General features: G+C 36.2%; 1 protein-coding gene and 1 long non-coding RNA gene across 2 annotated transcripts; one reads left to right on the forward strand and one right to left on the reverse strand.

Moving 5' to 3' along the window:
• Positions 1 to 575: 575 nt before the first annotated feature.
• Positions 576 to 3,172, reverse strand: LOC116131067. Its single transcript, XR_004128197.1, has 2 exons — positions 2,796 to 3,172; positions 576 to 840 (listed from the first exon to the last, which is right to left on the reverse strand). It is a non-coding gene; the product is annotated as an uncharacterized LOC116131067 (long non-coding RNA).
• A 28,497-nt stretch (positions 3,173 to 31,669) lies between these two features.
• LOC116131037 lies at positions 31,670 to 33,015 on the forward strand. Its single transcript, XM_031416689.1, has 2 exons — positions 31,670 to 32,295; positions 32,406 to 33,015. The coding sequence occupies exons 1-2, from the start codon at positions 31,670 to 31,672 to the stop codon at positions 33,013 to 33,015; spliced, it is 1,236 nt and encodes a 411-aa protein (XP_031272549.1).
• Positions 33,016 to 72,089: the final 39,074 nt, after the last annotated feature.

Here is a 72,089-nt window from a genome sequence, read left to right on the forward strand (position 1 = left end):
TATACTTAAAGACATTCTTTTATAGATCTAGGGTTGTCGGAAAGTAACGGGGAAAATCCTGTACAAAATAGGAGAATAAAATTCTGATTAATTTAAGTAGAGTCCTTGTAGAATTAGAATTCCTATGCTGGCCCTCTGGTACTAAAACTAGAATATCTTCATCTTCAAAACTCGGAATAACAAACCATAAAATTCTACATAAACTAGACTTCTAAAGCTTTAAAAATATGTGGAACAGCTCCTAGTTCGCATTGAGGAATTTATGGTAGCTTTGTAAAGTTCCTGTTATCCGTCTGTTTCTCCTTAACAGTTGCTGCTGGAAAATTGTGCACTGAAAGACATCCATTTTTTAGCATGAACACTTCTAAATCTGATGAAGCCATAATCATATTAATTGTATATATTTGAATCATATTTCCAATGGTCCAAGAATCATCCAAATCTGAGGTCTTTAGCTCAAGTTATTGTAGTAGTATTTAGGCATGTTCCAGAACCCATGTCTGCTTGTCTTTTATACACTAACATAAGTTTAGGATCGATTTTTAACCATATTCTAAGTTGAATTGGTCACTAAATAATATAAAATTATAGATTTATCTCGTATATTTCAAATGCCACCAGAATCAAGTCAATCGGAGTTGTGTAGGTAAAGTTACACCCATTTTAGTGCAGCGTGTTCATTCACACCATGGCACAAAAATCCTCCGCTGCAACAATCTTCAAATATTCATAAATTCTTCGTTTGAGCTTCGATTCTTGAAACGTTCACTCCTGTATGATTCTGTCTCTTTACTCTTCAACGTGCATGCTTGAAATCCTCATTTTTCAGCACCTAAATACCTGAAAATTCATAAAACATACCTGTGATTCTAGAAAACAAAAGAAGTACCGAAATTAAGTAATATGAGTGTACTTTCAAGCACTCATCACAACCCCCAACTAGCTTCTTGCTAGTCCCTAGCAACCAAAGAGATCTAAATATAATCTAGTTCTAAGTAACCTAACCTACCTAACCTAAACCACTTCTGTAGGTTGACACGATTGCATTTAGCATATGCAATAAGCCTTTAAACCCCTAGGCAGCCCTAGTTGGACAAGTTATAGTCTCGTGAAGGTTTCCAGTGATGATACCCACAAATATCCAAACTAAACCTATCCTAGACTTGAAAATTAAAACAAACAAAAAAACAAAACAAAACATTAGTTTCCGAATATACATTCGTCTCAAAAATTGCATACAACACATAACATAAAGAATAGTTAAACATCACCCAAGCCTGAAGATAATCAAAAATCAATTTCATTTTCATTATCAACTCTCACAAATCAATTGTTCCACAAACCCGTTAATCTCAAGACCCGAATAATCGCATGCACAAACTTCAAAAACAAAGAATTGATCTCAAAGTTGAATAATAAAATTTAATGAATAGAATCAAATTTCATAGGCTCACTTTTCAAACTACTCTTCACTAATGTAGAATGATCACACTATCTCGGATCAGTAGGTCTTTATTAAGCTTGTAACGTTATGCTAGGTTATGCGGCTATGAAAGAACAAAAAGAATAAGCAAAAATAAGAGACTCAATCATATTTCTTTCAAACACTTATATGTAATCATTAGGGCATTCTCCTTGACACCCAACTTTTCCACCCTTCATCGCAAATACTTTTATTGCATCATTCACACTTTGCAATGTTTCTCTATAGGTTTCCCTTTTTCTTTCTTTCCTTCTTCTCTCTTTTTCTTTCTTTATCATTTTTTTCTATTGCCATAATATTTTTACAATAGCAGTGTTCTTTTTTTTTTTTTTTTCATTTGGAAGAAAGTAAAGAAAGCTGAAAAGGCTACCCCACACCTTGATTGAAAAGCACTCCATATCCCCCAACCTATTCTTTTGAAAAATTTTGGAATAGGTTGAAAATTTCCGCAAACTTTCACCCTCACTTCTCTAATTGCTCTCACCAATCTTGTACTTAAATTAAATCTCTTAAAATTAAAGGGTAGGAATGTGTTTTCGGCTCAAAATAATGGTGGGTTAATGTGGGTTATATGAAAGAAATTCAAGGCTAAATGTGTTTCATAATGGCTTAAAGGGGTAACTAGTGATAATTTAAATAAAGGGTTGGCTTGAAAGGCTCAAACGATCTAAAGATAGCCTAAATCCTTTCCTAAGTAATGCACATTCTAGGATTTTGTCTCGAGTAGTTGTCAAGTGAGTTCTAGCATTTGTTGAGATCTATAAAATATCTATGGAAATTCACACATAAAAACCATCACTTAAGCCATAAGACTAACCAACCAAATCATACCACATAGCAAGAGAGTCTCAAACTAGATGAAACTAATTATTCAAAATTACCCTTAAAACTAAGCAACATTTAATGTCTTCTAAACATTACATGTTATCACAATTATCATCATATCATTGACATACAAATTGATTGGAAAAACTAAACAATTTAATCCTAAAGACATGAAAAAACTTAAAAAAAAAAAAAAAAAAAAGAACCTTACCCATATTCATAACTAAAAAGTAAAAAATAAAATAACTAGGGACAATTCCCTCACCCCCAACCTAATATCTACATTGTCCCCAATGTTTCACATAAGATTGAAATTATCGACTGTAAAAACCAATCTATCACCCAATGCTTCACACAATCAAAGTTTTGCAAAATCCACACAATAATCTCTCAAAATCACAAAGTTGCACCAAAACCCATAACACAATTTGACAAATTCAACCACAAACAATCTCAATTCGTCATAATGAAGTGTAAAGATGCTTACTTGTGTTGGTTTGAATCTCTCTCACACAAGAATCTCACGAATTTGCCTTTAATGTCAAACTCCCCAATTCGCAACCCCTAACTCCACCGAGTGATGAATTCACGAGTTTTGTGTTGTAAATCCTAGCGAAAAAAAAAAAAAAAAAAAAAAAAAAAGATTAAAAGACGAATTAATTGTGTTAGAAAAGTGCTTAGAACGATGATTGATTGGGGTATCGAGGTGTTCAGAGAAAAAGGAAGGAAGTTCGAGTGAAAGAGAGTTGAAAGATGAAGGAGACATGATGCGACCGTTGGGTTTTAAAACCCAGATATTTTATTTCGTGAGTGTGCTGTGGCATAATGCCACGGCATTGTTTGTGTAGGAATTTTGTAAAAATTCCAGAATGCCAAATGCTACAGCACAATGCCACGACACATTTTCTGCAACCTTAAGTTTAAAATTCCAGAAGAAGGAATGCCTAGGCACAAACACGAAATTTTTCGCTCCAGCCCCCCCTTTTTGGCAAAACAACACAAACACACCTTTAAGTTAGAAATAGCATGATAAATAATGCAAAAAGAGAAAAAAAAAATTGAAATAAAACACAAATAAGAAATTAAAATAATGAGAACTTTGGTTGCCTCCCAAGAAACACTTTATTTAATGTATAGGCTAGATGGAGTGCACGATCTATGGATCCCTCATATTCATGTAGTCCACCACTTCAACTAGAGGAAGGCTTTCTAAGTATGGCTTCAAGCGATGCCCATTCACTTTGAATCTTCCTTTATTCTTTAAATTCTCTATCTCCACTGCCCCATGAGGAAACACTTAATGCACTTTGAATGGTCCTAGCCACCGAGACTTCAATTTTCCTGGAAAAAGGCGCAAACGTGAGTCATAAAGCAGTATATTCATACCTAGTTGGAATTCTTTGTGTTGTATTGCCTTGTCGTGGTAGAGCTTTGTTCTTTCTTGGTAGATTTTTGCATTCTCATACACTTCATTCCTAAACTCCTCCAAATCATTTAATTATATCTTCCTCGTTTCTCTAACTTTATCCATGTCAAAATTTAACTACTTAATTACCCAATATGCTCTATGCTCCAATTCCATTGGTAAGTGACATGCCTTTCCAAAAACTAGCCTGTAAGGACTCATTCCAATTGGAGTTTTAAATGCAGTTCTGTAAGTCCACAAAGCATCGTTCAATTTCAATGCCCAATCCTTCCTAGACATGGTCACCGTCCTCTCCAAAATTGCCTTTATCTACTTATTACTCACTTCCACTTGCCCAAAAGTTCGAAGAATATAAGGAGTTGCCACTTTATACGTAACGTTGTACTTCTTCAACAAAGTTGCAAAAGACTTATTACAACAATGACTACCCCCATCACTAATAATAGCTCTAGGGGTACCATACCTTGTGAAAATCATATCCTTCAAAAAACTAAGCACAACCTTACTATCGTTAGTTTTTGTGGTAATTGCCTTAATCCATTTAAAAACATATTCTACAAAAACAAGTATGTAAGTATAACCAAACGAATTCGGAAAGGGACCCATGAAATCTATACCCCATACATCGAACAATTCCACCACCAAATTAGTGGTGAGTGGCATCTCATTCCTCTTGCTTATATTGCCTGATCTTTGGCATTTATCACACCTAGCACAAAAGGCAAAAGCATCTTTAAACAATGTTGGCCAATAAAAACTGGATTGCAATACCTTAAGTGTTGTTTTCTTTCCACCAAAGTGCCCTCCGGCCACAATGTAGCTCATGACTGTGCTTTAAAACAATCTACTGCTCAAATTCTGGAACACAACACCTTATTATCTGATCCGGACAATGCTTGAACAAATAAGGCTCATCCCAAAAATAAAGCTTCGCCATGGATAAGAATCTCTTCTTTTCTTGAAAAGTCAAATCAGTTCTAATAATACCACTAGCAAGATAATTAACAATATCAGCATACTAGGGCTCTTTTCCATGGATGGAAAAGAGTTGTTGATTAGGAAAGGCTTTGTTGAGGGGATAATCCCTTTCTTGATTACGTTCTTCATGGTCTATTGTCTCTGCAAGACGAGACAAGTGATCATCCACCATATTTTTGCCTCTCTTTTTATCCTTGATTATCAAATCAAATTCTTGCAATAATAATATCCATCTAATCAACCTAGACTTAGCATCCTTTTTAGTCAACAGATATTTCAAAGCAGCATGATGACAATAAATAATTACTCTAGAGCATATAAAAAAAGAACGAAATTTCTCTAAAGCAAACACTACAGCCAAAAATTCTTTCTCAATGGTGGAGTAATTTATTTGTGCATCATTCAAAGTCCGACTAGCATAATGAATAACATGATGTAGCTTACCTACACGCTATCCCAAAATTGCACCTAAAGCATAGTCAGAAGCATCACACATCAACTCAAATGGAAGCGAACAATTAGGTGACATAAGAATAGAAGTTGATGTTAATTTTTCTTTCAAAGTATTAAAAGCATTAAGGCACTCATCATTTCAATCAAATGTTGCTTCCTTAGGCACTCATCATTTAAATCAAATGTCGCTTCCTTAGCTAGGGGGTTACACAAAGGATTACTAATTTTTGAAAAATCCTTTATAAATCGCCTATAGAAACTCGAATGACCAAGAAAACTATGCACACCTTTCACAAAAGTGGGTGGCGGCAATTTAGCAATCAAATCAATTTTAGCCTTATCTACTTCAATACCTTTACTAGAAACTACATGTCCTAAAATAGTTCCTTGCTTTACCATGAAATGGCTCTTCTCCCAACTCAAAGTTAAGTTGTTTCTATGCATCTTTTCAAGACTAAGGTTAAATTACTAAGGCAGTTATCAAATGAAGATCCAACACAGAAAAATCATCCATAAATGCCTCAATAAATTTTTCAATCATATCAAAAAAATGGACATCATACACCTTTGAAATGTGGCTGGGGCATTGCATAATCCAAATGGCATCCTCCTATACGAAAAATTTTCAAACGGACATGTGAATGTCGTCTTTTCTTGATTCCTTGGAGCAATGGGAATCTGATTGTAACCTAAAAAGCCATCAAGAAAACAATATTAAGAATGACCAGCCAATCACTCAAGCATTTGATCAATGAAAGGAAGAGGAAAATGACCCTTTTTCGTGGCAGTCTTCAACTTCCTATAATCGATACAAACCCTCCAACCTGTAGTCATCCTAGTTGGCACTAACTCATTATCAGAATTTCTTACCACTATAATGCCAGACCTTTTAGATACCACATGGATTGGACTCACCCACTTACTATCGAAAATAGGATAAATAATCCCAGCGTCAAGTAATTTCAACACCTCATCCCTAACCACCTCTTTCAAATGTGGATTCAATCTCCTTTAAGTCTCCCTAGATGGTTTTGTCTCCTCCTCTAACAAAATCCTATGCATACACATTGTATGGCTAATTCCTGTGATATCAACTATTGTCCAACCCATGGCTGCTCAATGCTCACTCAACACCCTAAGTAATTTCTCCTTTTCTCTAAGGTAAGACCCGAAGCTATAATCACTGGAAGAGTTTTATTTTCTCCTAAATATGCATACTCAAGGTAGGTGGTCATGGTTTCAACTCAAGCTTAGGTGGCGATTCTGTGGAAGAAACTAGCTTAGCATTTGTTAGTCGCTCATGGGGTTTACGCAGTGGAAAAAAAAAAAAAATCCCCAACAACAACATTGAACCCAAGAACCTTATACCCGATTTACGTTATTTACATATGAAACGATATTGAATATAAAATTTCTAGATTTCATACCAACGTTTGGAGGCTCCTTCAATCGATACGAATCACTCCCACTCTAAGATAAGAGTGAACTCTCAGTATCCCCACAAAGACAGGATAGTGATCGACTTGCGGTCTCAAGTGCTAGCAAGACAACAAGAAAAATTCCCTCTCCACCAAGTGAAAAACATGAGAGAGAGTGAGGTGAGTGGGTTGGATTTGTTTAATGTGTTCTCCCTTTTTATTCTAAATTTAAGTTGCCTTTTTATATGCAACAAAAATTAAAACCCTAATCTAGTTAGGAATAAATTTATTCTATGACTAGAATAGTAAATCCTCATTACCAAACAAGGTAATAATCCACATGGCATCTTATTCAAATTCAAATATGATTTTCATATTCACATATTATCTTTATTAATATCATCAAATATTAATATTAAATATATATTTAAATTCAAATTTGAATTTCATATTTCATATATATTATCTTCACTAATATTAATATCATCAAATATTAATATTAAATAATATATATATATATATAATATTTAAATATATGAATATATTTAAATACATAATCTCGCTAATTTTAATTTCAATATGAAATTAAATATAGGCAACGACCTCAACAAATTTAATTGCACTGTGAGATTACCAAAATGCCCTTTCATCGCAAAAGATGAAAATATCCTTTCCATCATAAATGATGAAAATGCCCTTTCATCACAAATGACGAAAATACCCTTTCTCACCAATTCATCCTTAATCTGTCTTCTATGTGTGTGACCCGAAGGCTCCTCATCATATCGACAGTGAGTAGTCTCACAATTGATACCAATCAATCGTCTCACTAAACACAAACCAAGATTGGCCTCTAGCAAGGCATCATGGCCACCCGATAGATTTGGATTCAATAAAACAGCTTCCCATCAATGATATGGTTACCGTGCAAACCGATCCTTTCATCATCTGTTATCTCATTGAGGCTGAGGTACAAAAATAGTGTCAACCTCAGTTCTCTTCAATATCTTTGTATTCAGTTATTGGACCAATGACCAGAATAATAAATTGGATTGAGCAACAACTCAATCCCACTGTGGCCATAGCTTTAGTGTCATTGCCATTCACTGAATTGCGCCATGAGATAACTTCTCCCGTACCCAGGAGTGATGAATCCTTTGTTGATCCACTAGAGTCTTGATACACTTCTCTATGCAGCCAATCACTACCGTATTGATAGCTTTGAATAGTACTACGTTAGACTAGTGTCAAACTACACCAATCAATGCACAAGGCGTTCCAATGATCTCAAGTCTAAGGATCACATGCACCACCATTCGTTAGAGGATTTATTCCATAGACACTAGGGTTACCATCTACATGGAATCCTTTGGTGGGTCTGTCTAGTGAACTTGCCTACAGCAAGCACCCATGTGTCACACCAGGTTGTCAGTAAATAACCTTGACAAGTGAGATTAGTCACCGCCTTTCGATAGCGTCGTTCAACACTATGATAGCCTTACCGTATTATTTGTGTCCTTGGTTAGAATAATAATGGGGCTACAGACATTTCTAGAATGGCCACCATTTTAGACCATAGGGTTCTCACTATCAAGATTTGAAACACTTGATACCCTTATCACGGTTCTACCATTCGAAGGACATATATCAATACACGCAATTGTGATTTACATGATATAGAAGAAAATTGTCTTTTATTGATTAATAAACATTATTACAAAGAGTCAATTCTACAATAATTGATTGGCTCTAGGGCACCTACTAGGGCTGTTAACGAGTCAAGCCGAGTTTTTGGCTTAACGAGCTCGACTCATGAAAAAGAAGAACAATTCGAGCCGAGTTCAAGCTTTAATTTCCTAACTTGGCTCGACTCATAAAGAAAGAAAGAGATTTCGAGCCTGGCTCGCAAGCCAACTTAATGAGCCGAGTTAGAGTCGGCTCGCGAGCCAGTAAAAAGCATGCAATTTTTTTTTTAAATTCGGTGCAGATTTTCTCTCTCTCATTTATTACTCTTTCTCTTCTCTCTCTCATTTATTACTCTTTCTCTTTCACTTCTTTTCCCCTTTAATTTATTATTGTTCTGCTTTCTCTTCTTTTCTCTCTCTTCAGACTCTAATGGCTCACATTTTTTTTTTTTCCCTTTCTTTCTCCCTGTTTCCCTTGCTCTCTCCAATCTCCGCCAACTCTGAAGTTATTCTCCTCCTCTTCTCTTTTGTTACTTATTACTCTTTGCTTTCTCTTCTTTTCTCTCTATCTAATGACACATGTTTCTCCTATTTTCTCTTTCTTTCCTTCTTTCTCCTTGTTTCCCCTACACTCTCCACCAACTCTAATTTCTTTCCTTCTTTCTCCTTGTTTCCCTGCACTCGCCAGCAAATATGATGCCGACAACTTGCCTAAAATGGTTTGGTTTTGTTTGGTTTTAGGGGAAAGGATTTTAGTCGCATTTTTAGGGATTGTAAAATTGGGGTGTTTTTTGTTATTTTTGCAAACTTTTTGTTTTAAAAATTTTAGTTTAATCCCCTATACCTAATAAAACCCCTAAAACGCCCCTAATAATTCAAGCCTGGCTCAACTTGCGAGCCTAATGAGCTGAGCCGAGGTAGGCTCAAACTCGGCTCATGCTCTCTCATGAATTCAACCAAGCTGGCTCGATTCCAGACAAGACAAGCCGGTAACTAGCCATACTCGAGCTGAGCCGAGTCGGCTCACGAGCGGCTCGCCTCGTTTAATAGCCCTAGCACCTATTCTAACAATCTCCCACTTGCACTATAGCCAATCATTCATGTAACATCGAATGACCCTAAGTGCCCATCAAGCTTCTACTACAATAGAAACTTTAGCTATGGGTTAGTAGGTATTCTGTAAATCTGAACATCCCTTTTCTGATTGATATCTTTGATCAGATTGAATCAACTAAGTAAGTGTTCGGATTACTGGTGAGACCATGGTTCCTTAGCCATAACAATGGCTCCATTGTTGTCACAGTGGAACTTTACTGGATCAGCAATGCTTGGAACCATATCAAGTTCAGTAATGAACTTCTTGATCCAAACCGCCTACACGACTACATAGATAATGCGATATACTTAGCATTAATTATAAAATCCACTGTAGTACTTTGCTTCAAGCCTTCTACCTCACTGCATCTCTATTGAGACAAAATATAAACCCGGATTGCAAGCGAAAATCATCATTATCCATTTGGAAACTAGCATCATTGTATCCTCTTACAGTGAGCTCATTTTCCCCTCCACAAACCAAGACCATGTCCTTAGTCCTCTTTAGGTACTTAAAGATGTTCTTGACAACTATCCAGTGACGCTCACCTGGATCTGATTGATATCTACTACAAGTGCTCAATGCACATGAGACATCAATCCGAGTACACAATTAATATGGCATACATGATGGATCCAATTGCTGACGCATATAGGATCCTTTTCATTCTATCTCTCTCATCGTGTGTTTTAGGATACATATCCTTAGAGAGATAGACACCATGTGACATTGGAAGAAATCCCTTCTTGGATTCTTCCATACTGAATCTCTTCAATACTTTATCAATGTATGTACTCTGACTTAGGCCAAGCAACCTACGTGATTTATCATGGTAGATCTTTATTCCGAGGATGTAGGCTGTTTCTCCTAAGTCCTTTATGGAGAAGCAGTTGGATAACCAAGTCTTTACCAACTGCAAGTTCGGTATATCATTCCCGATCAGAAGTATGTCGTCGACATACAACACTAGGAATGCCACTGCGCTCCCACTTACCCTTTTGTAAACACAGGGCTCATCTTCATTCTTAATAAAACCGAATTTCTTTACAACTTCATCAAAACGAATGTTCCAGCTCCTTGAAGCATGCTTGGGTCCATAAATGGACTTCTGCAACTTGCATACTTTATCAGCTTGTCCATCAAGAATAAAGCCATTGGGTTGTGTCATATACACATCCTCTTCAAGGTTTTTGTTCAGGAAAGCTGTTTTGACATCCATTTGCCAAATTTCATAGTCATGATATGCAGTAATCGCAAGCATAATCTTGATGGACTTAATCATGGCAACTGGCAAAAAGGTGTCTTTATAGTCAATACCATGAATTTGTTTGAAACCTTTGGCAACCAGTCGTGCCTTATAAGTATGCACCTTGCCATCCTTGACAATCCTCTTCTTGAAGACCCATTTACACCCTATGGGTTTTATCCCTTCAGGTGGATCCACCAAAGACCATACTTGGTTTTGGTACATGAAGTTCATCTCAGATTTCATGGCTTCAAGCCATTTAATGAAATCTAGATCCGATATAACATCTTCGTAGGTTCTGGGCTCATTGTCTTGGTAGACCCGTACGTCACAATGTTGAGTCATGAGAAAAACCATATCTCTTGGGCTCACAATGTACTCTCCCAGACCTACGCAGCTGCTGTGCTACTTAAGGTGGTTCACTTTGATCCAGGATTATGGAGTAACCTCCTCACGATGTTCAACCACCTCTTGTGGCACATCTTCCCGTCCTTGGTCTAATGTATCTTATGGTTCTAAAACTTCATCAAGTTCTATTTTTCTCCCACTAGTACTTCTTAAGAAAAATTCCTTTTCTAGGAAGACACCAGTACAAGCGACAAAAATTTTGCACTCTTCTAAGTGGTAGAAATAGTATCATTTGGTCTCCTTCAAATACCCCACAAATATACACTTACAGGATTTTGGGCCCAGCTTGTTCGAAGTCAATTTCTTGACATAAGCTTCACAACCTCAAATCCTTAGATAAGACAAGTTGGGCTTTCGTCCACTCTATAGTTCAAATAGAGTCTTATCAATAGACTTTGATGGCACACAGTTCAATACATGAGTCACAGTCTCTAAGGCATAACTCCAGAATGATGTAGGTAGATCCCTAAAACTCATCATGCACCTAACCATATCAAGCAAGGTGCTATTCCTCCTTTTAGAAACTCCATTGTGCTGGGTGTATACGGAGGGGTGAGTTGTGATATTGTTCCACATTCCTTCAGGTATGTTTAACTCAACTTGCCATACTTGACATAGTTGTTATTTTGAGAATATCCTTATTATTTATTTAAGAACATATTATCAATTCCATAAAGAATATTATTTATACTAAAAGACAAGAATCCATTAGTAAAGCAATATTCTCACTAATCCAAAGTGGACATAGAAATATTATTTCTAGAAACTGAGGAAAAATCATAATAATCCACAAGTTCCAAGTAACAAGCCTGTAGGCAAAATCAGATGATAAGATCCTACAGCTAATGAAACAACACGTTCTCCATTTCCAACTGATAGGTCCACCTCTCCCTCGGCGAGCAATCTACTCTGTCGTAGTTCCTGTACATCAGAACAAATATGAGTACCACATCCTGTGTCAATGACGCAAGATGTTGACAGGAGAAGTTAATCTCAATCCAGAATTTACTTGATGAAGAAGTAACATTCTTCTTCGTTTTTGCTAGGAAGGTCTTGCAATGTTTCCTCTAGTGGTTGGGATTCCCACATTGAGGACAAATGCCCTTCCTATCTACAACAGTTTCTTCCAATGACTTCTAAGCCTTTTCCTTCTCACTTTGAGTTGGCTTCAACCAATGTTAATGTTTCTTACATTTTCATGCCTAACTCAGTAGCCTTCAAGTTATTCAGAAGCTTAGAAAGGGTATTCTTCTTATCATCCTCAATGAAGTCATAGACAAATTGAGAGAAAGAATCTGGCAAAGTCTGTAATATTAGGTCTATTGCTAAACCCTCATTAAGTCTACATCCCAAAATCTCAAGCTTATTCATATACTCAGTCAACTTGAGTATATGATCGCCAATTTTGGTACCCTTTTCCATCTTGCATCTGAATAATGACTGAGACACCATATGCTTCTCATTTCTTTGAAGAAAATGAAGAATTGAAGCTAAGTCCATTTTCTGGCATTGCTGTCGCATAATGGTGTCATTGATGCAAGCACAATGTATGTTGTCATTTCTGCTTTTGCATCATGTGTATGCTTCATATAAACATACCCAGCCTGATGGATAGAACTATTAGTAGGCTCTAGTGACAAAGCCTGCTCAATGGTGTATAATCTATTGCTTGACTGGAGTATTTTTTTATACTTCTATACTAGTCAATGAAATTCTCACCATTCCATTTGTCTCCCAGTTCGATGATTTGTCGCAGTGATGATGGGATCATATTGCTCAATTTTTAAGTGAATCTACAAGTGCAGAATAAGTAAACGTTATTACAATGTTTATTATTATTATGTAATAAGGCCTTTTATTAAAAATGCTCCCACTATTTTCCTTAAGCCAATAGCCCTCACTATTAACTCGGGAAAGCCCGTTGGCTTTCCTAGTGGACTGAGATCCCATCTAGCCCATTTCAAACCTTCGCTTTGGCGAACAAGCCAAAATGGGTTGATTAGGTAGGCCAACAAACTTAATCCACATCAGTTGATAGCTCCCATTACCACCCTCAAATGTGAAACAAGCCAACAAGCCAATCACACAATACGATGACCAAAGCCATTGTCCTCAAGTGTGATTCTCAGTATCCGTAGAGTGGACACTACATGTCGCCACGTACACATAACAAGTGTACTTCTCTACTATGCCTACGACATGTTTATCAACCTTCGCTTTGGCGAACAAGCAAAACACGTCATTTTAAGTCAACCCATCACCATTAATGAAAAATCCAATGAACTTTAACCTCCCACGGGTAGAAGTGTACCCTTCGTTTTGGTGAACAAGGTTCTAATGAACAGTGGTTTGATTAAAGACATGGTGATGGAAGGCATTTCAATTTTGACTGAATATACTTTAGTTGAGGGTTTTTATTTTATTTTATGTCTCACCAATTTTATCTTTCTTAGCATGTTATACTCATAACATACACCCTTGGCATACATACTAAGTGTAAAATAAATGTGTTGGTGCATAGCCTTAACTAAAACCTATTTCCTCAAGTCAAAAGGAATCGGTAGGTCAACCTAAGTTTAAAAGGAAATGGATTCTTCAAGTAATTTCGCCTCCTCCCCTTCCATCGCTTCTTCTTCTCGAACATTACACAACTTTAAAAATAAAATTACATTTTACACTATTGAAAAGAAACCTCGAGTTACATTCGAGGGGAGTGAGATGAGAGAAAGAAGTTACATTGGAGGTTTAGAGAAAGGCAGGGCACGCAGGCCCTATTATAAATTACATATCCCAAAACAATTAAACTAGGTTCGTAGGCTTATGCACCAAGCACCATGCATATTCACAAACAAGAATCATGCATATACAATCAAAATTTAATTTTGATTAGGTTGGTAAATTACAAGTTACCCCTTGAATTTTGGCAATGTTCTTTAAGTCCAACAAGTTTTAAAATTTTAATTTTAGTCCCTTGTTATTGGGGATCACTCAATTGGGCCTCCAGATTGTTTCTAACATGCAGCAACATTTTTTAGAAAATTATGGATTAAAAATATCACACAACAATGCGATCCCGGCCCAAAATTCAGCCCATTGCATCTTTATGTGGGCTGGCCAAAAAATCCAGATTTGGTGCACGTTTTAACATGCACCAGATCAGGCCCTTAGCTGAAAAACCAAGTACCAACTGAGGTCAAGTGCTGGGAGCACTTGGCCACCATGGGGCAGCCCCAAAACAGCAGCCAATCAAGAGGACAGTAGTGGCGTATTCACATGCACCACTGCTGCGTGCGGCAGCAACCTTGGTGTAGTCACACAAGACTGCTGCTGTGCCGTTTGCGGCGGCACAGGCCAAGGCCACATGCTGGGCCATGTGGCCAGCACTCCTCCATGCACGGAAGCCCGCAACAGCACTGCTGTTGCGTGCTATCGCATGCAATCTGTGAAGCAGCAGCGCACGTTTGCTCGCTGCCGCTGCTGCTTCTTGTTGCTGCTGTGCGCGGCAGCACACAGCAGCAACATGCCACCCTACAAGGCAGCATCCTCCTCTGATTGGAATCAAGTTTTATTTGATTTTGATCCCCCAAAAACAGATGCAAAAAATTAACAGATTAGCAACACATCAGCCGCAGCAGATTTTTAACCAAAAAAAAAAAAAATCAGTTTTTACACATCATGCAATAACATAATCGATACATATTGAAATCAATTCAACCAAATGTCAAATAACAACATAAAAGGTATAAGGAAGGCTCTGATACCACTGTTAGTTGCTGATGGGGTTTACGCAGCAGAAAACGAAAATAAAATCCCCAACAACAACATTGAACCCAAGAACCTTATACCTGATTTACGTTATTTACATATGAATAAAATTTCCAGATTTCATACCAGCGTTTGGAGGCTCCTTCAATCGATACGAATCGCTCCAACTCTGAGATAAGAGTGAACTCTCGGTATCCACATGAAGACAAGATGGCGATCGACTTGCGGTCTCAAGTGCTAGCAAGACACACAAGCGAAAAGGATGCAGAATATTTCTTCAAGAAAAATTCTCTTCTCCACCAAGTGAAAAAAGTGAGAGAGAGTGAGATGAGTGGCTTGGATTTGTTTAATGTGTTCTCTCTTTTTATTGTAATTTTAAGTTGCCTTTTTATATGCAACAAAAATTAAAACCCTAATCTAGCTAGGAATAAATTTATTCCATGACTAGAATAGTAAATCCTCATTATCAAACAAGGTAATAATCCACATGGCATCTTATTCAAATTCAAATATGATTTTCATATTCATATATTATCTTTACTAATATCATCAAATATTAATATTGAATATATATTTAAATTCAAATATGAATTTCATATTTCATATATATTATCTTCACTAATATTACTATCATCAATATTAATATTAAATAATATATATATATATAATATTTAAATATATGAATATATTTAAATACATAATCTCACTAATTTTAATTTCAATATGAAATTAAATATAGTCAATGACCTCAGCAAATTTAATTGCACTGTGAGATTACCAAAATACCCTTTCATCTCAAAAGATGAAAATATATTTTTCATCATAAATGATGAAAATACCCTTCGTCACAAATGACGAAAATACCCTTTCTCACCAATTCATCCTTAATTTGTCTTCTATGTATGTGACCCGAAGGCTCCTCATCATATCGGCAGTGTGTAATCTCGCGATTGACACCAATCAATTGTCTCACTAAACACAGGCCAAGATTGACCTCTAGCAAGGCATCATGGCCACCCGATATATTCAGATTCAACAAAACAGCTTGCCTATCAACGATATGGTTACCGTGTGTGAGAGCCCCCTCATCTTGGACCATGGGCTATCCCAGTCTTGGCCTACTGCGGCCTCATGGGCTTTCCACATGCGCCCCATCATCTTGGGCCTCACTCACTTGGATATCCCCACCCCTACAAGTGGGTTTCTTTCGCCTTCCCCATCTCTTGAACATAAGACCTGCAGGCTAAGTACTTGTGACAAGAGAGATGAGTACCATCAGCCTGATCGTACTCACCTCTCTTGTCACATGTACTTAGCCTGCAGGTCTTATGCTCGAGAGGTGGGGAAGGCGAAAGAAACCCACTTGCAGGGGTAGGGATATCCAAGTGAGTGAGGCCCAAGATGATGGGGCGCATGTGGAAAGCCCATGAGGCTGCAATAGGCCAAGATTGGGATAGCCCATGGTCCAAGACGAGGGGGCTCTCACACCGTGCAAACTGATCCTTTCATCATCTGTTATCTCATCAAGGCTGAGATACAAAAATAGTGTCAACCTCAGTTATCTTTGATATCTTTGTATTCAGTTATTGGACCAATGATCGGAATAATAAATTGGATTGAGCAATAATTCAATCCCACTATGGCCACAGCGTTAGTGTCATTGCCATTCACTGAATTGCGTCGTGAGATAACTTCTCCTATACCTGGGCGTGATGAATTGTTTGTTGATCCACCATAGTCTTGATACACTTCTTAATGCAGCCAATCACTACCGTATTGATAGCACTTAATAGAACTATGTTAGGCTGGTGTCAAACTGCACCAATCGGTGCACAAGGTGCTCTAGTGATATCAAGTCAAAGGATCACTTGCACCACCATTCGTTAGATGATTTATTCCATAGACACTAGGGTTACCATCTATATGGAATCTTTGGTGGGTCTGTCTAGTAAACTTGCCTATAGTAAGCACCCATGTGTCATACCAGGTTGTCAGCAAACAACCTTGACAAGTGAGATCAGTCACTATCTTTCGACAGGGTTGTTCAACACTATGATAACCTTACTGTATTATATGTGTCTTTGGTCAGAATAATACTAGGGCTACGGACATTTCTAGAATGGCCACCATATGTGATCATAGGGTTCTCACTATCAAGATTTGAAACACTTGATACCCTCGTCACGGTTTCTACCATTCTAAGGACATATGTCAATACACGCAATTATGATTTACATGATATAGAAGAAAATTTCCTTTTATTGATTAATAAACATTGTTGTAAAGAGTCAATTCTACAATAATTGGTTGGCTGTAGGGCACCTACTCTAACAACATCTACTTGTTCTATAGTCGTCCTTAATTATTCATTAGACATCTTAGAAATTGCGCTATCCAACAAATCTAAGTACTACTTAGCCTCTTCATCAATAAGCTCATCATATTCTACTGTCAAAGCCAACTCCAATTTATCTTCCATCTCTCCCTGCAGGAAACTTGAAAAAAATAATAGAATCTAGAGAATCTACAAGAAAACAATCATTAGTTTCTGAAGGTAAAGATAAAGACATGAAAATTAAAAATTCAACAGTTTGATTGAGATCTGCCATCTTTAGTTTTCCATTCTGCACATCGATGATTGTTTTTGTTGTGGCCATGAAAGGATGTCCAAGCAAAACCGGCAACTCACTACTAGAGTTTGACGTCATCACCATATCTAACAGTACAAATCTGTAAGCACGATGAGTTTATCAACTTGAACAAAAATATCCTCAACAATACCTCTTGGATACTTTACTGAATGGTCGACTAATTGCAATGTCATTGTTGTAGGCTTTAGCTCTCCCAATCCCATCTGCTTATAGATTGAGAATGGCATCAAGTTGATACACACCCAGGTCCAACATTGTTCTTTCCTTTTGTTTATTACCAACAGTGACATTGATAATAAAACTCATAGGATCCTTCAATTTGGGTGACAATTTGCATTGAAGCACTACACTAACTGTCTCAGAAACCATCACCTTCTAATTAGGCTCATACTTATGCTTTCAAGTGTTCAGCTCCTTGGAAAATTTAGCATAAGCAAGCATATTCCTAATCATATCAAGCAAGAGTAAGTTAATATTAACTTTAGACAAAGTATCATAAACATCATAAAATGACTTATCCTATTTGCTTTTATTCAATCGACTTGGGAAAGGCATAGGTGGAACATAAGGCTTGGGTGGAACATATGTAGAGTCAATATTTTCACTCTGAATGGGTGCACTCAGTAGCTTCTCCTCAACTTTATCTTTCCTTGCATGGTCAATTGAAGGCTCATTAGTTTTAGAATTAATCTCCTTATTAAATACCTTACCACTCCTTAGAATCGTGGCTACCTCCACTTGCTCAGGTTGGCTTGGTAATTTTCCAGGTACATGTCCCTGCAATGCCTCTACTATTTGTCCTATTTGAACCACTAACTTCCCAATGGATGCCTCTTGCTTGTAATATTCTGTCTAGCTAGTAGTTCTTTGAAAAAATATAAGTAAAACTCACTAACATGTTATAGAAAATATATATGTAAATAAGAATGTAATAGTCGGCCCAAAATAAATTTGACTTTATATACAAATCTCTATATCAAGTAATAAAGTCACAAAAATAAGTAAAAGTAATTTCGGACAGTGGTGCCATTCTCCTCAGCTACTTGACATTCCTCCCGACCGCATCTCATCTATTACCTGCAAAAATAGTGAAATCAACGGAGTGAGCACTAATTGCTTAGTAAGTAAACCCATGATACTTCTATTCTTTCTCCCTTACTCAAATCCTGGATTTTCTTTCCTTACACCAAACTTCTCAATTCTTCTCTGCTCTTTCTAAGATTCTAGTTTCTCACTTACTGATATGTAATCACAAATAGGGAAACTAACTTAAGGTAGTAGAAATGGCATGATGCATATGCACAAATGCATAAACTTTTTCTATGCACTGCAATTTTTTTTTTCTGTTTTTCTGTTTTCTTATTCTGTTTTCTATTCCTCATTTTTTTTTTTAGAGTAGGTGCCCTAGAGCCAATCAATTATTATGGAATTGACTCTTTGTAATAATGTTCATTAATCAATAAAAGGCATTTTATTCTATATCGTGTAAATTATTATTATTGCAATATGTATTGATATATGTCCTTAGAATAGTAGAACCGTGACGAGGATATCAAGTGTTTCAAATCTTGATAGTGAGAACCCTATGAGCACATATGGTGGCCATTCTAGAAACGTCCGTAGCCCTAGTATTATTCTGAAGTAAGGGCACAGATAATACGGTAAGGCTATCATAGTGTTGAACGACCCTGTCGAAACGTAGTGACTGATCTCACTTGTCAAGGTTGTTTAGTGACAGTCTAGTGCAACACATAGGTGCTTGCTGTAGGCGAATACATCGTAGCAAGTTCACTAGACTGACCCACCAGAGGATTCCATATGGATGGTAACCCCAGTGTCTATGGAATAAATCCTCTAACGAACGGTGGTACATGTGATCCTTAGACTTGAGATCGCCGGAGTGCCTTGTGCACCGATTGGTGCAGTTTGACACTAGCCTAACGCAGGTCTATTCAGAGTTGTCAATATGGTGGTGATTGGCTGCATCAAGGAGTGTATCAAGACTATGGTGGATTGATAGAGGATTCATCACTCCCAGGTACGAGAGAAAGTTGTCCCATGATGCAATTTAGTATATAGCAATGACACTAAAACTGTGGCCATAGTGGGATTGAGTTGTTACTCTATCCAGTTTATAATACAGGTCATTGGTCCAGAAACTGAATACATAATATCGAGAGTAACCGAAGGTTGACACTATTTCTATGCCTTCGTCTCGTCGAGATAACGTATGATGAAAAGATCAAATTGTACGGTAACCATATAGTTGATAGGTAGCTACTTTGCTGAATCCGTCCGAATTTATCGGGTGGCCATGATGCCTTGCTAGGGGCCAATCTTGGTCTATGTATTAGTGAGACAATTAATTGGTGTTAATCGTGATACTGTACACTGTCGGTATGATGAGGAGCCTATGGGTCACACACATAGAAGATAATTTAAGATCCAAGAAGAAGGAAGGGCGTTTTCATCTTTTTAAGGTGAAAGGGTATTTTGGTAATTTCACAATGCAATTAAATTTGCTGAGGTCGTAGCCTTTATTTAATTTATTAGAAAAATTAAATAAGTGAAATTACGTTTAAATATGTGTTCACATATATTTAATTAAATCATCATTGTTGTTAAATGTTAATATATAGATTAAATATATATTAATTGAGTTTAATTGAGATAATGATGAAATAAATAAAATATCTAATTTGAGAGTGTTTGGTAACAAGGGGTGTTTGGGTTGGAGCCTAAGGCTATTCCATATGGGAATAGGGCATTAAAGTTTTACTATAAAAGAAAATGATTTTTTTGTAAAAGATAAGAGATTTCATTAGTTCATTTTCTTTGAAAAAGAACAAACACAGCAGCCCCTTAAACACTCTCCCACGGCAGATTCATTTTGCCTAAAAATCAATTTCATTGATTTTTCTTTTTCTTAATCTTAAAGCGAAAGAGGATCTAGCAAATCCCTATTTGGTTCTTTGTGATTGTCTTTGTGTGGACTTCATAAGTTCGATCCTACACTTGGGTCGGTAGCAAATACGTACAAAGACTATTTTGGAGGAGCCTCCAAACGTGCGTGTGTTTTTCTATACTCTTGATTAATTTTTCTGTTAGATTTTTATTATGATATAAATTGTAAAATTATACCCTTGATCTTGGCTCATGTAAACGATCCTTGCATTATATTTTGTTTCTTTTCGCTGCGTATATGGATCATTTACTAACACATTTTGTTTTCTGTTACCTTTCTATTTTCTTTCTTTTTCTGTGTTTTCTTCTTTTTTTGTTTTTTCTTCTTCTATTTCAATTCTCTCTTTTCTGTTTCTCTTCTTTCTTTTCTGTTTCTCTTATTTTCTATTCTTTCTTGCTTTTCTAGTCTTTCTTTCTTTTCTTTTCTATTCTTTCTTTGTCGATCGGACTCGGTTAAGGCATGGATTCGGAACCCTGGCCGTGTGAGTGTATTCTCAAATTCTTTCTTGGGTACAATCCTCATCCACATGCACTTCTTACAGACTGTACAAATTCTTCTTTCTTATTCTTAGGCTGCTCACTAAAGGCAGCATGCATGTGGGGATATTCTTCTTCTCTGTCACTCACGAGTTCCCCATCGCAACAACCTTCTCTTCTCTTCTCTTATCTTTTTACATTTCTTTAAATAAAATTTCAGATTTGGGGTATTCTTTAATTATGTTCTTTAGATAATGATTCTACAATTAATTCCTTTTCTTTCTTTCTCTTTATTCTTTAATGTTCTCATACATGTATATGTGCATGTAAATATGCTCATTCTTTGCTATTCCTTCTAAATGCAAATGCTCAAATGTAAGAATGCATTATGGCATATAAAGATATTATTATGACATATAAAGATATCATTATGGAACTAGTATTCTCTACCAACAACATTTCCATAACAAAGTAATAATCTAACATACTCATATATATGCACTTTCTTTGAAATTTCATCAAACAACTTACATGCACATACAAACCCTAAATTGGTTACACTTCCACATATTTCTCAAGCCACCAAATTGAAGCAAAAACTCCCTAAGACCAACAACCCTAGCCAAATTTCACCTTCCACCCTTCCACATCCATTCTTTCATATTTCATCAACTCAACACATACAAATACATCACTTCTCATGGCCATAAGATTCACAAATCAAACAACCTCAATTTCAATCCATAATTCTCATCATCCAAACACACATACAACATATAAGAAATTTCTCTACACAAGTATTTATTCAATCAAAGCTAAAGTTGGATTTACTTACCTTGAATTTGAGCAATTCCAACACTATAATCTCTCTTTGGTAGAATTCCCCTTCCTCTTAAACCCTAAGCATATAAAACCATAAGAATTCGAAACTTTAAAATTTAATCTCACATCTTGGTGCAAGAGTCTTACCTTTGAATGCTTAGGATTGAAAATATATCGAAATCTAGCAAAAATCCTATGAATTTCCTTGGAAATTTAGTGTAGAAATTTGAGAGAATTTGGGGTGAAGGTGGCGTAACAATGGGTGGAGTGGCTAGGGTTTCAACTCTTGAACTCTTATTACTACATAATAATATATATAGTTTCCCATTTTACCCTTGCACTTTCTAAAAATGTCATCTATTTCCCTTAGTCAATTACAAGAATGCCCTCGTTTTTATTAACTTCTCTATGTTATTCTTCTTCTTTTCATTCCCCACCCTTTCATCTAATTATGAGTGGAATGACCATTTTACCCCTAAAAACATTTTAAAGAATTTCCTTCACACTTGTTCAAGATAACTTTAAAAAAATTCAACAAAGGGTATCAGGGCATAAATAAAGCTATGTACCTTGATGTGGGCGTTACATTGCTATTGGAATAAGTTCTGATTGTTCTTTTGAGACACTTGAATAAAGTTATTCAATGTCTCCTCCAAGTAAGGCTTCCTTTGTCGATTGTTATTGTCACAGCTCGTATGTTGCTGATTGTTTCTCTAAGAAAAATTGGGATGATTCCCCCAACCAGGATTGTAAGTGTTTGAAAAAGGATTATTAGGCCTTTGGTTGTAGGAATTCATCACATTAGCCTATTCTACAAACTCTAGAAAATTTTCCCTAGAAGGGCAAATGTTAGTTGCATGACCAAGATTACCACAACTAGCACATACATCGTTGGAACTACTTTGCCCTTGTCCCATCATCATGTTGCACATAGTCTTCATCTACTTGGTCAACTCTGAAACTTGCATTGCCAACTCAGTGTTAGTATTTACTTCATACATCCCTTTTGATCTTCCTCTAGCACTTTTGTACTGCGAATTGGCTCTAAGCATTTCATACAACCATATGTCTCTTGTGCAGTCTTTTCTCCCGTGCCACCACCTGTAGCATTATCAACTATGGCTTGGCAAGCCTATGTTAGTCCATTATAGAAAAAGTGATTTAACAATTCTAAAGGGTATCTATGGTAGGGACATTGAACTAAAAGCATGCAGTTTAAAACGTTCCCAAGCCTCATGGAACGGCTCACCTTCTATTTGCGTAAAGGTAGCAATCTCACCTCTCAATTTAGCAGTCTTCGCGTAAGAATATAATTTACTTATAAATTTATTGTAGACTACATCCTGATGCATGTTTCCTATAACATGCAAATGTAGCAAGTATACTAGTTGCACAAAGTAATAAAGTGATAAATAGAGTATCGTTCCCACGAGGATAGTGTTACTAAGTACCGATTTCCTAGTTTAAGTCTTAATTAAAGCAACAATAAACTGGATTGATGGAAAATTAACAACTAAATACAAATTAACAAAATAAAAAGGAATGAATATGAAATTAAAGCAAAACCCAGCAACTTAACTAATTAAACAATGCTAAAAAAAATGCTAGGGTGTTGATTTCACCTAGAACGCTAACCCAAATCATAAAATCTATTACCCAAGTTCTAATTCCTTGATTGAAAATCGAATTCCCTAAGTTGTAAAACATACCTTCTCAAGATACATTTCCATAATAAACCCTATTAAGCTTCCGCACCCAACAAATTGAAGATTAATAGTTCAAAGTCTTTTAAGCTTTATGGAATTCTATCTAGATTTCATAGATCGCTAAACCTATCTCTAGCATTTGCTAATATACGGTATTTATCCCAAGAGGCACAATCACAAATCACTTCTCAGTCACATTATGAACAACACACATTTGAATGGTGATCAAGCATCCAAAAGTCATTAAGCAAAGAGATAAACACTCAATCATGAAATTAAAACTCAAAGTAAATCAATTCATATAAATTTGAATCATTGTATCAAGGTTACATCAAACCCTAGCTAAACAACTCAGTTCATACTCAAAAACGAAATAAAACAACAAAAACAAACTGAATCAAGATTCATCATTGAAAAGCAAGCAAAAGATGGAGAAATCTTCTCTAATTTGAAGCCCAAATCTTCAATAATCTTCTCCTTCCATGAGCTGCCTCCCAAATCACGAACCAAGCCCCTTTTCTCTTCCTTTTCGCTCTAATTTATACCTCTCTCACTTAAGGACGAAGCCCTAGCAAGCCAAAACGCGTCGTTTTATTTTTGCATCTGACGCAGATTTCGCCGCGGCGAAGCTTTTTCCTCGCCGCGGCGAAGACTTACAGTCCCAATTTGAGCATGATATAGTTAGAATCTGGAAAAGTGTCAAACATATGAATTGTAGCCCTTTCAATTATCTTTCTGGTCGTTCAAGAATCAGCACAATCCGAGGTCTACAGCTCAAGTTATGGCAGAAATACTGAAGCACGTCCAAAGACGTTTTTCTTCAGTTCCCAGCGTCCTTTTCACGACTTCAAGCCAAGTTTTCACCTTTGTCCAGTCAGAATTAGGAAAAACCCAAAACATGAAAGTTGTAGCTCTTCTTCTTAGCTTTCCAAAGCTTCTAAATTCAGGTCATTCCGAGTTTCCAAGCTCAAGTTACACAATTTACGCTCAAAACTGTCATTTATGCTAAAAATCATCGTTTAGGCCTGCAAAGACAAATTAATAGAATTAGGTAGCAATTATGGCCCAAATTGTATGAAAAATATCCTAAATCCTATCAAAATTCAATGCAAAATCATAGTGTAAAATATGATTATCACATCCCAAGTTGTAAGTGAAGCTAATGGTTGCATCCTTCAGCGCATATGGAAAGCCTCTCATCTGCAGTTGATCTTCAGACAAACTCTACAAAGGAAAAGTTTGAACAGTTGAGTAAAAATCACGAATGAAAATTAAGCGACCCTCTATGGATATTCCATGAAATGAAGGAAGCATCTGAAAATGAATCTTCTTCAACTCATAGTTCCTTGCTACAGCATTCAGGACCATGCAGGATGGAGACGTTCCTATAGTAGGACATGCGTACTCCTTCATAGGATGTGGTAATTCACCCATTTTCTCTAATTTAGATTCAGAACTTGATTCTGAGGACTCTACAGAAATGCCAGTTTCCCTATTCTTCTTACCAATTAAGTCCACTATATCAATATAAGGAAATAATTCTCAAGAACTAATACACCAAAAGAAATAAAAACAAATAGGTAACCCAAATAAAAATAAAACAATAAAATTAAGAAACAAAAATAATTAAAGCACACGTTATCAAGAAAACTTGGTAACTTAAATCAAATCCCCAGCAACGGTGCCAAAAACTTGATGAAAATTTTTTAATTCCTCGCAAGTGCACAAATATCGACATCACAGTATAGTGTGCAAAAGCAAGAGTCGAACCCACAGAGATTTGTAAGCACTCAATTAATCCTAATATACTATGCCTTAATTAAACAAATAAAATAAACAAAATTCTAAAAAAAGAAATTAAACTAATTACTAAGGAAGAAAAATAAATTCTTAACCACCTGAATTAAATAACACAATTAAAAATTAACTGAAAACCAGTGCAAGAAAAACCTAGGTATCCGATTTCACCATAACAATCTGATTCTTTGCTAATAACTAATTTATTGCCATCTCAATCCAATTCCTAGGGTTCAGTCTTCCATCATTATGATATTACCGTTTGATGTTCGGGTTTAACAAGATATTCTTAACCATTAAATTCACTAGGAGGTTTAGTAAAGCCTAACAATAAAGAACCCATTAGGAACAAGAAGTACTAAAAGTATGAACCATATTGTATCTAGCCTGATGTTTGCCTGAGCACAATCCAATCATTCAAAAGAGCTATGCAAGGTTTGCATATGATGTTTACCTTACCTTGTCTCAAACAATCAATTGCTTTGTATTTCAAAGTTAGCATATGATGTTTACCATACTTACTTCATACAAAACATTAAGATCAATGATAAGTTCTTAAAAATGCACTTATACTTAGTGGTTTATAGGAATTGTTTGTGGAAAAGTAGGGTTAATTTGCATACATTAACTTAATTGTTTCATAAATGTACTTTTCAGGATCACGAGTGTTTTTGTTGTGTGTTACAGGGAATAATTGTCACGACCCAATCTAACCATGGGCCTAGCTGGGGATCACAAAGCACCCACTCTCGTGACCATTCTACTCAGTACTGTCCCCCCCTTAAGGGATTTCTTTCGCCTCTCCCACCACTCGAACCTAAGACCAAGGGGCTATAGTCAATTGGGAAGCATGGTAAGTACCATCAGGCTACCCTTGGTCTTAGGTTCGAGTGGTAGGGAAGGCGAAAGAATCCCTTAAGGGGGGGGGGGGGGGNAAACGAAAATAATCAAGTTCAACATAATGAAACTGAAATAAAAGATGAGAAATCTCCCCAAAAGATGAATCCCTTAGTTAGAATCAAATCTTCACCCTTCTTACAATCCAAATCGCTCAAAGTTTAATCCAAGAAAAATGTAAAAGTTGTTTAACCTAAAAACGAAGACTCCTGGACAAAATGGCTAAGTGTTTCTTTTATACCTCGCCCCATTACCCAGCCAAAAACATGCACAAAGTAAAACTGTGCGTTTAACAAAACTAAAATTAATGACCGTCGCCGTGGCGAAGAAAGAGGCAGATCTCTACTTGCTTCTTTGCTGTCTTCTTCGATTCTTGATGCTCTCCCTTTGGAACAAGCCTCATCGTGCTTTATCCTGCTTTAGAACTCTCCTAACTTCTGAGATCCGCTAACTTTTGAGTCAAAAACTTCCAATTTTGTCTTTATTTGCTTAAATTGTCCATTTTAACCTGAAATACAAAATGTAAAGAATTAAACATCAATTCAAGTCAAAATGCACCAAAAAGTACCTGAAATCCGAATAAAAAGACTAATGAAAATTGTATAATCCACGGAAAATCCGGGGGGGGGGGGGGGGGGGGACAGTAATGAGTAGAATGGTCACGACAGTGGGTGCTTTGTGATCCCCAGCCAGGCCCACGATTAGATTAGGTCGTGACATTTAAAAGGCACCTTTTTATGTAACAGTCAACATGGTGGGCCCACTACTAACCGGCCACGGAGTTCACACAACTCCCTACATGCCCCTTAAGGGATTTCTTCGCCTCCCCCATGGCTCGAACCCATGCCCAAGGTGGCCTGATGGTACTCATGGTGCTTCCCATTTGCCTATAGCCCCTTGGGCATGGGTTCAAGCCATGGGGGAGGCGAAGAAATCCCTTAAGGGGGGAGATATTCCTAGTGAGTCACGAAGAGTGGGTTGGTGCTGTGTGAACTCCACTCGGTCGTGCCTCCAGTAAGATGGGGCCGTGACAATAAAAATGCGCCTTTTTATGTAACAGTCAGCATGGTGGGCCCACTATTAACCAATGGTAGCGTGCCGAATGCACCAAATTAATTAACCTTACTAACCTAACTATTGAATTGTATAAAGGGCAAGCAAGGGTCGATCCCACAGGAAATGACTCGATTAATTTCTATATTCTAAAACAATAAAAACAACAGAAACGCAAATTAAACTCTAAACAGTAAACCTGACAATAGTAATGAAAGGCGGTTTGTAATCAAGGCAAACTAAAGCAAAACAGAGAAATAAAATATCAGGTTAAACAATCAATTCTTGGTTCAATATCCACCTAAACATGCATTGGACATAAAGTAACCGTAACGTTGTTCTATCTCGTCATTATGGAACTACTGACCCTAGGAAACAACAAGCTCTGTTACCCGAATTCTTCCTTAGTTTGTCACTACTGAAACAAGCTCTTTGAGTAGACACTAACCCTTGAACAACCTAGAACAAGCTCTTTAAATTTAATTCAATGGAAGCCTTAAGAATTAGGAGAATAGATCAATCTAAGCAACAATCACGCAAGCTCGGATTATTTAACTTAGGTTATGTTATTCAAGACAATAGACTGAAAACTTGTCCATAATCAGCTATCATCATGCGTTACTTGTTGAATAGAAAAAGGACGATTACGTATCACAATTCCTAATTCTAACAGGTAAATTCTGATTAAACAATTTAGCAGGCCAAAACTAAATCACTCAAACAAGAATCACAGACAATTAAATCAGAATAACATAAACAATTCTAATAAAAATGAGATTGAGAACAACATTACTGAAGTTAAGTTACACCAATGACGTGAAATTAGGCTTCAAAATCATCTTGAACTGAAGAAGGAAATTAGCCGCACATCTTGATCTAGAAAGCAAAAACTCTGAAAATTAAAACTCTACTGTCCTCCCCCCTTTTTCACCTCAAAACTTCTAATTAAATAACATGTGTTTTTCTTTATTCTTCCTCAAGAATCACGGAATTTCTTTCCTAGACGTTTCCTAGAAGATAGACTTCCAGATTTGACAAAATCTTATCAGATATGGATTCCAGAATTCGTCTCCAGATTGCACCAGGATTCTCGTAATGTAAAAGATCTTTTCTGGGCTCTATCACTTCATAAAAATTGTAGTCCAGAATGTGCAGATGAATCTGGACTTTTGAATCATCTGCTTTCGATACCTGACACTCCAGTTAGGCCCGTTCGAAGATCCAATACTCAGCTAAGGAATCCTTCTGTGACTAGGATTCCAGGTCTGGTTTTGCAACAACTACTGAGAACCCAAACGAACTCGGATTCTCGCCCATAATACCTTTCTGAAAATCTTGATTTGTCTACTTTAATTTCTCTGAAGAACACTTTTGCAATCAAGGAATCTAGCTCCCTGAAAAACCTGAAAAACGCAGCACTGGTCAGAAAACATCAATTCTGGATTTCTAATCTTTTATCACTTATTTCCTAAAGTCTATCCAACTATGCCAAACTTACAAAATAAACTCTAATCAACTCAAATAGGCATAAAACATAACAAAAAACTAATATGAGGATAAAAATATCTAAATTACACTCTTATCACCGACCACAAGTTCACAACAGCTCCCTACATGGCAGGTACTATCCCCCCCCCCCCCCCCCCCCTTAAGGGATTTATTCGCCTCCCCCACCACTCGAACCCAAGACCAAGGGGCTATAGTCAATTGGGGAGCATGGTGAGTACCATCAGGCTAGCTCCCTAATTGACTATAGCCCCTTGGTCTTGGGTTTGAGTGGTTTTGGAGGTGAATAAATCCCTTAAGCGGCGGCGGCGGCGGCGGGGGGGAGGGGGGGGGGGAGGCGACAGTACCTGCCACGTAGGGAGCTGTGTGAACTCCGTGGACGGTTAGTAGTGGGCCCACCATGCTAACTGTTACAATAATTGTTTAAAAATAATATTCGGATGGGATATGATATTGGCAAGAGAAATTTTTTATGACTGAAAACAAACGATTCAAAAATCGGAGTTGAGACGAGGAAGTTAATGTGGATTTACCGTCACATGCAAAATCTGGAAAATGCTCTAGTTTTGAGTATGCTTCGGTATTTTGATGATAATTGAGCTTTAGATATCAAATTTTTCTGATTCTTGAACCATTGGAAAGCTAACTCACAGGGCTACAACTTTTATGTTTATGACTTATTCAGATTTTGACGTTTTTGTACTAAAAATGAAGATATTTCAACACTACGGTAGAAAATTTCTGGCGCCATGGCATCTGCTCTCAGGTTTGAAGGGAGGATTTATGCAAAAAGGGTGCTGAGGCATGCAAATTTCATGTCGAGCCAGGCATGATGAATCAGTTTGGTGCCAAGGCATAAAAAATTGGCACCGTGACATAGAACGGGAATTTTAGATAAACGAGGAGTCTTGTAAAACTTAATCCGAATTTTGTTCTCCTATTTTGTATAGGACTTTCCCATTAATTTTCCCACAACCCTAGCACTATAAAAGGATGTCTTTAGGTATCTTTTAGGGAGGAGAGAGGATGCAGAACAAAAAAATAATCAATAATATAGAGATTAAGAGAGATTGAAAGAGGCTGGAGAGAAGAATTAGAGAAGATCATCATCGACTCCATTAATCTGCTCAAGCTTTACTAAGTTTTGCTTTTCACTTTGTATCATTTTTAATCATGAATGCAGTGATGTTTTTGTTTTTATTCATGGGTAACTAATTCTTTTGTGATTGAGGGTGATTTCAAAACCCTAGATATGTCTTGTGATTAATAAAATCTGCATCTTTTTATCTTTTGATCCCTCTTGATTATGTGATTTATTCTCTAAGAATAGGGTTTAGATAGATTTTCTAAATTGTTTAAGTGGCCAATTAAATAGTTAGGGTTAATCTATTATTGCCAATTTAGGTTTTTTAGTACGGAATCGCTTTATTAACCTAAATAACTAGTGGTAAAGTGTATGCTTGCATGCATTGGGGGTAATCACTCAAGATAACTAAACCAACCATATGAGTTTAACCTTGATTCCATAGGTCTCTCGGTTCTTAATGCTTTTATTACTTTGAATCTAGAGATCGTATCCTAGGTTATTTAATAAATAGGGAATTGGGTTACGACCGCGTCTAGCCCAACGACTTAGTAAGGAGAGATGGAACTTATCAACGTTTGGTATTTTCTGAGCTGATTTGATCAAGGGGGTAGAAAGTTAAAGAGTGCTTTTATTTTATGCAATTCATGTGTAGTGGTGGCAAAAAAGTTAAATCTTCAATCTTGTTTCTCTCATATATTTCTCTTTTGTGAGTATTTTGATTTAAGTTGTTGAATTTAGTTTCCTTGTTTTTGTTTTGATTTATTTTAATTCGTGACAAACCTCTGTTAGAAGTAGATAATTAGTTAAGTTCACAAATCCTCTATGGGAAAGACCCTTACTTGTTCTTTGCTACTACACAACTTTGCATTAGAATTTATTGAGGTAAAATTAGGTGTTGCATTTGCATGCATCAATTTTTGGCGTCTGTCGCCGGGGATTTGTAATAACTTAATTATTTATTTACTTTTTGTTTTTCAGTTTAATTTGTTCTTTGTTTTTGAGTTGTAGGTGTTTTGGTGAATGAGCTCGTGATACAATTTGAGATCAAATCCGCATTCTGATCTAATTCCACCTATTACACATTCGCGATGACCTTTGCATAGGTCAACTCTCGATCAAGCAATCCATACCAATCTTCTGCCTACAAGTGATTCTTCAGACTTTTCAGAGTCTTCAGATTTTTCTGATCAAGAGGAGATGGCTAATCTAACTCTCAAAGAGATGGTTGCACCAGCCCTTGACCAACAACCCTTGTGCATTCGGTACAATGATATGGCTGGATCATTTGAACTAAAGTCTAGGATGATTCATCTTCTACCAACTTTTAGAGGTTTAGCGGGAGAATATCTAAATAAGCACCTTAGGGAGTTCCATGTGATATGTTCCAGTATGAAACCAAATGGAACAACGGAGGAACAAGTAAAGCTAAGGGCATTCCCATTTTCTTTAGCGGATAGTGCTAAGGAATGGTTTTATTACTTACTGTCTGCAACCATAACTACCTGGAATGAGATGAAGGGACTTTTCTTGGAGAAGTATTTTCCAGCATCTCGAGCCACACTCATAAGGAAAGAAACTTGTGGGATTCGGCAATACAATGGGGAAAACTTATATGACTATTGGGAAAGGTTCAAGAAATTGTGTGCTAGTTGTTTACACCATCAAATAAGTGAGCAATTACTTCTCCAATATTTTTATGAGGGATTGATGCCAATGGAGAGGAGTATGATAGATGCAGCAAGTGGAGGAGCATTAGTTGATAAAACTCCTGCTGAAGTAAGGAATTTAATTGCAACCATGGCGGCAAACTGTCAGCAATTTGGCACTCAATCTGATCCACCACCAAGGAAGGTAAATGAAGTGGGGGTATTCAACACTCTTGAGTAACAAATGATTAATTTGATTGTACTTGTGCAACGAATTGCAATGGGACAAGTGAAGACATATGGAATTTGCTCCAATGTGGGACATCCTACCGATATGTGTCCTACCCTTCAAGAGCCAAATTCAGAACAAGCAAATGCCATGGGAGGATACCAAGGACAAAAAAGACAGAGGTATGATCCATTTTCCAATACTTATAACTCGGGATGGATGGATCATCCTAATCTTAGCTATGGAGGAAATCAACAAGCTGCTATCCCTAACAATCCACCCGGTTTCCCTTACCTGCGAGCTCCACAACCATACCAAGCAAGACCCCAAAATGTCTCCCAAGGTAAGTCTTTTGAGGACTTGGTAAACTCATTAGCAACTAGCTCTCTTCAATTTCAGCAAGAGAATCTCAAGTTCCAACAAGAAGTGAAAATGGCAATCCAAGATACAAAAATGTCAATCAAGAATTTGGAAAGCCAAGTTAGTCAGTTGGCTACTACCGTTGGAAGATTAGAGGCGCAAGGGTCCAGAAAGCTTCCTTCTCAATCTTTGGTTAACCCTAGGGAGAATGTTAGTGCCATTACTTTGAGAAGTGGAAGACAACTTGAGGGGACTCACAAGAAGCCAAATGATGAAAAAGAAGTTGGAGATGAGTTGATTCAAGGTGGAAAAAAGCAGTCCAAAAGTGCAAAAAAAAATCACCAACTGATTCTACCAATGTAAAACATCCACCTAAGTACAATCTAAAGTTCCTATTAATAAACGAACCTCCTTTGCCTTTTCCTAGAAGGTTTGCCACATCAACGAAGGAGGAACATGAGCAAGAAATTCTAGAAACTTTTAGAAAAGTACACGTCAACATTCCTTTGTTGGATGCAATAAAGCAAGTATCGTGTTATGCGAAATTTCTTAAAGAGTTATGCACCAGTAAGCGAAAACTTAAGGGAAACGAGGTGGTGAGCGTAGGAGAAAATGTCTCAATAGTTTTGCAAAGGAAGCTTCCACCAAAGTGCAAAGATCCGGGTAGTTTCACCATACCATTCATTATGAGCAGCATAAGTTTTGAAAAAGCAATGTTAGACCTAGGTGCTTCTATTAATGTCATGCCTTACTCAATTTATCTAGATCTAAATCTTGGTGCTCTTAAAGAGACCAACATAGTTATTCAACTTGCTGATCGATCTAAGGCCTATCCAAAGGGAGTTTTGGAAGATGTTTTGGTGCAGGTAAACGAGCTTATTTTTCCAGTGGATTTCTACGTGCTTGAAATGAAAGATGTAACAACCATGAAAACCATGCCATTGCTTTTGGGTAGACCATTCATGAAGACAGCCTGTACGAAAATTGATGTATATAATGGGACATTGACAATGGAGTTCGATGGGGAAATTATTTGATTTAACATCTTTGAAGCAATGAGGTATCCTAGTGATTATAATGCTTGTTTTTCCATTGATATTCTTGACATTTTAGTGTAGCAAATGTTTGAGCTTAAGGGTGAAGATAAATTTGAAGTGGCGATAAGTAATGGGTTGTCAACTGAAGGACTTCAAGGTTTTGACGAAGATGTTGAATTACGAGAAGAGCTAAACGAAATCATAGTAATGTTGGATGAGCTTCCAAAGAAAATTCCAAGGTATGAAATCTCCTATATTTCTCTTCCCATATCTAATGAGAAACTTTTACCTTCCATTGTGCAGGCCCCTACCTTGAAACTCAAGCCTTTACCAAGTCATCTTAAGTATTTATACTTGGGAGAGGGAGACACATTGCCCGTGATTATAGCGGCCAACCTTTCAAAGGTGCAAGAAGAGAAACTTGTTCGTGTGTTGAAAGAGTACAAAATGACAATTGGTTGGACGATTGTTGACATTAAAGGAATAAGTCCTTCCATGTGCATGCACTAAATATTATTAGAGGAAGGATCTAAGCCTACAAGAGAAGCACAAAGATGGTTAAACCCACCAATGATAGAAGTAGTGAAGAAGGACGTAATCAAACTATTGGATGTTGCTGTGATCTACCCGATTTCGGATAGTAAATGGGTCAGTCCAGTCCAAGTAGTTCCTAAGAAATTCGGAATCACTGTGGTAAAGAATGAAGATAACGACTTAGTTCCCACTCACATTCAAACGGGATGACAAGTGTGCATAGACTACCGCAAGCTCAATGCCACAACGCAAAAAGATCATTTTCCTCTTCCATTTATCGATCAAATGCTTGAACGTTTAGCGGGCCATTCTCACTATTGTTCTCTTGATGGATTTTCAGGTTATAATCAAATTGTGATGGCACCAGAAGATCTTCACATGCCCCTTTGGCACTTTGCTCATCGACGCATGCTATTTGGCTTTTGTAATGCCCCCAGCACCTTTCAAAAAGGCATGGTCAGTATTTTCTCCGATTACATAAAGAACATTATAGAGGTATTTATGGATGATTTTAGTGTCTATGGGAACTCATTTGATAATTGTTTGAGTAATTTGACATTAATTCTTAAAAGATGCATAGAAACCAATCTCGTGTTAAATTGAGAAAAATGTCATTTTATGGTAAATCAAGGGATAGTTTTAGGGCATATTATCTCATCAGAGAGATTGAAGTTGATAAAGCTAAAATAGATCTTGTACGTTCCTTACCACCTCACACTTGTGTGAGAGAGGTACGTTCTTTTCTTGGACATGCATGATTTTATAGGAGATTTCTCCAAGATCGCAAGGCCCCTATGCCATTTGTTACAAAAAGAGGTAGCGTTTGAGTTCAATGAAGAGTGTATGAAGGCGTTTGAGAAATGAAAAGAACTCCTACACATAGCCCCAATTATTCAGCCACCTGATTGGAGTCTTCCATTCGAGTTGATGTGCAATGCAAGCAATTATGCCATTGGAGCCGTGTTAGGACAATGAGTTGGAAAGTTGCCACATGCCATTTATTATGCTTCAAGAACATTGAATTGAGCTGAACTTAACTACTCCATAACCAAGAAAGAACTTTTAGCGGTTATTTTTGCACTAGAAAAGTTTCGTTCATATTTAGTTAGCACTAAAGTTGCCATTTTTTCTGATCATGTAGCTCTTAGGTATTTACATACGAAGAAAGAAGCTAAACCAAGGCTTACAAGGTTGATTCTGTTGCCACGAGAGTTCAACCTAACAATCACAGAAAAAATAGGGAGTCAGAATGTTGTAGTAGACCATTTAAGTAGGCTGACAAACCAAGAAGATGCTCTTCCATTGAAAGATGATTTTCTAGATGAATAATTACTTGCAATGACATCCTCAGGACCGTGGTGTGCAGATATAGTAAATTACATAGTGACCAAGAGAACCCCACCCAACATGTCGCGTGCTAGCAAAGACAAATTGAAGAAGATCGCCAAGCAATACATGTGGGATGATCCATATCTTTGGAAATATTACCCTGACCAAATCATAAGAAGGTGGGTTTCCAAAAGCAAATTTAATTCAATTTCAACTTTTTATCATTCCTATGCATGCGAAGGGCACTTTAGAGCGAAGAGGACAGCTCTCAAGGTTCTTGAGAGTGGATTCTATTGGCCTACACTCTTTAAGGACGCGTATTGTTTTTGCAAAACATGTGATAGATGTCAACACTCAGGTAATTTAGGCCCAAGAAATCAAATGCCCCAAAATCTGATTTTATTTGTTGAAATTTTTTACGTATGGGGTATTGATTTCATGGGACCCTTTCCGTCTTCTTATGGTTACTTTTATATCTTACTTGCTATTGACTATGTGTCTAAATGGGTATAGGCAAAAGCCACCCGGACTAACTATTCTAAAGTTGTTGTAGATTTTACAAAATCTAACATTTTTGTAAGGTTTGGAACACCTAGAGCCATAATTACTGATGGAGGCACTCATTTTTGCAACCATACGTTTTGGGCTACCTTGAAGAAATACAACGTCACCCTCAAAATTTCTATGCCATACCACCCACAAACGAGTGGATAAGCCGAAGTCTCTAATCAGGAAATCAAGTCCATCTTAGAGAAGACCGTGAATCCAAATAGGAAAGATTGGAGCTTATGACTTGATGACGCATTGTGGGCACATAGGACAGCATATAAGACACCAATTGGAATGTCCCTATTCCGAATGGTTTATGGTAAACCATATCACCTTCCCGTTAAATTAGAGCATAGAGCCTATTGGGCAATTAAGCAATGCAACATGAAATTAGACATATCGGGAGAACAACGAAAATTGCAATTGAAAGAACTTGAGGAGATGCGGAATGAAGCTTATGAAAGTTCACGAATTTACAAGGACAAAACAAAGGCCTTCCATGATAGAATGATCTAGCAAAAGCATTTTGAAGCTGGACAAAAAGTTCTTCTATTCCATTCACATCTTAAACTTTTTCCCGGTAAGTTACGAGCCTGTTGGGTTGGTCCTTTTGTCATTACTAATGTTTTTTCCCAATGCTGTAGTGGAAATTAAGAGCATGAAGATTGGGAAGGACTTTAAGGTCCATGGTCATCGTCTAAAGCCATACTATGAACATTCAAGGAACAATTGGATGAAGTACCTCTCCACAAACCAACGAACATGGACGATTAAGCAAAGAAAAATGTCGAACTAACAACATTAAACAAAGCACTACATGGGAGGCAACCCATCGAGTTGTGTTAGTTTTCATCTTCTTTGTTTTATTTTTAATGCCGATTAATAATGCAATGAGGACATTGCCCAATTTAGGTTGGGGGTGGATGAGGCATTGTAATATTAATTTTGGTACTTATGTGTTGCATTGGTGTGTTTGCATTTTTTTTAATTCTTTTATTTACTTTATGTGTATTATTTTTCTTTTATTTTTCATTCTAATTCTTCATCTTTCTTTGGTATTATTTTATTGTTATGAATTTGAGTTAAGTGTTTTTTCTTTTTGCTTTTGAATGTTTTTAGGATTAATTGTTTCAGTTTTTCAGATTAATGTCAATGATATGATTATAATTGTGATGACATGTAATGTTTAGAAGACATTAAATGTTGCTTAGGTGTAAGGGTGATCTCAAATAATTAGTTTCATTTAGTTTGACTCTCATGTTATGCGGTATGATTTGGTTGGTTAGTCTTAAGGCTTGGTGATGTTTTTATGTGTGAATTTTCAAAGACATTTTTGGGATCTCAACAAATTCTAGAACTCACTTGATAACTACTTGAGGCGAAATCCTAGAATGCACATTAATTAGGATATGATTTAGGCTATCTTTGGATCGTTTGAGCCTTTCAAGCCAACCCTTTATTTAAATTATCGCTAGTTCCCCCTTTGAGCCATTATTAAACACATTTAGCCTTGATTTTCTTTCATGTAACCTACATTAACCGCCATTATTTTGAGCCAAAAACACATTCCTACCCTTTAATTTTTAAGAGACTTAATCTAAGTACAAGATTGGTGAGAGCAATTAAAGAAGTGAGGGTGAAGGTTCGTGGAAATTGTCAATTTATTCCAAATGTGGTCAAAAGAATAGGTTGGGGGTTGTAGAGTGCTTTTTAATCAAGAGGTGGGGTAGCATTTTTAGCTTTCTTTTCTTTCTTCCGAATTAAAAAAGAAATGAAAAAAAAAGAGAAGAAGAAAAGAAAGAAAGAAAGAAAAAGTATTGAGAAACATCGCAAAGTATAAATGATGCAATGAAATTATTTTTGATGAAGGGTGGAAAAAGTTGGGTGTAAAGAAGAATGGTGGTGCTTGAATGAAAGTGTTTGAAAGAAATAGGATTGAGTCTCTTATTTTTGCTTATCCTTTCCGTTCTTTCATAACCTCATAACCTAGCCTAACATTACAAGCTGAATAAATACCTATTGATCCGAGGTAGTGTGATCACACTACATTAGTGGAGAGTAGTTTGAAAAGTGAGCCTATGGAATTTGATTCTATTCATTATATTTTATTCTTCAACTTTGAGATCAATTCTTTGTTTGTGAAGTTTGTGCATATGATCATCTGGGTTTTGAAAATAATGGGTTTGTGTTTTGTTGGATGTGTGAGAGTGGATAACAAAATAAAATTGATGTTTGACTTATCTTTGGGCTTGGGTGATGTTTAACTATTCTTTATTTTATGTGTTGTATGCAATTTTTGAGACGAATGTATATCTAGCGACTAATTTTCTGTTTGTTTGTTTTTAATTTTTGAGTCTAGGTTAAGTTTAGTGTGGATGTTTGTAGGTATCATCGCTGGAAACCCTCATGAGACTACAACTCATCCAACTAAGGCCACCTAGGGGTTTAAAGGCTTGTTGCATATGCTAAATGCAATCGTGACAAATCTACAGAAATGATTTAGGTTAATTTAGGATTATAATTTATTTTGTTTTTAGGCTAGAAGATGTCTTTAGATCGCTTAACTTGCTAGGGACTAGCAAGAATCTGGTTGGGGGTTGTGATAAGTGCTTGAAAATGCACTTAAAATTAGTGGTTTATAGGTATTGTTTGTGGGAAAGTAGGGTTAATTTGCACACATTAACTTAATTGTTTCATAAATGCACTTTTCGGGATCACGGGTGTTTTTGTTGTGTTTACAGTGAATAATTGATGAGAATACAAAATGTCATATTTAACCCCCTTAATGTCTAGTCTTTTGTACTTATTTGTTGCCTAAATGTACTCATTATTATTCTATTTTGATTTAGGATGCAAATGGAGTCGTTATATGCAAAACGGAACTAATTAGGTGAATTCAGATAGTTTTGACATTGCTTCGTAGTCTAGGCATAACTCTCTCATCTGAGCTCCGATTGAGATGATTCAAAATGCTGTGGAACCCTAAGAACGAGATCTAAAACTTTCATCTTGAGTTTGGAGATATACTCACTGCATCAAGGTTGTAATAGGGCTTGAAATTGACGTACTTGCACTGCTGACGTTCTGGAACATTCTGCCCTATCATGCAAGTCAATGAGGTAGTTTATTATTGGAAGATTTGAAGACCTGTTGCACGCAACTTACAGCTGGACACACCACTTTCCTATTTTATTTTAGGACTTTATTTTATTTTCAATTAATCAGAATCAGATTAGGATAACTGTTATTTTAGGATATTAGAATATTTTTAGGAGATTTAGTAGAATTCAAATACTTGAATTGGATATCTTTAAGAGGAGAGAGAGAGATCAGATTGGGGGATCATACACGCCTCTCTTTTCTCTCTTCTGGAATTTTCTCTTTTGAGTTTTAATTATGGCCATGAGCGGCTAAACTTTTAGAACTTGGTCGAAGGAAACGGAGACCTTGGAATCAATAAAACTGTGAGATCTATCTGTTTTTAGTGTTCAATTTATGTTTCAAGTATTGGATGTTCTTCTATGCATATTGTCATGATTGTTGCGTTTAATTACCAGGAGGCCTACTAATTTATTATTTGTTGCAATCTACTGCTAAGTTAGATATCAAATCCATAATTGTTTGATCGCTTTAACTTGTGAAGTAATTAAGGTTTAAGAGTTTGATGCGTCAGGAATTATTAAATCTTAAGAAGGACATTCAACTAAATTAAATACAACCGCTTGTGTTTGTGTTGTTAAGCTTCACCGATCTCTCTAGTTCTTTAGGCTGCCACTAGATTAAACCTTTAGCGCTTGTCTAGGGTTGTTTCGTAGTAAGATTATTGGATCGCTTGTTTCCTAATTAACTACAACTAAGGAGAGATAGGAAAATAGTTCCAACGGTGAATACTCAAAATATGAATTGATATATACTTGCATCAATGATCAGTTGTAAGATTCCGATGGTGGATGTTGACTTAGACCAAGGTTTGTTATTTTGATTGATTTTGATAATTTAATTTGAATTGCTTTTCCTGAAATTGTTTTTGTTTTTACTCAACCCCCCCCCCCCCCCCCCAGCCTTGTCCACGTAACATTAAACTCGACTAGACACTCTCCGTGGGAACGATCCTTACTAACACTACTACATGTGTTTTTAGATTTAATCTTGGTTGCCTATGACAGCACACCATATTTTGGCACCGTTGCCGGGGAGTGATTTTGGTTCCTTTTTTTTGTTTTTGTGATTATTATTTCGTTCTTGTTGTTTTTTTTTTTTATTTTGCAGAAAAAAAAAATTGTGGACAATAGTACTGTTCTGGATGAATAGTAGTACTATTCATAAGAAAAAATTTTGGTTGAATTAGGAGTGCTGCGAGTACCCGTTTCGAAGAAAACAAAATTCTGAGCAAGACTAGATAGACCCACCCTCTTGAGGCCAGAAGACAACGTTTTGATAGGGTTTTTCGCATTTTTGTGTTTCTGTAATAAAAAAAAAATTTATTTTCTAGTTGGTTTTTCTTTATTTGTCATTTATTTTTCCTATTTCTTTTATGGGATTTTTTGTTTTATGACCATGTCCTCTCATCTTGGTGATTTAACATTCGACCCGGAAATAGAGAGCACTTTGCGCAAGTTAAGGAACGAAGCCTGGAGAAATTCTGAGGAAAGCAATTTGGCTTTTGATTACCAATTTGCTAGCAACTCTGATTTAGAAGAGGAGGACGTCACGACTGGAAATCGAACTTTGAAAGAGCTTGCTGCCCTTGATTTGAATCAAGCACCTTTATGCATAACGTTTCCTGTTTTAGATGCTGCTACTACTTTTGAATTAAAATCTGGACTAACACATCTCTTGCCCACTTTTCATGGCCTTGCAGGTGAAGATCCTCACAAGCATTTAAAAGAGCTTCATATGGTTTGCACGAGTATGAAACCTACAGGGGTGACTGAAGAGCAAATTAAATTAAGAGCCTTCCTGTTTTCTTTGAAGGATTTGGCTAAGGATTGGCTATATTATCTACCTTCTGGGACTATAACCACATGGAACGAGATGAAGAGGTTGTTTTTGGAGAAATATTTCCTAGCTTCGAGGGCGGCCAACATTCAAAAAGAAATTTGTGGTATAAGGCAGCACAATGGAGAGTCCCTACACAAATACTGGGAACGTTTTAAGAAATTATGTGCAAGCTGCCCCCATCATCAGATTAGTGAGTAGCTACTTATCCAAAGCTTCTATGAGGGCCTTCTATACACTGAAAGAAGCATGATTAATGCTGCTAGTGGAGGAGCTTTGGTGGATGAAACTCCCGAGGCCGCGAGGAACTTGATTGCAAATATGGCAACCAATTCTCAAAAATTTGGCACTAGGTTTGACCTTCCTTCTAGGCGTGATAATGAGGTAAATATTTATTCCCTTGAATCTCGAGTCTAACTTCTCTTGTTCGTCAAATGGCTATAGGTAATATGCAAACAGTGAAGGCTTATGGGATTTGTTCGGTAGTAGGGCATCCAACTGATATGTGCCCAACTCTTGAAGAGGAGCCTATTGAGCAAGTGAATGTAGCAGTTGGTTTTCCTGGACAACCGCAAAGCAAGTACGATCCCTATTCGAGCACATATAACTTGGGATGAAGGGATCACCCCAATCTTGGCTATGGGAATCCACAAGTGAATCAGTCGGTGACTCAAAACCGCCCAAGTTACCAGCAATATAAGCAGCCATATCCCCCTAGCCCAAAACCGGGCCAAACTTCTAATTCTGGTATGTCCTTAGAAGATATTGTTAAGTCTCTTGCCACTAATACTTTGCAATTTCAACAGGAGACAAGCGCTAGTGTTCAAAGTTTGGAGAATCAGATGGGACAGATGGCAACCACAATAAGTAAGCTGGAGACGCAAAGTTCGGGGAAATTACCTTTTCAAACAGTGGTAAATCCAAGAGAAAATGTAAGTGCGATCATCTTGAGAAGTGGTAAAGAGGTTGAGATTCCAATAAAGGCAGCCCCTACATTGTCGAAGGAAGAAAAGGAGAAAAACGTCATTATAGACAAGAACGTTCCCGACAACGATGGTGTTCCTAAGCATAAGTTTCTGCCTCTTTCTGATTATAGACCGATACCTCCTTTTCCTCAAGCTTTGGCAGAATCTAGAAAAGATGAGCAATACAGAGATTTTTAGATTTTTCATAGATGCGAGGTAAATATTCCACTTTTAGGTGCTATTAACAAGTACCTCGTTATTCTAAATTCTTGAAAGAACTGTGTACAATTAAGAGGAAACAGAAACTTAAGGGGTGTGAAAAGGTGAGAGTAGAAGAGAATGTTTCTGCAGTGATTCAGATGAAAACTCCCAGCGAAGTGCAAAGATCCAGGTAAGTTTACTATACCTTGTACGATAGGTAACACTATGTTTGAGAAGGCCATGATAGATTTAGGAGCTTCTATCAATGTCATGCCATATTCTATATATGCTTCCTTGAAACTTGGACCTTTGAATAAAACTGGTGTTGTGATTCAATTAGCTGATAGATCTAGTGCCTATCCTAAGGGTGTAGTTGAGGATATTCTAGTACAAGCTAATTAATGACTTAGTTTTTCCCTACTAATTTCTATGTGCTTGATATGGGAAATGGAGATCAATCTGCTTCTATTTTGTTAGGAAGACCTTTTTTAAAAACATCCAAGACTAAGATAGATGTTCATAGTGGCACACTTACAATGGAATTTGATGGTGAAATTGTTAAGTTTAATATTTATGATGCCATGAAATATCCTGATGATGATGATGATAATCCTGTTTATTCTATTGATGTGATTGATTCTTTAGCATAGGAAGTTTTTGAACTTGATGGAAAAGATGGATTGGGAGTTGCCATTAGTAAGCATCTTGAGAAAGAGAATAGGGAGTTAGCCTTGAGTACTGATTTGCAGGAAACTGTTGCAGCGTTGAATGATTCTTCAAAGTTACGGCAATTAGGTAACGTTCCTTATATTGCATTACCAATTCTAACGAGAGGCCTTTACCCTTTGTTTTGCAGTCACCCATTCCAGATTTGAAGCCTTTCCCTAGTTACCTCAAGTACGTGTTCCTTGGAGATGGAGGAATGTTACCGGTGATCATCTCTAGTAAACTTAGTGCATCGTGAGAAGAAAAGCCTTGAGTCAAGCCAACGACAATAAACAAAGGCGCTGCTTGGGAGGCAACCCAAGGGGGAGTTTGTTTTCTTATTCTCGCATTTTAAATTTTGGTTATTTTTGCCTTTTCTTTGCATTTCATCTTACATTGGGGACAATGTCAGTTTTAAGTGTGGGTGAGGGGATTTAGGTTACGTTTTGAGTAAAAAAAAAAAAAAAAAAAAAAAAAAGTAGTTTTTGTTTTTAGGAAGGTTTATGCTTTAAGTCATGTCTTTGAAAGTCTAGTGATGCATGAAATAGTAACTTGACTTTGTTATTGAGCATATTCCTTGACTTAGGATGTTAGCAATATTTCATAAAATAGAGTTAATCAGATTTGAATATTTGTAGTTTGAAACAATATGTCTTGATAAGTTGTGTGAACTTGGTGACGAAGCATGATTGAGGAGTGTATAACAACCCTTAAAAAAAAAAAAAAAATTGTTTCTCTTAAGCTAGTCCTAAATTTGGGTTTAAGCAAATAGGAAAAAGAAAAGAAAGGTATGTGGTGAGTCGAGATGGAGCATAAAACACACTCACTCATAAACACTACCATGAAATGAGATGGAGCATAAAAGGCACTCATTCTTTTTCAAAACAGAAAAATATATATATATATATATATATCCCTAGTTTGCTACCCAGTTTGTAGTAGTAAAGAGAAACAGTTGAGAGGTGAGTTGCACATGAATTGGTTGTGATTAGTTTCCTTGTATGCATTGACTGATTGAGAGTAATTGTGGAAAATGATGAAGAGAGATGAATGTCATTAACTCTACTTTATTTTATTTTGTTGTTGCCTAAGTCAGGTATGAATATGCATGGATTAAATATTGTTGCTTATGAATCATGATGGTGTTCTTGATATGACTTGAGATGATGGTGTTCTTGACTTGAGTGTAGTGCTTGTTTGAATTAGTTTGCCCAAGGACGTGCAAAAAACTAAGTGTGGGGGAATTTGACGAGAATGCAAAATGTCATATTTACCCCCCTTAATGTCTAGTCCTTTATACTTATTTGTTGCCTAAATGTACTCATTATTATTCTATTTTGATTTAGGATGCAAATGGAGGCATTAAATGCAAAATGTAACTAATTAGGTGAATTCGGATAGTTTTGACATCGCTTTGTAATCTGGGCATAACTCTCTCATCCAAGCTCCGATTGAGATGATTCAAATGTTGTGGAACCCTAAGAACGAGATCTACAACTTTTATGTTTTGCGTTTGGAGATATACTAGCTGCATCAAGGTTGTAATCGGGCTTGAAGTTGACGCACCTGCATTATTGATGTTCTGGAACATTCTGCCCTATCATGCAAGTCAATGAGACAGTTTATTATTGGAAGATTTGAAGACCTGTTGCACGCAACTTACAGCTGGCCACACCACTTTCCTATTTTATTTTAGGACTTTATTTTATTTTCAATTAATCAGAATCAGATTAGGATAAATGTTATTTTAGGATATTAGAATATTTTTAGGAGATTTAGTAGAATTCAAATACTTGAATTGGATATCTTTAAGAGGAGAGAGAGATCAGATTGGGGGATCACACACGCCTCTCTTTTCTCTCTTCTGGAATTTTCTCTTTTGAGTTTTGATTATGGCCTTGAGCGGCTAAACTTTTAGAACTTGGTCGAAGGAAACGAAGACCTCGGAATCAATAAAACTGTATGATCTATCTGTTTTTAGTGTTCAATTTATGTTTTGAGTATTGGATGTTCTTCTATGCATATTGTCATGATTGTTGCGTTTAATTACTAGGAGGCCTATTAGTTTATTATTTGTTGCAATCTACTGCTAAGTTAGATATCAAATCCGTAATAGTTTGATCCCTTTAACTTGTGAAGTAATTAAGGTTTAAGAGTTTGCTGCATCAAGAATTATTAAATCTTAAGAAGGACATTCAACTAAATTAAATAAAACCGCTTGTGTTTGTGTTGTTAAGCTTCACTGATCTCTCTAGTTCTTAAGGCTGCCACTAGATTAAACCTTTAGTGCTTGTCTAGGGTTGTTTAGTAGTAAGATTAGTTGGATCGCTTGTTTCCTAATTAACTACAACTAAGGAGAGATAGGAAAATAGTTCCAACGGTGAATACTCAAAATATGAATTGATATATACTTGCATCAATGATCAGTTGTGAGATTCCGATGGTGGATGTTGACTTAGACCAAGGTTTGTTATTTTGATTGATTTTGATAATTTAATTTGAATTGCTTTTCCTGAAATTGTTTCTATTTTTACTCAAACCCCCCAGCCTTGTTCACGTAACATTAAACTCGACTAGACGCTCTCCGTGGGAACAAACCTTACTCACACTACTACATGTGTTTTTAGGTTTTAATCTTGGTTGCCTATGACAGCACACCAATAATTGTTTAAAAATAATGTTCGGATGGGAGATGATGTTGGCGAGAGAATTTTTGATGATTGGAAACAAACGGTTCGAAAATGGGTGTTGAGACGAGGAAGTTAAGGTGGATTTGCCATCACATGCGAAATCTGGAAAATGCTCCAGTTTTGAGTATGCTTCAATATTGCGATGATAAATTCAGATTTAGATATAGGATTGGGCTGATTCTTGAACCATTGGAAATTTAACTCACTGAGCTACAACTTTAACGTTTATGACTTCTTCAGATTCTGACGTTTTTGTACTATAAAATGAAGATATTTCGGCGCCATGGCAAAATATTTCTGGCGCTGCGGCATCTACTCTCAGGTTTAAAGGGAGGATTTCTGAAAAAACTGTGCCGAGGCATGAAAACTTCATGCCGATGCAGGTGTGATGAACGAGTTTAGTGCTGATGCATAAAAATTGGCGCCGCAGCATAGAATGGGAATTTTAGATAAACAAGGAGTCTTGTAAAACTTAATCTGAATTTTGTTCTCCTATTTTGTATAGGACTTTCCCATTAATTTTCCCACAAACCTAGCACTATAAAAGGATGTCTTTAGGTATCTTTTAGGGAGGAGAGAGGATAGAGAACAAAAAAATACTCAATAATATAGAGATTAAGAGAGATTGAAAGAAGCTTGGAGAAGATCATCATTGACTCCATTAATTTACTCAAGCTTTCCTAAGTTTTTCTCTTCACTTTGTATTATTTGTTATCAAGAATGCAATGATGTTTTTATTTTTATTCATGGGTAACTAATTCTTTTGTGATTGAGGGTGATTTCAAAACCCTAGATAGGTCTTGTGATTAATAAAATCTGCATCATTTTATCTTTTGATCCCTCTTGATTATGTGATTTATTCTCTAAGAATAGGGTTTAAATAGATTTTCATAATTGCTTAAGCGGCCAATTAAATAGTTTGGGTTGATCTATTATTGCCAATTTAGGTTGTTTAGTACAGAATTGCTTTATTAACCTAAATAACTAGTGGTAAAGTGTATGCTTGCATGGATTGGGGGTAATCACTCGAGATAACTAAACCAACCATATGAGTTTAGCCTTGATTTTGTAGGTCTCTCGCTTCTTAATGCTTTTGTTACTTTGAATCTAGAGATCGTATCCTAGGTTATTTAGTAAATAGGGAATTGGGTTACGACTGTGTCTAGCCCAATGACTCAGTAAGGAGAGTTGAAACTTATTAACGTTTGATATTTTCTAAGCTGATGTGATCAAGAGGGTAGAAAGTTAAAGAGTGCTTTTATTTTGTGCAATTCATGTCTAGTGGTGGTGAATAAACCTTAAATCTTGTTTCTCTCATATATTTCTCTTTTGTGAGTATTTGTTTGATTTAAGTTGTTGAATTTAGTTTCTTGGTTTTTGTTTTGATTTATTTTAATTCGTGGCAAACCTCAGTTTGAAGTAGATAATTAGTTAAGTTCACAGATCCTCTGCGGGAAAGTTCCTCACTTGCTCTTTGCTACTACACGACTTTGCATTAGAATTTAGTGAGGTAAAATTAAGTGTTGGATTTGCATGCATCAATCAAATTAAGTGCAATGAATGAAACTAGAAATATATTGAATCAATAGAACAATAAAATTAATCAAAGCATAAAACCTTCATGTTTGGTTACATCGTGTCCTTAGAAAAGTATTTAGCTACACATGATCATAAGGAAATCAAACCTCAAACCTTAAAAAACATGAAGTACAAGAGAAAAGATGAAAAACCCTAGGTAAGATCTCCTCTCCTTGCTTCTCTTAAAGTTGAAGTCTCCCTAAAAAATACCTAAAGACAATCTTTTATAGTGCTAGGATTGTGGAAAAGTAATGGGGAAAATCCTGTACAAAATACGAGAATAAAATTCGGATTAATTTAAGTAGAGTCCTTGTAGAATTAGGATTCATGTGCTGACCCTCTGGTACTAAAACTAGAATATCTTCCTCTAGAAAACTCAGAATAACGAACCATAAAATTCTACATAAACTAGCCTTAAAAAAATATGTGGAATAACTCCCAGTTTGTGATGAGGAAGTTATGGTAGCTTTACAAAGTTCCCATCTTCTGTCCGTTTCTCCTTAACAGTTGCTACTAGAAAATTGTGTGCCAAAAGACATCCATTTTTTAGCATGAAAAAATCTGAATCTAATGAAGACATAAACATATTAATTGTATCTATTTGATTCATATTTCCAATGGTCCAAGAATCATCCAAATCTTAGGTCTTTAGCTCAAGTTATCGTAGCAGTATTAAGGCATGTTCCACAACTCACGTATGCCTGTCTTCTATGCACTGACATAAATTTAGGATCAATGGTTAACCATATTCCAGATTTAAATAATCACTAAAAAAGCATATAATTATTTACCTATCTCGTATCTTTTAGATGCCACCATAATCAGGTCAATTGGAGTTGTGTAGCTAAAGTTACACCCATTTTAGTGCAGCGTGTTCACTCACGCCATAGCACAAAAATCCTCCGCTGCGAACAATCTTCAAATATTCATAACTTCTTCATTTGAGCTTCGATTCTTGAAACGCTCATTCTTGTATGATTTTGACTTTTTACTATTCAACGTGCATGCTTGAAATCTTTATTTTTCAGCACCTCAATACTTGAACATTCATAAAACATACCTGCGATTCTAGAAAACAAAAGAAGTACCGAAATTAAGTAAAATTAACAAATTAAACCTAATTCCCATACAACATAACCTTAAAATCACAAAGTATGAGTGTACTTCCAAGCACTCATCACATCACCATAGGTTTGAGGTTCATTATCCTAATAAACTAGTACGTCACTATGCTGAGTCAAGAGAAATCCATACCTCTTGAGCTCACGACGTACTCTACCAGACCTACGTAGCTCCTATGTCTGAGTTGGTTCACTTTCTTTCACAATCTGTGGAGTGACCTCCTCCTAATGTTTCTCCATTTTTGGTAGTACATTTGCCCGTTCCTCATCAGCCATATCTTGTGGAGTCAGAACTTCACTAAGTTCGACCTTTCTACCTCCTGTACTATTTTGGATAAATTCATTTTCCAAAAATACCCTAGATCAAGCTACAAAAACCTTTCGCTCTTTTCGCTATTTTGGATAAATTCATTTTCCAAAAATACCCTAGGTATGGACCTTGCCATCTATGTCAGTCTTCTTCTTGAAGACCCATTTGCACCCTATGGGTTTTAACCTTCAGGTGGATTCACCAAAGACCATACTTAGTTTTGGTACATAGAGTCCATCTCAGATTTCATGGCTTCAAGCTATTTAACAGAATTTGGATCTGATAGAGTGTCATCGTAGGTCCTGGGTTCATTGTCTTGGTAGATTAGTACATCGCCATATTAAATAATGAGAAAACCCTATCTCTCGGGCTCATGACATACTCTTCCATTCCTAGGTAGCTCCTATGCTACGTGAGGTGGTTCACTTTGATCCACTGATTGTGGAGTAACCTCCTCACGATGTTCAACCATTTCTTGTGGCATATCATCCTATCCTTTGTCTAATGTATCCTGTAGCTCTAGAACTTCATCGAGTTCTACTTTTCTCCCACTAGCACCTCTTAGAATAAATTCCTTCTCTAAGAAGACACCAGTATGAGCGACAAAAACTTTGCTCTCTTCTGGGTGGTATAACTAGTATCCTTTGGTCTCCTTAGGATACCCCATAAATATACATTTATTAGGTTTTGGGCCCAGCTTGTTCGAAGTCAATTTCTTGACATAAGCTTCGCAACCCCAAATCTCCAGATAAGACAAGTTGGGCTTTTGCCTACCCCATAGTTCATTGGAGTCTTAGCTACATACTTTGATGACAGACGGTTAAGTACATGAGTCGCAGTCTCTAGGGCATAACCCCAAAATGATGCTGGTAGATCACTAAAACTCATCATGGACCTAATCATATCAAGTAAGGTCATATTCCTCCTTTCAGACACACCATTATGTTGAGGTATATACAGAGGATTGAGTTATGATACTACCTCACACTCCTTCAGGTATTTAGAAAACCCGGAGCTCAAGTATCCACCTCCTCAATCTAATTGAAGAGCTTTAATACGCTTGCCAAAAATATTTTGTACTTCACTCCTGAATTCCTTGAATTTATCAAAGGCTTCAGATTTATGTCTCATAAGGTAGACATAACCATATCTATTGAGGTCATTAGTAAATGTGATGAAATACGAATATCCAACTTTGGCTTCAATTGTTAGTGGACCACATACATCACTATGGATGATGCCTAAAAATTCAGTAGCCCTTTCACTTTGTCCTGTGAAAGGCGACTTGGTCATCTTACCTAAAAGGCATGACTCACATACCTCAAATGACTGAAAGTCAAAAGGGTCCAAAACTCCATCTTTTTGAACTTTTGCGATGCGGGTCTGATTAACATGACCTAATCTATAATGCTAGAGGTATGTTTGGGTATGATTGCTATGTTTAGCTTTCTTTGTTTCCACATTGAGAATATCCTTTTTGTTTAAATCTAGAACATATAATCCATTGTGTAACCTTGTATTTCCATATAGAATACAATTCAAACTAAAGGACAATAATCCATTAGAAATCTTTAAACGATATCCCATATCATCAAAAGTGGATACTAATATAATGTTTCCTGAAATGGAAGGTACAAAATAACAATTATTGAGTTCTAACAATAAGCCCGTAGGCAAAGACAAACAATAAGATCCTACAGCCAATGCAACCACGTGTGCTCCATTTCCAACTTATAGGTCCACCTCTCCCTTGGCAAGTAATCTACTCTGCCTTAGTCCCTGCTCATAAGTACAAATGTGAGTACCACATCTTGTGTCAATACCCTAAGATGTTGAAGGGGAGAAGTTAATCTCAATCATATACATACTTGAAGTTGAAGCATCTAACTTCTTCTTATTTGGGAGGAAAACCATGCAATGTTTCCTCCAGTGGCTAGGCTTGCTACAGTAGAAGCAAACTATCTTCCCACCTTTACTAATGCCACCCTCAGACTTGAATGCATCATGTCCTTTGGGTTTGAATTTGGGATAGACCTTGGCCTTTCTGTGCCCTTACCCTTACCCTTACCCTTACCCTTGCCTTTAGTAGTAGTGATAATCCAAAGATTATATTGTTTTTCTTATGATTTTAGTAGGATTTTTAATACTTCTTATCAGATTCTAGCCTGAATTGTTACTTAATTCAATCTATTTTATGTTTTAGGCCTAAATCCTGTTTTGGAGAGTAACAACACAAAATTGAACTCGTTGACCCAGTTTTGATCATAGTTAAGAAGATCGGAGAAGTCATGAGGTTAATTGGAAGCACCCTTGAAGCTTGATCTGACTGGAAACCAAAAAGAGTGAAAATTCAAGTGAAAAGACAAGCAGAGGGTAGTTCCGTAAATTCAAGCCTCAAAAACAGAACTTCGCCATGGCAAGGCTTTTACTTCACCATGGCGAAATTTACCCTGGAATTTAAGATGTCACAAAATTAACCAACTTCACCATGGCAAAGAAAAAGCTTCACATGGCGAAACTGGAAAATTTATGTTTCTATAAACGATGTGTTTTGCATCTAAGGCTGATTGTCCTAAGGTTTTAGGTTAGTATTTAAAGAAAAGTTAGTCACATTTTAGAAGGGAGTTTGTCATTTGTAAAGGATTTTTTAAGAGAAGAAGAGTTTTTGAAGATTTGGGATCCAAATTAGAGAAGATTTCTCTCTCTTTTCATTTGTTTATATGTTGAGCTCAAATATTTATGTTTTGTTTATGTATTATTTCATTTTTATCATGTACTAATTTGTTTTAGTTGTGGTTTTGATGGATCCTTGATTATACTTGCTTAATCTATGAATTTCCTATTGTTCTTAAGTTCAATTGTTGTGATTAAGTATTTATCTCCATTTTTATTGTGTTTGGATGTTGGGTTTTCATTCAAATGACTTGTTGAACATGTTGAGGCTAAGAAGCAATTTATGTCTGGCTTCTAGGGATATATACCTTTGGTTAAGCAAAACCTAGAGATAGATAAACGTGACCTTAATAATCTAGATAGGATTCCACAGTCTTAGTTTTTGGGTGTGGAGACTTAATAGGAATAGGTGGGATGGTATAACCCGAGAGTGAGTGCCAAACATCTTAGGGAGTTTGATTTTTAGTCATCACAATAGAATTTGAACAATTGGAATTCATAGGTTAAGTTAGTATAGCTTGCTGAAGTTAAAAGCCCTAACTTCTTTGTTTTAAGAAGTTTAATCCATTTGCTTTAATTTAGTGTTATTTTAGTTTCTTGCAAGTTTTAATAGTTTGTTTTTAGTTTAATTCACTTTGTCTCCCATCAATCCAAATTCTTTAAGTTATTTAATTAGTGATAAATTAGAAATATCAGTAGTTAATACGCAATCTCTGTGGGACAATACTCATTTCACCACTCTATTACTTTTTGTGACTAGTGCACTTGCTACTTTGCATGTGTTTTAGTTAAACACGCATCATCCCTCTCATGTCAAGCATTCTTTTGATATAGCTCCTTGAGGTGCCAAATTGTGGCATGTGCATCCATATTCTCATGTTGCTTTTGTAGCTCATATGTCATCGATGCTAGCATAATGCATTGGACATTATCAGCATCATCAAGGAACTTTTGATAAGTGTCTTTGGCCTCCTGAGTGGCATTAGGTGCAGGCTCAACCGGATAAGGCTTATCTAGGACATACAACTTCCTTTCAGACTTCAGTACAATTTGAAGATTTCAATACCAGTCTAATAAATTGGATCCATCCAACCTATTTTCTTTCTCAATTATCGGTCGTAGTGATAGGTTGGTATTGCTAATTTTAACAGATCTACAAATACAAAAAAAAAAAAAATGTCATTATAATATTTATTATTATTTAATAAGGTCTTTTATTAAATAATAGCTCCCACTATTTTCCTTAAGCCAATAGCCTCACTATTAACTAAGGAAAGCCCATTGGCTTTCCTAATGGACTGAGATCCCATCTAGCCCATTTCAAACCTTTGCTTTAGAGAACAAGCCAAAATGGGTTAATTAAGCAGGTCAACAAACTTAATTCACACCAGTGATAGCTCTTACTATCAACCTCAAATGTAAACTAAGCCAACAAACCAATTATACAATTCAATGGCCCAAACCATTGTCCTCAAGTGTAATACTCAGCATCAGTAGAGTGGACACTACATGTCACCACTTACACATAACAAGTGCACTTCTCTTACTATGCCTATGATGTGCTTATCAACCTTCGCTTTGGCGAACAAGCAAAACACATCATTTAAGTCGACCCAACACCATTAAGGAAAATTCCAATGATGTTTGACCTCCCACTAGTAGAAGTGTACCCTTTGCTTTAGCGATCAAGGTTCCGACGAATAGTGGTTTGGTCAAGCCCATGGTGGAGGAAGGTGTTTCAATTAATTGACTTAATATACTTTAATTGAGGGGTTTTTATTTTATGTTGTACTAGTTTTATCTTATTAGCATGTTATAGTCATAACATACACCTTTAGCATGCATACTAAGCATTAAGGAAACGTGTTGGTGCATAGCCTTAACTAAAACCGATTTCCTCAAGCCTAGAGGAATTGGTAGACAACCCGCTTCTTCTTCTCGAACATTATACAACTTTCAAAAATAAAATTACACTTTACATATTGAAAAGAAACCTTGAGTTACATTCGAGGGGAGTGAGATGAGAGAGAGAAGTTACAATGGGGAATATAAAGAAAGGCAGGACACGTAGGCTCTATTTAAAATTACATAACCCAAAAACAAAAAAACTAGGTTCGTAGGCTTATGCACCAAGCACTATGCATATTCACAAACAAGAATCATGCATAAACAATCAAAATTAGGTTGGTAAATTACAAGTTACCCTTGATATTAGACAGTGTTCCATGTAAGTCCAATAAGTTTTAAAATTTTCATTTTAGTCCCTTGTTAACAGGCCTCACTCAATTGGGCCTCCAGAATGTTTCTAACATGCAATAACATATTAGAAAAATTATGGATTAAAAGTTACCATGCAAAAAACATGATCACGGCCCAAAATTCAACCCATTGCATCTCTACATGGGTTGCCAAAAAAATCTAAATTTGGCGCATGTTTTAACGCAGACCAAACCAGGCTTTTGGATGAAAAACCAAGTGCTAACCAAGACCAAGTGCAAATAGCACTCAGCCACCACTGGGCTACCACAAAACAGTAGCTCATGGGAGGACAGCAGTGGCACATTTACATACGCGCGACAACAGCCTTTGTGTTATCCCACAAGGTTGTTGTGTTAGAGTAGGTGCCCCTGAGCCAATCATATTTGTTGTATGTTGACTATATGGATCATGGATATTCAATATATAAAAGGCATTGATTATATTATGTAAAGCATATTTTATATGTATGTATTAATATAAGCCCTTAGAGTGGTTAAACCGTGACGAGGGGATCAAGTAGTAATAAGTCTTAATTGTGAGATCCATGTGATCACATCAGGTGGCTATTCTAGAAACATCTATAGCCGGAGTATTATCCTGACCTAGGGCATAAATAATACAATAAGGCTATCATAGTGTTGAATGACCCTACCGAAAGGTAGTGGCTGATCTCACATGTCAAATTGTTTGGTGACAACTTGGTGCGGCACATGGGTGCTTGTGATTCACGAGTTCACTAGATTGACCCATTAAAGGATTCCATGTAGAGGGTAACACCAATGTCCATGGAATACATCCTCTAACAGATGGTGATGCATGTGGTCCTTAGACTTGAGGTCACTAGAGCACCGTGTGTACCTATTGGTGTAGTTTGATACTTACCAAAAGTAATCCTTATAGGGTTATCAGTATGGGAGTGATTGGCTACATCAAGAAATACATCACGACTATGGTGGACCGACAAAGGATTCATCACTCCTATGTTCAGGAGATATTATCTCCGTGAGATTCCAGTGAAGGACAATGACCTTGGAATCTATAGCCATAGTGGAATCGAGTTGAAGCTCAATTGGTCGATTGGTCCGATAAGCAAATCTGAATAGGTCAAGCTGGTTTATATTTGAAGCCAACATTACTTCTATTCTTCAAACCTTTATGAGATAATAGATGATGAAAGGATTTGATTGCACGGTAGCCATACTATTGACAGGTAACGAATTACACTAAATCCAAATCTATCGGTTGGCCCTAATGCCTTACTAGGGGCTAATCTTGGTCTGTGTATAATGAGATGGTTGATTGGGTGTCGATCGGATATTACACACTACCGGCATGATAAGGAGCCTTCGGGTCACACACAGAAAAGGAAACTAAAGAAGAGATTATGTGAGGGGCCCTTTTGTCATTTATTGACGAAGGGGTATTTTGGTAAATTTTACAAAGCAATTAAATTTGCTGGAAATGTTGTTGCTTGGATCCAATCCCGTATTGGATTTAATATGGAAGATTGGTTATTAATTTAAATATGTATATTGTAGTATATATATTGTAAATAAATAAACCATCAATATTAAATATATGTATCAGTGTATATATGTTTTAAACATTGAAAGAACGTTATTAATGGATAAAAATAATAATGGGGAAATACCCGGGATATGATTTTGTTCTGGAATCATGGACACTAGTGAAATATTTAGTGGAAGGGTATTTTTGTAAATACACCCTCAAGGGATTTTAGGGCAACCCTATAAAAGGGCACCTTTCCCTACAATAAAAAAAACACTCTCATTCTTTCCCTTCTTAGCTGTGGAGAGTAAAGGGTTCATTGAGAGAATTTTCTCTCAACCCAAATCTTACTTCTTCTTTAGTCTTCACGTCAAGATCTACTAAATCTCTTGTGTTGAACCTTGCCTTTGTGTGGATACCGATGGTTTGATCCTATACTTGGATCATGAGCATTTTTCATTTGGATCCCAAAAAAGTGGTGGAGCCTCGAAACGTGGGTATGATTTTGATTCTTTCATAGGTCTTGTTTATTTTATAGCATATGAACATCGTCATACTCATATTTGTGTTTCGAGGCTTAATAGTGTTTAATCGGTAAACATGGTTTTTTCCGCTGCGTTGTTTCTCTGATCGATTAAAACACTAACATGTTGCTGTGCCATTTGTAGCAACATAGCCCAAGGCCGCATGCTAGAGCATGCAGCCATCACTCCTCCAGGCACGGCAGTGCGCAACAGTAGTGCAACTCACAATCTGTCCAGCGGTAGAACACATTTGCATGTTGTTGCTGCTATCGTGCATGATAGTGCACAGAAGCAACACACCACCCTCCATGGTAGCATCCTCCTCTGATTGAAATCAAGTTTTATTTGATTTTGATTCATCACTAATAGATGAAAAAAAAAAAAAAAAAAAGGTTAGCAATGCATCAACCACAACAATTTTACAATCAATTTTTCATATTTTATGCAATTGCTAAAACCCTAATTGATAAATATCAAAACCAATACATCCGAACGTTATAAAATAACGTTAAAAGGTATAAAAAGGCTTTGATACCACTGTTAGTTGCTGTATGGGGTTTATGCAGAAAAAATTAAAATAATCCCCAACAACAATCATAAGCCCTAGATCCTTATACACAATTTTTATGTTGTTAGCATATAAAATGATATTAAATAAAACGTTCCAGGTTTCATACCATCGTTTGGAGGCTCTTTCTTTCAATGCGAATCACCCCCACTCTTAGATGAGAGTGAACTCTCGGTATTTACACGAAGATAGGATGACGATCACCTAGCGATTCGGAGTGCTAGCCGAAACTGCAAGGTTCAAGGATGAGTGCTTCTCCTCCACAACAATGGGTGACCACGGCTTGGGAGAGAGAGAGAGAGAGAGAGAGAGACAGTGAATGGCTAGGGTTTCTTGAATATAAGTGTTGTTTGATTTTTATTTTAGTTGCACTTAAATAGTGCAAATCTAAAACCCTAATCTATTATGGAATTTGAATTAATATATTCCATAATAGATTTATCAATATATTCAATTACCATCACAATGTAACTCTACATGGAATATTTTAAATTCAAATATATATATTTATATATTTAAATACATAATCTCACTAATTTTAATTTCCATATAAAATTAAATATAGGCAACAACCTCAACAAATTTAATTGCACTATGAGATTACTAAAATGCCCTTTCATCTTAAAACATGAAAATACTCCTCTCACTTGTTCATCGTTAATCCATCTTCTATGTGTGTGACGAAAGGTTCCTTATCATATCGGCAGTGAGTAGTATCACGATTGACACCCAATCAATTGTCTCACTAAACATAGACCAACATTTGCCTCTAGCAAGGCATCATGGCAACCAGATAGATTTGAATTCAACAAAACAACTTACCTATCAACAATATGGTTACCGTGCAATCCAATCCTTTTGTTGTGATTTTCGCAAGTGTACAAAATTGTGCAAGTAATAAAGTGTATGAATACGGATGTCGAACCCAAGGGAATTGCTACTATCAATTACCAAAATTTACTATCTAATTACTATTTGATTAATCACAATTTTTATCAAGAAAAATCTAAATTAAAATAAACAATTGAAATTAAATAACAAAAACTGAAAAGAAAACAACTAAGTAAATCTTTGGTTTTAATGCAAGATGACTAGACCTAGGGCATAGATTTCACACCAACTCTTATTCCTATGTATAGATAACTTATGCTAATTTCATTAAGCTCTTCCTGCAGGTCAAACTCCCCAAATTTCCAATAATTTTCTCTCGAAAGATTATCAAATTAACTCATAATTTCTAACCTGAATTATCTCTAATTAGATTTAAGCAATTGGAGATCATTACGCTCTATGGAGTTTACCAAAACCTCACAAGTCATGGTAATCTATCTCTAGTGTTCGCTCAACCTAGTCCATTAATTCATTCAATTCTTGGATCTTCAAGAATCAAAAGCATTAGGCATAATAATAAAACTTAGGAAGAAATCTTAATAAAAATCAACATAAATAAATCAACACATAACCAAGAGATTGGGCTACATCTTAGCCCTAAAAAATAAAATTCAATTATGAAAGAAACAATCATCTTTATTAAAATAAATATCATGAGTTAAGGAAGAACAAAGAAAAAACTTCTCTATGATTTTGATCCAAAAGCTCCAGAAATTCCGATGTTTTTCTTTTTTCTTCTAATAGTTTTCCTTTTGATCTCTCCAAAAATCCCTAAAACAATGCCAAAAGTCCTGTATTGATATCCCACAAGGGTTAGGGCTTTATTTTCCCCCATTCTACTAAGTTTAGGACTCCTAAAACCCCAAATTCCTAGTGAAACACAGAAATTAAAAACTTAGCTGTCGTGACTGTGCCTCGGCACTATGTTGTGGCATAGTGCTGCGACATGGTGTCCAATTCCTCTTCTTTAGTTCAAACCTTGCATCATACTTCATCACTCCAGAGATAGTGATTTTTTTGCACAATAATGATGGTAGTGATTTTTTTTCACAATAACGATGGAATATGGAAAAGTGGTAAACATATGAAATTTAGCCTTTTGAATCTGCTTTCCAACAGTCCAAGAATCATCTTAATACAAAGTCTGCAGCTTGAGTTCTTGTCAAAAAACTGAAGCATGTTCAAACTGGATCATAATCTAGAATCTCCTCTTTAAATTCAAAACTCCATAACTTCTTTAATTCAACTCTGATTCTCGATCCGTTTATTTCTACCCATCACTCATTCTGTTGCTGACATGATTGTTCATTTAAGCATAACATTTAGCATAGATACCTTGAAAACACTCAAACACACCGTTGAACCCGTAAAAGACATTTATGAAAATATTAAGCAAATTTACCAATTTAAGCCTACTTTCTCCCAAATAGTCCCCATAAACCACTAAGTAATTGTACATTTTCAAGCTCTTATCACAACCCCCAACCAACTTGTTGCTAGTCCCTAACAAGCTAAGCGATAAAAATAAGTCTTATAGCTTGAAAAACAATATAAAAAATAAAGTAAAACCTATATCTAATATATAACTATCCTAAATCACTTCCATAGATTGCCACGGTTGCATTTAGCATATGCAACAAGCCTTTAAACCCTTGGGCAGCTCTAGTTGGATGAGTTGTAGTCTTGTGAGAGCTTCTAGCGATGATCATGGTTGTCAAATCATGTATCGTATCGTGTGTCAAAAACCTAATTTTTCGAATCGTGTATCATGTATCGTATCGTATCGTAGGATACACCTTTTACAAAAAAAATTAATAAAATAATAAAAATTTTCTAAAAATTAATATCATCCCCATGATTAATTAACAAATTTTGTGGTATTATTGACTTTAAATTGTGGTATTACATAATCAAAATTAATCACAAAATTAAGAATCAATATCATTTCCTCTCAGCCATTCATATCATTTCTAAGATTAATGTCAATATCTATATCTCCATTTGTGTTATTATTATCATACAAAATGAGCAACAAATCTTCCTTTTCACTTTCTCCATGCAAAATGGGTAAATTTGGGTAGGTTTTAGTGAACCACGTTGGGTGACCCGAATTCGACCTGAATTTTTTTTTGGATCTTTGGCCCAATTTAATAAAGTTGTATTGATTTGTATCGATATTTTTAAGGATACAAACGGATACGTATCGTATCGTAGGATACATATCAATGTATCGAAAGGTTTAAGATACACTTTCTGATACGTATCGTTAGCGACCCGTATCGAATCGTATCGTAGGATACGTATCGCATATTGTAGGATACTAACAACCATGGCGATGATACCCACAAACATTCAAACTTAAGCTCACCTAGACTCAAAAGTAAAGACTCAAACAAAAATTTTAGGATCCATACATATAATCGTCTCAAAAATTGTGTCAATATGAACAAATCGAATAATTAACAACACACAAATATAAAAAATAAGCAAATTTTAACTACACTTTTGTTATTGACTCTATCATAATCATTTACAAACCATTCATCCAAAAACCCAGATGATTTTATGCATAGCTTTCATGCGCAAAGTAACAAAAAAAAAATATAATAACAAATGTACAATCAAACTCCATAAGCTCACTTTTGAAACCACTCTCCACTAATGTAGAATCCAATCACTACTTTAGATCATTAGGTCTTTATCATGGTTGCAACGTTAGACTAGGGTAATGATTTATGAAAGAATGGAAAGGAATTTTAACAAAATGTAAGAGACTTAATCTTTTTCAATATATGACTGTGAACAATCTCCTTCTTGCTTCTTTATTCATTCGCGCTCTACTTTTTCACATTGATTGAACTCTTCCTTCCAATATTAGCACAAACCCTCATATAATGTAAGCCTCATTCCAAGTTCTTCTCACTAGCAACTTCTTCCTATTTTTATTTTTTGCATTTTTTATTAATTTTTTTTTCATAGGAAGATAGTAACTTATAAAAACAATCGTCTACCCCACCTTGCTTCTATTATCAAAATTTTTTTTTTCAACCCCCAATCTATCTCATTGCCCATAGTCAGGTTGTGGTCCAATAGATACATTTTTTTTCCTTTTACCACACTCTTTTTTCATGAGTTTTTCTTCTGAACTCACCCCAAATTAAGTCTCTCACAATAAGATGGGTCGAAAAGTGGTTTAGGCTTCATTGTCAAAGGTAAGATGTATTAGGTTAGAACCAAAAATAAAATAAAATAAAATTTGAAGGCTTTCCAAGTGTATATAATAGGCTCAAAGGGTTAATTAGGGATAAAATATTATAGGTTGGCTTGAAAGGCTTAATCGTTCCAAAGAAAATTGCCTAAATCATATCCTAAGCAATGCTTATTCTAGGATTTCGCCTCAAGTGGTTATCAAATGAGTTCTAGAGTTTATGCACAATTTTCACAAAAACATTATTGCCCATAAAAACACACATTAAATGTCTATGAGTTTCTGAATTGCTCAACCAATCAAACCCATTCCCTCTTATCTTTAATGCCACCATCTACATAAAGCTTCAATTTCTCTCTTTCCCTCTTATTCTCAATTTCCTCCTCCGAAGTCCTAAAATTGACAACACATGTTTCTAGGGGTAAACGAGGGTCTCAGCTACTTTATCATCAAGGGTGATAATCTCAAAGCAAGTACCTAACTTGGGTGGACATTTCATAGTATCAAAAACATTAAATTCAACTTGTTCCTCCTCTACCCTCAAGATTAGTTTTCCGTGATGAACATCTATCAACGTTCTACTCGTAGCTAGAAAAGGTCTTCCTAAAATTAGAGGCACCTCCCGATCTTCCTCCATATCTAATACAATAAAATCTATCGGGAAAAATAGTTTATCTACTTTTATTAAGACATCCTCTACTAATCCCCTAGGATATTTTATAGACATATCTGCTAATTGAAGATGAATAGTGGTTGGTTTTACTTCCCCTAGGCCTAGTTTCTTATAAATTGAAAAGGGCATCAAATTTACACTAGCACCTAGATCACATAAAACCTTATCAAAATGTAAACTACCAATAGTGCATGGAATTGTAAAACTCCCTGAATCTTTGAGTTTTGGTGGTAGTTTCTTCAAAAGTAGCGTACTACACTCTTCAATAAGCATAACCGTCTCATGTTCTTCAAACCTCCTTTTGTGTGCAAGGATCTCCTTTAAGAACTTGGCATACTTCAGAATTTACTCCAACATATCTACAAAAGGGATATTTATGTGTAAGCTTCAAAACATATCCATAAACTTACCAAATTGCTTGCCCAATCTCTATTTCTACACTCTGTGAGGGTATGGAAGGGTCATTTCATCATTTGTTACAACATGGGGAGTTTTGTCAAATTTTGCCCCTATGATGTGGCATTGTGCCATGACACTCTTTCTCCTATCCTCCTCTGTGCCGCAACACTCTTGGTTTTGGTTTCTTCTATGCCACGGCACATGGTCACTTTGGTCCACTTTTTGCACTTCGATTTTTTGCCCTTTTTCTTCTTCCTTGCTTGATTCCTTCAACTCCTTACCACTTCTTAGCATGATAGCATTGAGTTGCTCCTTTGGATTCTTCTTAGTATCACTTGGAAACGTTCCTTGAACTCTTCCCGCCAAGATAATATGTATTTGTCCCATTTGAGTACTAAGGTTCCTTATAGAAGCGGATTGATTTTGTAACAAGACTTCATATTTCTAAAGTTGAGCTTCATTCTTGTAAAATCTTTTACCTGATTCCTCCATAAACTTTGTAAGCACATTCTCCATGTTGGATTTCTTCTCTTGAGGTTGGAAGCCCAGTAGTGGTTTGTGTTGATTGTTGTTGCTCCATGAAAAGTTCAGATGATTGTGCCTTGCTATAGTGCATGTGCTAGAGTACAGATTCCTTTGCCCTCGTTGAAAATTGTTGACATAGTTAGCTTGTTCCGGTTGAGCAAATGGATTCCCTTCTTGACAATCCTTTACAAGTGATTCCCTACACAAAGTTCACAAGTTAGATAAGAAGATTCAGTAGCGTTTAACTTTAGGGTAACTCCCAATTGCTTTTGGATGGTTGAAAGTTGAGTAGCCAATGCTGTGTAGCTCTCAACTTTGTGCACTCCCGCTGCTTTCCTTGTTAAATTTCTCTCTGAAGGCTTCATGTAGTTATTGTCACCATCACTTCAATCAAATTGTAGGCTTCCTCTGGTGTTTTGTTATATTTTCAAAGCTCCCCCACTTGCAACATCTATCATAGCTTGTATATTTGGCAGCAACCCATTATAAAACGTTTGTACTTTCGTAAGAGATCTTTGTACCTCTCCCAAGCTTCATAAAGTGACTCCATGTCTTGTTGGTAAAAATTTGAAATGTCACTTCTCATCTTAGTAGACTTGACAGGTGGAAAATATTTCATAAGAAACGCCTGAACTAACTCATTCCAGGTCGTGATACTTCCAGGTGGTAGAGAAATTAACCAAACCTTAGCTTTGTCCTGAAGAAAGAATGGGAAAAACCTTAGCCTAATTGCATCATCAGATACCCCATTATGTTTGAATGTGTTGCATAGCTCCAAAAAATTGTTGATATGCAAGTTTGGATCATCACTAGACAACCTTGTGAATTGTACCGAATGTTGTATTATCTGAATAATGGCAGGCTTGATCTCAAAGGTATTTTCTTGAATCGGTGGACTCCTAATACTAGAAGCATATCCCTCGATTGTAGGTCTTGAGTAATCCTTAAGTGCCCTTTTAATTTCTTCTTCTCCTATATCTGCCATTGAACCGAACTCCTGTATACTGCCCAACGCTAAAATTATAGAACTAAAAATTAAAGCACTAAAACAAAATAATAAAAATAAAAAATAAAAAAATAAATACAAACCAAATTAACAGCTAGACAACTTGTATTGATATTGACAATATAAAAGCAATTTCCTGGCAATGACGCCAAAAACTTGTGGTTTTCGCAAGAGTACGAAATCGTGCAAGTAATAAAGTGTGCGAACACAGATTTCGAACCCAAGGGAATTACTACTATCAATTACCAAAATTTACTATGTAATTACTATTTGATTAATCACAATTTTTATCAAGAAAAATCTAAATTAAAATAAACAATTGAAATTAAATAAAAAAATGAAAGGAAAACAACTAAGTAAATCTTTGGTTTTAATGCAAGATGACTAGACCTAAGGTATAGATTTCACACCAATTCTTATTCCTATGTATAGATAACTGATGCTAATTTCATTAAGCTCTTCCTACAGGTCAAATTCCCTAAATTTCCAATAATTTTCTCTCAAATAATTATCAAATTAATTCCTAATTACTAATCCGAATTATCCCTAATCAGATTTAAGCAATTAGAGATCATGACTGTGCCTAAAACCCCAATTTCCTAGTCAAACACGGAAATTAAAAACCTAGCTGTCGTGATTGTGCCCCAAAAGTATGCTGTGGCATTGTTGATTCTGGAATTTGTTGTGCTGTAGCATAGTGTCCAATTCCTCTTCTTTAGTTTAAACCTTGCATCATTCCTCAGCACTCCAGAGATAGTGATTGTTGAGCACGATGACAATGGAATATGGAAAAGTGGTAAACATATGAAATGTAGTCCTTTAAATTAGATTTCCAATGGTCTAAGAATCGTCTTAATCCAAGCTCTTCAGCTTGAGTTCTTGTCAAAACACGGAAGCATGTTCAAATTGGAGTGTAATCTAGAATCTCCTATTTAACTTCAAAACTCCATAACTTCTTCAATTCAACTTCGATTCTCAATCTGTTTGTTTCTATTCGTCACTCATTCCATTACTGACATGATTCTTCATTCCAGCATAACATTTAGCATAGATACCCTAAAAACACTCAAACACACCCGTGAACCTGCAAAAGACATTTACGAAAATATTAAGCAAATTTACCAATTGAAGCTTAATTTCTCCCAAATATTCCCCATAAACCACTAAGTAATTGTGTATTTTCAAGCTCTTATCACCTTTCATCATCCATTATCTCATCAAGGCTGAGGTACAGAAGTAGTGTCAACCTCATAAATACTTGATATTTCAATATTTGGTTATTGGACCAACGACAAAAATTAGATTTGATTAATCTACAACTCAATCCCACCATGGCCACAGATTTAGTGCCATTTCCATTTACTGACTTGCTCAGTAAGATGATTTCTCCCATACCCGAGAGTGATGAATCCTTTGACAATCCACCATAGTCCTAATACACTTCTCGATGTAGCCAATCACTATCGTTTCATAGCTTTGAATAGAACTATATTGGGCTAGTGTCAAACTACACCAATTGGTGTACAAGGCGCTCTGATGATCTCAAGTCTAAGGATTACATGCACCACCATTTGTTAGAGGATTTATTCCACAGACACTGGGGGTTACCATCTACGTCCTTTGGTGGGTTTGTTCAATGAACTCACCTATGACAAGCACCCATGTGTTGCACCACGTTGTCGACAAACAACCTTGACAAGTGAGATCAGTCACTGTCTTTCGACAAGGTCATTCAACACTATGATAGCCTTACCATATTATCTATGTCCTTATTCAGAATAATACTGTGGTTACGGATGTTTCTAGAACGGCCATCATATGTGATCATAGGGTCCTCACTATCGGGATTAGAAACACTTGATACCCTTGTTACGGTTCTACCATTCTATGGACATACATTATAACATACAGTAAATACGAATTACATAATGTAGAAAATTCCTTTTATTAATTATGAACATTATTTACAAGAGTCAATATTTACAAAATGGATTGGCTCTAGGGCACCTACTGTTGGAGTAGGTGCCCTAGAGCCAATCAATTATTGTAGAATTCACTCTTCGTAATAATGTTTATTAATCAATAAAAGGCGTTTTCTACTATATCATGTAAATCATAATTGTATGTATTGATATATGTCCTTAGGATGGTAGAACCATGATGAGGGTATCAAGTGTTTCAAATCTTGATAGTGAGAACCCTATGATCACATATAGTGGCCATTCTATAAATGTCTGTAGCCCCAGTATTATTCTGACCAAGGAAACAGATAATATGGTAAGGCTATCATAGTGCTGAATAAACCTGTCGAAAGGCAATGACTGATCTCACTTGTGAATGTTGTTTGCCGACAACCTCGTGCAACAAATGGGTGCTTACTGTAGGCAAGTTCACTAGACTGACCTACTAGAGGATTCCATATAGATGGTAACCCCAATGTCTATGGAACAAATCCTCTAACGAATGGTGGTGCATGTAATCCTAAGACTTGAGATCACTGGATTGCCTTGTGCACCGATTGGTGTGGTTTGACACTAGCCCAACGTAGTTCTATTTAGAGCTATCAATACGGTAGTGATTGGCTACATCGAGGAGTGTATCAAGACTATGGTGGATCAACAAAGGATTCATCACTCTCGGGTACGGGATAAGTTATCTCACGACGTAATTCAGTGAATGGCAATGACACTAAAATTGTGGCCACGGTGGGATTGAGTTGTTGCTCAATCCAATTTATTATTCCGGTCATTGGTCCAGTAACTAAATACAAAGATATCAAGAATAACTGAGGTCGACACTATTTTTGTAGCTCAGTCTCGATGAGATAACAAATGATGAAAGGATTTGATTGCACGGTAACCATATCATTGATAGGTAGCTATTTCGCTAAATCCAAATCTATCGGGTGGTTGTGATGCCTTACTAGGGGCCAATCTTGGTATATGTGTAGTGAGACGAAAAGAATCAATTTGTGAAAGGGGTATTTTCATCTTTTAGGACGAAAGGGTATTTTGGTAATCTCATAGTACAATTAAATTGTTGAGGTTGTTGCCTGTATTTAATTTAATATTAAAATTAAATTAGTGAGATTATATTTAAATATATGTACGCATATATTTAAATCGATTATTATTATTAATTAAATGTTAATATGTTTTATATATATATTAATTGATTTTAATTATAATAATAATTAATTAAATTTTAAAATACCAATTAAAGGGTGTTTGGTTGCAAGGGTGGATTAGGGCTGGAGCCCATAGCTATTCCTTATAGGAATGGGGTTTTAACTGTTGCACTATATAAGTGCAACTTGAGTTAAAACATTATATGATTATTCAATTGAAAATTCCAGCCACCTACCCACTCTCTCCTCTCTCACATCTTGTTCATAAGATTGAAGAGAAATTTTTTCTCTTCTAGATTCTTTGAAGGCCTTTGATTCTTGAAGTTATCTTATTGTTCTAGCAAAACAAGGGTTGGTTCTTTGGATTGTCTTCGTGTGGATCACCATTCGTGCGATTCTATATTGAATCGGTAGCGAAGTAAATTCAGAGATAGTTGAAGGAGCCTCCAAACGTGTGTAACATTTCTAATCTTTGAATGGATTAATTTTTTTAAGCAGAATTTTGTTTTAACATGTAAACTATATAATCTATACTCGGATCCTGGCATAAAGAGGAATTGATTCATCCTTTTATTTTTTTTGTTTTTCCGTTGCGTTGGATAGATCGATTCCTAATACCTACTCTAACACATCATTATGGGGTTACACCCTAGAGACTACGACTCACATACTAAACCATGTGCCATCAAAGTCTATAGATAAGACTTCATATGAACTATGGAGTGGGCGAAAGCCTAACTTGTCTTATCTAAAGATTTGGGGTTGTCAAGCTTTTGTCAAGAAATTGACTTCAAACAAGCTAGGCCCAAAGTCTAATAAATGTACATTTGTGGGGTATCTTAAGGAGACCAAATGATACTATTTCTACCACCCAGAAGAGCACAAAATTTTTGTTGCTAGTACTAGTGTCTTCTTAGAGAAAGAATTTCTTCTACAAGGTACTAAGAGGAGAAAAGTAAAACTCGATGAAATTCTAATACCAAAGGATACATTAGACGAAGGACAAGATGATGTGCCACAAGAAGTGGTTGAACATCATGAGGAGCTACGTAGGTCTGGAAGAGTACATCGTGAGCCCGAGAGATATGATTTTCTTGTGACTCAGCATAACGACATATTGGTCTACCAAGACGATGAACCCAGAACCTATGATGACGCTATATCGTATCTAGATTTCGTTAAATGGCTTAAAGCTATGAAATCTGAGATGGACTCCGTGCACCAAAACCAAGTATGGACTCTGGTGGATCCACTCCCATAGGGTGTAAATAGGTCTTCAAGGAGAGGACTAACATGGATGGTAACATGCATACCTATAAGGGACGACTACTTGCCAAAGGTTTCAAACAAGTTCATGGCATTGACCATAAAGAAACCTTTTCGCTGGTTGCGATGCTTAAGTCTATCCAAATTATGCTTGCGATTGTTGCATATCACGATTATGAAATTTGGTAGATGGATGTCAAAATAGCTTTCCTTAATGGAAACCTAGAATAGGATGTGTATATGACACAACCCGATGGTTTCGTTCTTGATAGACAAGCTGATAAGATATGCAAGTTGCAGAAGTCCATTTATGGACTCAAGCAAGCTTCAAGGAGTTGGAACATTGGTTTTGATGAATCTATAAAAGATTTTGGTTTCATCAAGAATGAAGATGAGCCCTGTGTTTTCAAGAAAGTAAGTAGGAGCACAATTACATTCTTGGTGTTGTATGTTGACGACATACTTCTAATTGAAAATGATATATTGAACTTGCAGTCGGTAAAGGCTTGGTTATCCCAGTGCTTCTTCATGAAAGACATAGGAGAAGCAGCATACATCCTCGGAATAAAGATCTATCATGATAGATCACGTAGGTTGCTTGGCCTAGGTCAGAGTACATACATAGACAAGGTACTAAAGAGATTCAGTATGGAAGAATCCAAGAAATGATTTCTTCCAATGTCACATGGTGTCTATCTCTCTAAAGAAATGTGTCCTCAAACATAAGAGGAGAGAGATAGGATGAAAAGGATCCCATATGCGTCTGCAATTGGATCCATCATGTATGCCATGCTATGTTCTCGGGTTGATGTTTCATGTGCATTAAGCACCTGTAGTAGATATCAATCAAATCCAAGCGAGCGTCACTGGATAGTTGTCAAAAACATTCCTAAGTACCTGAAAGGGTGTAACGCCCAACATGGTGGTACATGATTTAAATTATGTTTTATAGCCCTTAGTTAATTTTTGTTAGAATTATTTTAAGAGAATATGAAGAAGATGCCTTAAACTTGCATTAAGGGTAAAATGGTCTTTTCACTCAAAATTAGTTGAAATTGTGGGGAGTGAAAAGAGATAGAATTTCATAGAGAATACAATAAAAATGAGGGCATTATCGTAATTGACTAAGGGACAAAGATGGAATTTTCAAAAAAGTGTAAGGGCAAAATGGGAAAGCATGTTTATAAAATAAGATGATAAGGGTTTGTAACCCTTATTTCCTTCATTCCACCGCCACTCTCCTCCTCCATGTTCTCTTAATTTTTTATTCACTTCTCCAAGGAATTTGAGGGCTTTTGAGTAGATTTTCATAGGGTTTTGATTCTAGGCATTAAAAGGTAAGAACTGTTACTCTTTATCTATGATTTATTTGTGTAAAAGTTGAGTTCTTATGAAGTTTATGCTTAGGGTTAGAAGAAGTTTTGAATGCAACAAGAGTAGAGAGCTTAGTAGAGACTACTCAAGCATAAGGTAAGTAAATTCCACTCAAAATTCAATTCAAGTTAAAGTTTAAGAAAATCAAGTAAGTAGAGATTTCTTTTAAGCATGCATATGTTATGATTATTGAGGAATTAGATGAGATTGATGATTAACTATGCTTGTTGTTGGATATATTTGAATATGAGAAGTGTATGTGATGATATGATGATGGGTTGAAATTGGAAGAATTGGAGAAATCCTTTGGGAGTGTTTGTGCCATGTAGGTATGGTGATGATATAAGAGAGTTTTTCTCTCAATTTGGATGGTTTAAGAAACCAATAGAATGATAATTAAATTAGGATTTGTTTATGCACAAGTATTGTTTGATGAAGTGCCTAAGAGAAGTATGAGTTGAGTAAAAACCTTAATTTTATGCAACATTGCATATGTGCATTTCATAAGTGCATTTAAGTATGAATTTTATGCATGAGCCATCCATATGCATATAATTGTGCATGTGTAGAAACTTAATAAAGAATAAAGAATGAAGAATAAAGAATGAAGAATGAAGAATGAAGAATAAAGAATGAAGAAGAAAGAAGTAAGAAGTAAGAAGAAAGAATAAAGAATAAAACACTCTAAGAATAAAGAGAAAGGAAGAATAAGCATTAAAGAATTAAAGAGTGTTAAAGAAGAGAAAAGAATAGGATGGTGTGATGGGGAACCGTGACTGTTAAGAAGAAATTCCCACATACACGCTACCTTAATTGAGGGGCATAAGAAGAAGAAGAATTGTATGACCCACAAGAGTGTATGTGGATGAGGGTTGTACCAAGAAGAATTCCTACATGCACGCTATCTTAATTGAGTGGCCTAAGAAGAAAGAAGAATTTGTACAGTCTGCAAGAGTGCATATAGATGAGGACTGTACTCACTCACACGACCAAGGTTTCAAATCCATGCATCAACCGAGTCTGATCGGCAAAGAATAAGAATGAGAAAAGAAAGAATGAGAAAGAGTAAGAATAAGAAAGAATGAGAAGGCTTGAACAAGCAAAGAAGAAGAAAAGAAAAGAATAGAAAGAAAAGAAAAGAAAATAGAAATAGAAATAGAAAAAAGAAATAAAATGCATTTTTATGCATTATTGCATATACATTCCATTCATGCATATTACCATGAATTCCATCATGGTTAGAAAGAATAGAAAGAATAGAAAGAGTAAGGAAGAAAGAACAGAAAGAAAGAAAGAACATAGAGAATTAGAAAGAAAGAAAAGAACAGTGAGAATTAGAAACAGAGAAAGAATTAAGGGAAAAAAAAAAAGAAAGAATAGAAAGAATAGAAAGAGTAAGGAAGAAAGAACAGAAAGAAAGAAAGAACATAGAGAATTAGAAAGAAAGAAAAGAACAGTGAGAATTAGAAACAGAGAAAGAATTAAGGGAAAAAAAAAAAGAAAGAAGAAGAGAATTATTAAGGAAAGAACCAAAGAAGGAGAAGAGTTAAGGGATTTACTTACTAAGCATTTTTATGCTCACCCCGTTATTTTTCCATGTTTTTGCAGGAAATAGGTGGGCAGCGGTTAGAGGAACGTCGACAAGCAGAGAGGATTGGCATTACTGTCCACCGTTGCTAAGTTTTTGTACTTATTATTTTGATATATGTAAAGAATTATGTTTTGTAAGTAAAGAAAAATTTGGGCCCAACTATTTTCATATACTAAGTATGTATGTTTTTAATGTATATGTTACAAAGAATACTAGTAGAAAGAAGTCATTACAAAAGGACTAAGGATATGTTCTTGGTTTATGGAGGGGATGATGAGCTCGCTATTTCAGAATACAGTGATGCCAGTTTCCAAACGAATAAAGACGATTATCGCTAGTAGTCTAGTTTTGTTTTTTGTCTCAATGGATTTGCAGTGAGTTGGAAGAGCCCTAAGCAAAGCACTGTAGCAGACTTTACAACAAAAGCTAAGTATACTGCATTATTCGATGCGGCTAAAGAGGTGGTTTGGATCAAGAAGTTCGTCACCAAACTTGGTGTGGTCTCCACTATTGTTGATCCAGTAGATGTCTATTGTGATAACAATAGAGCAATAACTTAAACAAAGGAACCCCAGTCTCACCAGCGATTCAAACACATACTTAGACGATTTCATTTGATCAGAGAAATGATTCAGAGGAAGGATGTGTAGATTTGCAAAGTACATACTAATGACAATCTTGTTGATCCACTGACTAAGGCTCTATCGTAGCATAAGCATGAAAAGCACTTAAGGCCATTTGGTATTAAATACATGAATGATTGGCTATAGTGCAAGTGAAAGATTGTTAGAGTAGGTGCCCTAGAGATAATTCATTATTATAATATTGACTCCCAGTAAGAATGTTTATAATCAATAAAAGGCTTTTTCTACATCATGTAATTCGTATTCATTGTACGTTGTGATATATGTCCTTAGAATGGTAGAACTGCGACAAGGGTATCGAGTGTTTCAAATCTCCATAGTGAGGACCTTATGATCATATATGGTCGCTATTCTAGAAATGTTTGTAATCCCAATATTATTCTAACTAAGGACACAAATAATACGGTAAGGCTATCATAGTGCTGAATGACCATATCGAAGGGCAGTGACTGATCTCACTTGTCAAAGTTGTTTGTTGACAACCTTGTGCACTACATGGGTGCTTGCTATAGGCAAGTTCATCAGACATACCCACCAGAGGATTCCACATAGATAATATGTAACATCCACTTTGAGGTACATCTTTGATTCATGTTTGTAATAACTCCTTTATACTAGGATACTCATAGAAATACATAAAGTAAAATACATTTATATTAACAAAAATAAATGGGCCCAAAATTTTCTTTTAGTACATATAAACATTCTTATTACCAAATAAGATATCATTTTACAAAAAGTTATCAAAAACAGTGGACAGTGCAGCTATTGCTCCTCGCTTGCCGACGCCAATCCGACCGCGTCCTCACCTAGATCCTGTAAACACAAAGAAAAACAACAGGGTGAGCACAAAAATAATGCTCAGTAAGTAAATCCTCTACTCCTCTGTCCCCGTAACTCTTTTTCTTAATTCTTTCCTTACACATTTCTCGTCTCATTTATTTTCTCTTTCTGTTTCTCTTTCACACAGCTATCTTTTATTAATTTTCTATTGTAAGTCACGGCCTCATCTTACCGGAGGCACGGCCAGGTGGATTTCACAAAGCACCAACCCACTCTTCGTGACTCTACTCATTCTCTCTTTATTCTTTCTCACTTGAATGTCACGGCCTCATCTTACCGGAGGCACGGCCGGGTGGAGTTCACAAAGCACCAACCCGCTCTTTTTATTTTCCTCATTTTCTCTACTCTTAGAGTAGTTCATTCACAAAGTTTTCTACTCTTTCTCAAGCAAGTTATCAAGGCACAATTAATGTATAAGGATGGTTCATGCTTAAAATTTCTTACTTAAGGCACTTATGAAATTCACAAATGCAATGTTGCATCAAGATAGTCATTCTACATAGGTCACACTCGAGAAGACATAAATTGAGTTATACACATCAGATTGATATGATTTTGGTCTGGTTTTAAAGCTTAGAGACAGGGCTACAACTTTTATGTTTTGGTCTTAACCCAGTTCAATCTGTAAGATGCCAAAAAATCACTCAGAACGTCATAGCTGTGACAGGGCAACCATGGTAACATGTTCTCACTTAGGCATTTCATCAAACATTACTTGTGCATAAACAAACCCTAATTTAATTATCATTTAATTTGTTTCTCAACCATCCAAAAATGAGAGAAAATCTCTCTTGTAGCATCACCATACCTACATGGCAAACACACTCCCAAAATTTCCTCCAATTCTTCCAATTTCAACCCATCATCAAACCATCACATACACTTCTCATATTCTAATATATCTAACAACAAGCATAATTTATCATCAATCTCATCTCAATTTCTCAATAACCATAACATATGCATACTTAAAAGAAATCTCTACTCACTTGAATTCTTAAACTTTAACTTGAG

This window comes from Pistacia vera, unplaced genomic scaffold (assembly GCF_008641045.1).
Source record: "Pistacia vera cultivar Batoury unplaced genomic scaffold, PisVer_v2 Contig228, whole genome shotgun sequence".
Classification (NCBI taxonomy): domain Eukaryota; kingdom Viridiplantae; phylum Streptophyta; class Magnoliopsida; order Sapindales; family Anacardiaceae; genus Pistacia; species Pistacia vera.

Excerpts from the sequence above, each read along its gene's own strand:
- LOC116131037 (XM_031416689.1), top strand. The coding sequence starts at position 31,670 with ATGGGACAAGTGAAGACATATGGAATTTGCTCCAATGTGGGACATCCT. Across the intron at positions 32,296-32,405 it reads ATTCAAGGTGGAAAAAAGCA|AAGGTTTGCCACATCAACGA; the intron begins GTCCAAAAGTGC and ends GCCTTTTCCTAG.